This window comes from Arvicanthis niloticus, chromosome 17 (assembly GCF_011762505.2).
Source record: "Arvicanthis niloticus isolate mArvNil1 chromosome 17, mArvNil1.pat.X, whole genome shotgun sequence".
In the NCBI taxonomy this organism is placed as follows: domain Eukaryota; kingdom Metazoa; phylum Chordata; class Mammalia; order Rodentia; family Muridae; genus Arvicanthis; species Arvicanthis niloticus.
In genome coordinates, this window is record NC_047674.1 from 11191231 (window position 1) to 11263319 (window position 72089).

Sequence of the window (72089 nt, forward strand, 5' to 3'; positions counted from 1 at the left end):
AATAACAGATTAGCTTTTTTAAATCTGTAAGGTTAAAGCCCATATGACATGAGTATATGCCTTATTAGCCTCAAAGTTATTATATTTAAAGATGATATCAGAACCTGGAGGTCTTGAATAGTCAGCAAACTGTGTTATGTGCCAGCTACTGAATATTTTAAGAGTTTCTGTGACAGAGTATAATCTATAACTACTCTCTATAGCTCAAAAAGCCATAAATAATTAATAAGCATAAATGAATGAACATGGCTGGGTTCCAATAAAACTTTACAAAACAAGGAAGTGGGCCAGATTTACCCACAGAATGTTGTTTGTCCAACCCTTGGTCTAAAGGTTGAACTATAAATATTGATCACAAAATAAAGGAAAGATACAATGTAACAGCAATTTGCTACCTCAAAGGACATAGAAATATTTCCCCAAGGGGCTAGAGAGATAGCTCAACAGAGTACAAGTCCAGCAGCTTACACCCAACTGTAGCTCCAGCTCCAAAGACAGTTGGTGGCATCTGAAGGCACCTGAACACATTCACACACACACACACACACACACACACACGCCAGTCAATCTTAAAATGCCTTGGATAATAATAGATATTATAATGCCTTGGATAATAATAGATAATAGATCTCCCCTACCACTCCAGGCATAGTTGAATAGTGTGTAGCCATTGGCCACTCTAACCAAAACCAAAAACTCATATGGCTTGTTGGCTTTATCTCCTGCAGCTACTACCTCTTTCTCCTCCTCAGTTCTCTTGATCCTCTCTCTCCCCTGCATCTGCTAGCTTGCATGCAGTGACCCAGAAGTCCCACCTATTCTGCCCAGCCCGTTGGCCACTAGTAACTTTATTAATGGATCAAGAACCAATTGGGGAATAGGACCTTAGCATCAGAATCACCCCCTACAGTAAGGATCCAAGAAACACATCTTGAAGGGTTCTTGGAAGTATTTTCTGATAAACGCTACCAAAGAAAACTTCACTGTTACTAATTTGATTTCAAATAACTATGTTGACTTCTAATTTGGGTGGAATTTGGTTAATGTATAGGATGAAACAATGGGAGAATATTAAGAGAACTCATCTTTAAAGCAAACAGAATTTTGAGGTCCAAAAACCTTTAGGTATTCTGAAAACTGTCTGACTCTATAAACCTAAAATCAAGCATTAGAGAAGGTCACTGTCGTTCACTAGATCTCTTTCTCCCTGTCACATAAGACAGTATAGAGTATATAGATAATATAAACTGTATTTTATATATATTCTAAAAGAAAATTCATAATTTATTTTTATGTAACTCTATTATATATCATCACTACATATCATTTGTTGAATTAATTTTCAAAAAGCTACCTAGCATTTTTCTTTGAAATATTTAGGATGACGTTAGCAAACAAAGCAAATCACAGATAAAGGGAGTATGCTATAAAGAAATGCTTTCTTTTTTACTGAGGAATGTGTTACTCTGGGGTTTTGTAATCCCTTTCTAGGTAGATATAGCCCTGTTGGCAGTCTCCCTCAGACAAGAGGGAACAATTAGTCTCACTACATTGAGGTCCCACTGGGGTTTAAGAGTTCTATATAAACAACTCACCCACAAAGTAAGGAACTGCCAAAAATGAAAGGGATTGCACTGGGGATGCAGAGGCATCATATATTTTCATTTTGATATATTTGGGGGAGAAAACTGTAATCAGGCTTACCTATTGTGCTATTTTTAATGATAAATGTTTCCCACAGTCTTAGGAGTTTAAATGCTTGGTCCTCAGTTGGTGGATCTTGTTTGGGAAGGCTTAGGAATGAAAGACTTACACCATTTAAAGTCCCATATCTATCTCTCTCTCTCTCTCTCTCTCTCTCTCTCTCTCTCTCTCTCTCTCTCTCTCTCATCTTTCTCTCTGTGTATGTGGTGTGTGTGTGTGTGTGTGTGTGTGTGTGTGTGTGTGTGTGTTCCCTGCACAATGTTCAAACTGTAAACTCTAAGCTATTCCTGCTATCATGCCCTGTGCTTGATGCCAGCAAATGGAAAAGGGAACCTACACTTCTACAATAAAATAACAAGAATAAACAAACACTGCTCATCGATTACTCTCAACATCAAAGGCTTCGTTCGATTCCCCAATAAAAAGACACAGGCTAATGGATTGGAAATGGAAATAGGATCCATTCTTCAGCTATATCCAGTATCTGAGGGTTTCATTGATGTGAAGAGACACCATGTAATAGGAAAACATTTAATTGGGGCTACCTTACAATTTCAGAGGTTTAGTCCATTATCATCATGGCAGGAAGCATGGCAGTGTTCAGACAGGCATGGTGCTGGAAGAATTGTGAGTTCTACATCTTGATCCTCAGACAGCAGTAGGAGACTGGATGCCACACTGGGTGTAGTTTGAACATAAGAGACCTCAAAGCCCAGCCCCACAGTGACATACTCCCTCCAACAAGGTCACACCTACTCCAACAAGGCATACCCCCTAAAAGTACCACTCCTTATGCTATGTCAAGCATTCAAATATACAAGTCTATGGGGGCCACTCCTGTTCAAATCACCATAAAAAGAAACACACCTTAACATCAAGAGTAGATGTCATTAAGGATAAAAAGATAGAAAAATGTATTCTAAACAATGGACCCAAGGAGTCTATGGACCTGGTTTTTGATAAAGAAGCCAAAACTACACACTGGGAAAAGACAGCATCTTCAAAAAATGGTGCAGGTTAAACTGGGTGCCGGCTGCTTATAAAAGAATCCAAATGTGTCCATACTTGTCACCTTGCACAAAACTCAACTCCAAATGACTCAATGGCCTCAACATAAGGGCAGATGCACAGAATCTGATAGAAGAGAATGGAGAGAATAAACTTGGACTCATGACACAGGAAAAGACTTTCTAAACAGGACACTGATCACACAAGACTTAGGAACAACATTTAATAAATGTAATCACCAAATAACAGGGAAGATGAGAGATGGATATACCTCATCTTATGGAATGGGTTACATCTAACCGAGTTGTTGGCCAAATGGTTTTCATGAGAACCATCAAACAACCCTGGCTTCTGCCAAGGCTATTGATTGCTCTCCACAAAGTAATGGCAATGTCCTATTGCTAGAAATAATGCCCACACAACTCACTAAACAAAGAGAAGTCCAATTGGTGCCTACCTAGAGGCAAAAGGAAAAGGATGGCACCTTCAAAAATGGTGCAGGTTAAATGGCTGCATGTAAAAGAATCAAATGGATCCATACTTGTCACCCTGTACAAAATTCAACTCCAATGGAATCAATGCCCTTATTGACTAATGTTCATGACACCTGCAGGTACTCTGCATGCTACCAGTGGAGAAAGGTAAGCAGAAGCCGAACTACAAATCTTTCCATCTACAATGGAGACCTGTCCAAGATTTGCTGGCATAGTAGTTGCATGAAGCTTGTGAAAATAATCAGCAAATCTGTAGTTTAGCCCACTTCATGAGGTAGAACCCATGTGTAACAATTCTTAGGTGTCTAAGAACCTGAGACTAAATTGGTCGGGGACCTGGGGGAAAACCAAACTACTATTTTGCTAAAGGAATGTAGTAACAAAATGAATCTTCACATTCTGCTATACTCATAGATCACTGTCTTGCTCAACCATCATCAGAGAAGCTTCCCTCCACAGTAAATAGGAACAAATAGAGAGACCCACAACAAGACAATGTGCATAGACTGAGAGATTTTCAAACAGTAAGCCCTAAATAGAATGTCTTCACCAAGTGCCTTCCCTCTGGGCTCAGGAAACTTTGCAGAAAAGGTGGCAGAGAGAGTGTAAGAGCCAGAAGAGATAGAAGACACAAAGGAAACAGAGCCTTCAAAACTCAGCAGGACCAATGTACATGTGAGCCCATAGGATGGTGGTAGAGTCATAGGGCCTGCACGGATCTGGGCCTGATGGGGTCCCAGGGCTAAGAATGGAAATGAACACAAACTACCATTCCCAACCCAGCCTATCTCCAATTGATAACCACTCTCAAATGAAAACTTAATTTTCTCCAATGGAATTTCAGTTTGTATACAAAGCACTCTTAAGGGCAGGCAGGCCTCATGACCAGCAGTAGATGGCCAACACAAACTCAGTGAAATTTTAGGAATTGGTTTATAGTTTCATTGTTTGTTTGGTTGGTTGGTTGGTTTGTTGTTTGGGGGTTTGGAAAGAGTAGGGGTTTCATCTCATAATGCTTTGTCTGGGCCTTTTTTTTTTTTTTATTCTTTATCTCTTATCTTATAGGTCTTTTGCTTCTATGTTATGGTTTCCAACTTTGTATCTTTATGGAAATTTTGTCTTCTAATCTGTGTGTCCTTGTATCCATATGTGTGTGTTGTGTCTTTTTCTTTGACTCTTTGATTTTTCTGTTCATTTGTTTTGACCTATCCAAGTTTCATTTTTATTTTAATTAATTTTTTCTTTGTATGCTTGTTTATTTTTCTAATGAAAGAGAGCAATAAAGGATATGGATTTGGGTGGATGGGGGGATTGTATGAAAAAGTCTACTTTCAAAAAGAAAAAGAAAAAATTTAAACTCATGAGTAGAGCCAAAAGCTAAATTATCATGGAAGTTAATATACACTATTTAAATAGAGAAAGGAACAATCTGGCGCACACACACACACAATCTGCCATGTTAAAACCATAAATCATATTTTTTTCAATAGGTAATTTGACTTCAATGATTCTCAGCACTTAGGAGGCTATGGCGGTTTGAATAAGAATGACTCCATAGGCTCATATATTTGAATGCTTAAGTCATCAGGGAGTGGAGTTCTTTGATAAGTTTAGGAGGATTAGGAGTTGTGGTCTTGTGGGAGGAAGTGTGTCCACTGGGGATGGGCTTTGAGGTTTCACAAAGCCCATGCCAGGCCCAGTCTTTCTGTCTCTACCTAGAGATCATAATGTAGTTCTCAGTTACTGATCCACAGTCTGCCTGCATGCTGTCATGCTCCCCACCATGATGAAAATGAACTTAAACCTCTGAAATTGTAAGTAACCCCTCAGTTAAGTGCTTTCTCTTATAAGAGTTGCTTTGGTCACAGTGACTCTTCACAGCAAAAGAACAGTGAGTCAGGCAGAGGCAGAGCCAAGAGAATCACCATTAGCTCAGTCTGAGTTAAATACTGAGACCCTTTCTCAAAGGAAAGAAGAGGAAAAGGGAAGATAAAGCAGAGGAAAAACAAAAATAGAAAATAATGCTGAGAGAATATATATTTTATGCTAAGAAAATATTAAATTATCACTTTATACTTTGCAAAAGTTCTACAGAAAACAAAAATCAATAAAATCTATGTATCATATTATACACATACCTATATATACATATATGTTGTTAGATATTTAATAACTCTATTAGTTTTTATTATGACCCAGCCAGCCCCCAAATAATCTAGACAAGAGTCCTATTGATTTATTTTATCAGCTTTAACACAATTACTTGCCAGTTACTCCTAATCTATTTTTCTATGCTAGACTGGATATTTCTCAGTTGTAATACTGAAGTTACTTGCTGTTTGAATCTTGTCCTGGCTGTTTTTGTTTCATCAGTCTGTCCTCAGGGAGCTATGTATACAAATGTTAAATGTTCTGAACCCCAAGATCTGGTTGCCATCCAGATGAGAGAATTCTCCCGTACACACCTTTGTTGTCTAAACCTTGCTCCTGAACTTAAAGTTAATTGGTTAATAAAAAGATTGAGCCTGTGACTGGGCAGTAGAGAGAGAAAGGCGGGACTTGAGAATCAAGTGAGGAGTCTCAGGAGGGACCAGAGGAAGAAGGAGAGAGAAGATGAAGAGAGGAGGTTGGATCATGAGCATGAGGCCAGGAGAAGTAAAGACCAGGACAGGTTGATGAACAGAGAAAGAGAGAGATTGTATAACATTATTTGCAGAGATAATTTAAGAGGAAAGAGAGAAACTGGCTCACAAATGCAGAGGCACCGGATAGACCAACAAGTCTGACCCCAGAACAAGTTATGTTGCAATTCCATTTGAAAGATCATCCTTTGTCAGCATTTCTCATATTCAAAGAGTGATCAGGATTTGCTCACAAAGGCCGTCATCTTAATTGAATGAATCTCATCCACATCATCCAGAGAAGTTTACTCTATTTAGCCGGCCCTGTCCCCTGCAAGCAGGAGCACTCAGAAGAACTGGCCCCACACCTTGCCTGTGTGGCAGCTCAGGAGAGCTGGCCCTGGTGGCATGGGCAAGGGAAAGTTGGCTCTGAGAGAGTAAGAACAAAAGATCTGGCGCTGCCCCTTGCCTGAGCAGTGCTAAAGAGCTGCCTCTCCTGGTCTGGGTGCAGGGAGAGCCAGCTGTGCCACTCACTTGGGCAACACAGAAAAGCTGGTGGGCTCACCAGCTCAGCTACCACCCAGACCCAGATCCAGGGCTTTGAGCTGGCCCACTCCAACATCTACCCCATCTATGAACTGCTGGAGCATTTGAAAGGGGGCAGTCCTACAAAACCAAAGCTGAAGAATCTCCATGACACAGAGTTACAACAGGATATCTGAGACGAGTCCCATTGAAAATCTAGTACTGAGAGCATAATAGAAGCCAGAGGCCTCAAACTAATGACTCTTCATTGAACATTTGCAAGTAAAGCTGTTTGGGCAAAAGGGTGTGACACACCACAGGTTCCATAGGAAGATGTGCTTGTTTGTTTGTTTTTGTTTATTTTGTTTGTTTTCTTTTGAAGGAAGGTTGCAAGGGCAGAGGGAGGATACAGAGAGATGGGGAGATGAGTGGGATTGGATGCATGATGTGAAATTCACAAAGAGTAAAATGTTTTAAAAATAATAAAGTACTATATACTTCAATGTTATTCTCATCTACAGAAGCATCCGGAGGAATGTTAATGAACACTGTGGCCTGACTACAATGACACAAAAAAACCAATCATCATACACCTGTTTTAATTAATTTTAAGCAAAAATGGTGGGAGATGTCTGTAATTCCAGCATTCAAGTGACAAAGCAGAATTGCCATAGTTGAGACAAGTTTAGACTTCATAACAGAACCTTATCTAAAAGTAATCTAAAGGAGTCATTCTTCCCCCCTCTGTCTGTCTCCCTGCCCTCTGCCATGTGCTTGTGTGTGTGTGTGTGTGTGTGTGTGTGTGTGTGTGTGTGTGTGTGTTTAGATCAAGTATTAGTAGTAAACAGATAAAATAATTGACTGCAATTCATATTTTTGTGCTGAAAATTAACTTTTCAAGACAATTTTTTATTTGCTTTTGAATGCTAATATGACTAAAAGTTAACTTGAAGCCCATTGCTGTTCTCCTGTTGGCAGCTCTCATTCCTAAAATAGTGTGACTTTGTAGGCAGAGATGATTTACATGAGAGCTACATGAAATATTTAGAATGATTTAGTCCCTATAATGATATTTTTGTCAAGAACAATAAGTTTCTTCAGCTTTTGAAAGTATGCATACAAATGTTAGAGCTTTCTTAGTAAACATTATTTTCTTAACTCAGCTTATAATACATTTTTTTCTAGACATTTAAAACCTTAGTGGAGCTTCAATTACTGCTCAGCAGTCATATTTTGTTTCATTGTTACAGTTAATCAAAGATTTCCTTAACTGCCATCATTAACCATCTGTATATGCTTGACACTTCCTCAATACCTGTGAGGAGAACTCACTCATGTTGCTATCACTTGTATCTTCACTGGCTCCTACAAAATATCTTCCTAGACATGGAAGAGGTTCAGAATATCTTATATATCATCCTCTCTAGTCAGAATCTCACCTAAAACCTTAGCAGCTATCATTTGTCACATTGTCAAAATCTGAAAACTATCATCCCATTGGCAAGCACATTTTGGATGCCTTCATGAATACTGTAATAGACGAAGGATACACCTTCCAAGCTGGGTACAGAAGTAAACACAGTCCCACCTTCTCCAGAGACTGAGGCAAGAGAACACAACCCAAAGAATTTAAGACCATCATAAGCAACATGGTAAGACCCTAACTCAAAAAAGAAATTGAAGCCTCCTTTTTTACATCACTTTTTTGCATTTTGGCAGGTCAATTTTTCTGTTAAGTTAATCACAGGGTAGATTTCTATCAAGTTAAGTCAAAATCTATCAAGTACGCTATCAAAAAATTATGCAGATGGGACCTTAGTAAAGGAATGCCCATGGGGGTGCCACAACTGCCAACAAGACTTCTGAAGAACCACCCAAATGGGTGGCCAGCCAGCATCTATGACTTGACCTGTGAAAACCCACACATTGACTGGACCGGCATCTACAAACCAGTTTCCCAATGATATCCCAGAAATAGAACTTACATTTTCAACCCTACCCCTGAAGATGTGACCAACATCTGTGACCTAACATCAAAAAGGAATCCCTAGGGGTGTCACAAATATCTAGGAGCCAGAAAAGGAAAGCTGAAAGGTTTGAGCCTGGAACCAGCAAGGAAGATAGTCTTCATTCATACCTTAGTCCTTACCTCATCCAGCTCTCTGCCATTATCTTTGTCACTTGTCCCTCACTTACTAAATAGTCAATGTGATTTAGTAGGCCCTGCCTGTTCTGGTCTTGTCCCTCTGTATCTTTTTTCCTTCTATGTTTTTTCTTTTGCCTTCTTTCTTTCCTCCTCCTCCTCCTCTTCCTCCCTCTCTTCTTCCTCTTCCTCCTCCTCCTCCTCTTCCTCCTCCTCCTCTTCTTCTTCCTCCTCCTCCTCCTCCTCCTCCTCCTCCTACTCCTCCTCCTCCTCCTCCTCCTTCTTCTTCTTCTTCTTCTTCTTCTTCTTCTTCTTCTTCTTCTTCTTCTTCTTCTTCTTCTTCTTCTTCTTCTTCTTCTTCTTCTTCCTTTTACTAGGCTTTCCCAAAGAACATGAGATGGCATGGTTTGCATGATTGGTATGTCAGCCTGCTTAGAGTTAGAACTGTTTTATGTTGTCCAATTCTAAATAATCAACCCTAAACATGTATACATATGAGCAACATTAACTCAACAAGTAATATAGGTATATATACACATACACACACATGTACATATATATGTATGTATGTATGTATATACATGTGTATATGTGTATTGTGTGCATGTGTATCTATGTGTAAAAGTAATAAAAAAAGATGAGGTCATAAATTTGAGAGAGCAAAACACAAAGGAGCTGAATGTGAAGAGAAAGAGCTATAAATGCTATAAATATAATACGCATGTATGAGAGTCTCAAAAAGTAAAAAAATTTTAAATACAAAACTTTATCCAAGTTACCCAAAAGAAAGATAAGATCTAAACTAACAAAATTAGAAATGAAAAAAGGAGACATTTTAACAGATATTGCAAAAGTTCATAGAATAATAAGAACATTCTTTCAAATTGTATATTATACCTAATTCAAACACTAAAAGAAATGAGTGATTCTCTAGATGTAAATATTCTACCAAAGCTAAACCAACACCAAGTAAATAATTAAAGAAATAGACCCATAACCACTAATAAGGTAGAAATAGTAACTAAAAATCTCCCAACTGAAAAATCTCCAGGGCCAGACAGAGTCAACACAGGTTACTATTTAGTGTACAATAATATACTTCCATGAAATTTTTATATATTTTAATATAATATATGTTATATTATATTTTAATATAATATAATTGTAGAAACAAATTAAAATTGGGAGATTCCCGTGGCTTTTAAGGAAAGCAGCAGAGTAAAGAAGGGAAAGAGGTTTAAGAGAAGGAGTAGACTGTATACCTACTGTTATTCTGCTAAATGGACTAAATATTAAACTGACTTGTAATGACTTATAATTATACCCATAAATTAGTATGTCTACCAACCCTCACCACATAATCTTCTTTCTGCAGCTTGTCAAGGTGCAGAGAATAAGAGACTGTGAAAAGCTTCTTTAAAAAGAAAGAAAAAACTTGGCGACATCTATGTCATACCTCCTTCTCCTCCAGGACTCAGAGATCAGTGTGAAAAGGGAGTGGATGTACAGTAAGATCCAATGGCAGTGAAATATTACAAGAAAATAGTGTTTTTAGGTCATAGCAGGGAAGCTATACCTATGAGCTGACTAGAGCTGTGACAACTTGCACAAGAGCCACATGAATACAAGCCAGAGAACATCCCAGGATGGGAGGAAAAGTGGGCATAAAGTTCATGCCTAGCAGTGGAGTTATTGCAACTTATAGCTGCTAAGAGAGGGAGAGTTAGTTTTATTTAGGTGTATGGTCCATGGGAGGTCACTCGTGATCCCAGTGGATAGCCACAGCCTCAAGAACAAATTAGGCAGCATAAATTATGTAACATTCTTTATGAATATGTATATAGATACATATAGATACAAAGGCATTTAATTGGAGTTACCCTATACAACGGATAATATTACAGAAAATCCCAGTACTAGGTGTGAAATGCCTCCCCTTGAGTTACTGCTCAGGAGTGTCCTGGAGAGATCCAATACACTGCAGACTATTGACATTGATCTTGTTGGCCACGAGAATTTTTTGGTAAAACCCCACTGCTCAGAACATAGAGATATCAAATTGGCACTGATGCAGGAAGCCTCCTACCCATTCTTTCATATTTCTGGAAAATGTTATATGGGTTGCTAGAGAGAAAAATCATTAACATTCTTACCCAGATACGTACCCTATGACCTACAGTGGTGACCAGCATGGTGGGACAGGCCAGAGCAGACTAAATGAGTAGGTGGGTCTCCTTCTATGGAGATGCCCTTATTCCTTTGGGTAAAGACTCTCTGGTGTGGGCTTTGGGCAGGGGTCAATGGGACTCCAGTAATTCCTGACCTATGCTATGTAAGGAAACCAAATAAAATCATTGGTTCTCTAGAGTAAACAGTGGTGGACTCCTACTTTGCTTTGTTGCTAGGAACTTAAGAAGGAACATACACCTTAGGAAGATGGGTATATGTGCTCACATCTCCTCCAAGAGGAGATTTAGTAACAAGTGTTAAATACATGTTTAGCCTAAGGTTTGGGTTATGTTTTACTCTCTGAAAGACTTCATTCAAGTTCAGTCAACATCAGCTGAAATGTAAAAATACACTAAAAAATGGTACATTAAATATTAGTAGCAAATGGACGAGATCATCACTTCTCACATATTTTAAAATATATGTATAGGTGTTTTGTGGACTGGTAAGATTTCACAGTGGGTAAATGTTCTGTTGCTGTAGCCTGATGACCTGAATTTGATCCCTAGAACCTACAAGGAAGGAGAAAACCAATTCCCAGACTTGTTCCAGAGCGTACATCCACCAACACGCACAGAGACACACTAAAATTTACATTTTCCAAACAAAATATTATAATGAATAAAATACAAATTAGTTTTAAGGTGCTACTGAATTCATTACGGTACAGTGTAATATGAAGGTAAATTTTTAAATAAGTGAGTTTGAGTTCCAACTACATCACTTTTGTATAGTCTGGAGAATATTACAAATATGTCTATGCCTCATTATCATCATATATAAAAAATACTGTAATGCTAATGCTGAGCTAACAATTTTGTAGATTCCAGCTATCCAAGTGTAATATAGATAACATATATAACTTATAACATATATAGGTAACATATATTGCTTTTTAGTTGACATTATATAAGTAACATAATGTTTCACAATTAAATGCTGTCTTTTGGCTAATAGATACTAAAAATACCTGCTCTAGCTTGATTTCTGCAGTTGTAATAAAAATATTCCGACCAAAAGCAACTTAAGAGAGGAGAGATTTTCTTTGACTTGCTCTTTTATGTCACAGTGTATCAATGAAGGAAGTCAGGACAGAATCATGAAGCAGAAGCCATGAAGGCATGCTGCTTGCTGACTCACAGGCTCATGCTCGGCCTGCTTTCTTTTACAATCCAAGACCATCTTTCTGTAAATGGTGCCATCCACAATAACATGGGCCCACCCACATCAAGTAATAATCAAGAGAGTGTCCACAGGCCAACATGATCTAGGTAATTCTTCAGTTGAATAATTCCTCTTGGTTGACTCTAGGCTGTGTCATGACAGGTAAATCTAACTATGGCAGCATTGCTATTACAAAGTGAGTTTGGAGTCAGTTTACAATGTTATTAAAATTTCATTAGTTTTAAAATGCCTACAAATCATTGGTCTAGAGAGGAAAACCATCACAACATTGACTTGCAGAAAAAAGTACATTGAGTGTTTGTTATGTGTACACAAGTAGTAGGGGACTCATGTGCACAAATGTCTGATGTTTACTTGTGATAAATCTTTTCCTTCAACCCTTTTCATACACAGTCATTTCTAGACCGCCAATGTAATGAATGTATTTGTCTTTATTTTAAAACTGAATTAAAGTTATGTGATTGAGACATGCTTCATCAACATTCATCACTCATGAACTTAATGTTTCAGTCCTTTGCTGCTATGATTTCAAAAATTATTTTCTTTCTTCTCTTGAATGAAGGGAGAAAAGAAAATGACCTTTGATTTATGTTCAAAACATTGAGTATCTCCCCCAGGAAGCTCAAAAGGACCTCTTCTGATGGGATGAAAGGAGACAAAAGAACCACACTGACTCACTCTACATTAATTACATTTTCTGTCTCTCACCAGAAGACAGGAGCTGGGTTAAAACTCACCTGACTTCGTATGAGATTGTAATGAGGAGTATTTCCAAGGGAAAAGAAAAGGAAGCAAGGCAAGGCACCAACTGCAGAGCAAGGCTACACAGTCTCCATTTTGAAGAAAGAAAATTGCAGGAAGCTCAGAAAACAGGAAGGGTATATTGCTTGCTGACTTTCTATCCTGAATATCAAATTGTCCTTGCTTAACAAAGTATTTTCTACCAGAGGGACATGGTAAATGCTGTCTTATATCACCTAGAGAACAAAGTAGTAAATGAGTATAATGACTGGACATAAATATTCATGAAATCAGGTAATTACAAGGATAACCACTGCTTTTTGATTGTTTAGAACTGGACTGATTACCACATGGAAACCATTCATTTTTTGAAAGAACGCTATTTCTTCTTAAGCATTTGTACTGGGCAACGTTTCTCTAGCAGGAGATGCCGTGATCCCTAATTTAAAATGCAATACCATCAATTTAGGAAGGGCAAAAGGTGGAAATGTCATTACCAAAGTAGTTTGTTAAGGTCACAGGCAGTGATCTAGAAAGTGCAAAGGCTGTTAAAAACAAGGATGCAAAGAATGTACTAATGTAACCATGCATCCATAAGACCTTGCATCGCGACACATTCTTCAAAAAAATGACCCTCATTTTCAACTCCAAGCACTAAATATTGCTATAATTGTAGTTACAAAATGCCAGTAATTGCACTGGCTTAGGAGATTTGTATCTATTTCTAGGTTGGGCCAAATTTAAAAACACTTTATAGTATAATAATAAGAAAAGTGTTAAATCTTTAGTACCACTGTGTCGCTCTGGTGCTGTAGGAGACAATCAGGAATGCATAGTTCATTGATGCAATAAACTTTAACTTAGTGTCTATCAAGAGTGGGCATTCATGGCACATAGCACTCAGCTTCAACTGTGTAATTCAGGCACAAAAGCAGGGTTTTTTTTTTTTTTCAAACACAGAAAAGTGGATTTTTTTTTAAAGGTTTAGAGAACTAAGGCCGAAGAGATGGCTCAGCTTATGACCAAAAGCACAAGAGTATAGAATGCTGGGCAACAGCAAAGCAAAGAAGAAAATCACCTCCCATGTATGAAGCACTGAAAAAACAGTTGTTCTCATTCATTTCTAAATTTGGATCTGGGCTCGCTCCATCCCTGTGGAAAGTTTGCACTTGAGCTTACTAGAAATTTTTCTTTTTCCCAAAAACTCATTTCAAGTTCCACATTTAAAGAAGAATTATCATAGGACTTCCTTTGTAGTTCTTCAAAAACAAGCAAAACAGCAAGCAAGCAAAAATAACAGACAAAATTATAACTTCAAAGGAGGAAAAAATCAGTAAGGAAACAATATTGATTGTGCTTTGATGGTACATGACTCTTTCACACCTATGAAGAAAGATTAATCTGAAATTTCAATGTGTTTCTTGATAAAGGATAATCATGGCTGTTTCAGTTAGATAAGTGCTTGGAAAAATATGAAGTTTCCCAAGTTCACAGGTAATAAAAGGAGAAATCTTTCCTTCCAGAGATAATTCTTTTACTTACTCTCTCTCAAGTCAATTCTAGGGATTTTTATCAACTTCTCAAGATGAATGTTTTTTAATTGGCCTTGAGTCAGACAGACTACTTCTAAAATGCGTAATGCCATTTTGCTACTGTTTCTGTCAAAGCATTTTATAGCCACCATAACTTGTGCATTGTGGAAAGTGCTTAGTCTGTCGTTTCTATCTGTATATGATCAAATTTACATCATCTTTTAAGTCTAGAGATTTGAGAGTTCAGGAAGTCTGTTCACATTATGCATTCCATTTCAACACTGAAAATGTCATTGAAATTTCTGAAATCTCTGTTGCCTCATCTTATCTACAGGTCAGTGATGTGTCACGTGTTAAGTAAGAAATTCAATGTAGGGGTGTGTGAGTTGTGAATTTACAATAAGCATCTGGAAAATGATTCTCTACATTGCTCATTGAGGGAGTCTTTGTATGGGTTGATTAATAAATTTTAAATTTGATGTCTCAATCATTTTCATTCAACTATTAGGTATCTTTTGGTTATGATGTTCAAAACAATATTCACCAGAATTCTTTGAAGACAGTGACCTAGCTCATTGTAAAGCCACATAAAGGTATTTTCACTGATTCATTGCAATTTCAACCTGCAACTTACCCTGCCCTCGAGTTACTGATAGAGAACCCCAAACAAAAATGCTACAATACTGTATAGGCTACTGTGTCCCTGCCAATCCCTGGATATTCAATATGGTCCATGCAGTGTGATATATGTTCAGAATATAAAAATAAGATAGTTTTAAAATAACTAACAAACATGCTCTAGAGGAAAAGATAAATGACTAGGTGATCATGAAATGAATTAACCAATTAATTAGAAGCAATGCTGTAAGTTCAACAATACAATACTTCACAATGTACAGTTATTATAGAGAAGAAAATACTAAATTTACCAAAAAAAAAAAATTAGAGTGGGAAGAAAAAAATGTGGGACCAATTATCGCAGAATGGTTTGACTGAGGGATTACCAAAGAAAACCCAGATAGAATAAGGATACTCTCATGCTAGGTCTACCAACAAGACAAATATAAAACAGACATGAAAGTTCTCCAATGGTCTTATTGCTGGATCAACAGATAGAAGTCAATGACTGTAGCTGAAGCCTTCAGGAAGGGAAAACAAGAACAGACCTGTCTGGTAGCTTCAGATACAATGAAATCCAACAAGAAAAGCATCAGCAGATGGTGCACATGGATAACTTACTATGTACTAGGCCCACAGTTAGCCTTGTTATGTGCATTTTCTGATTTTATACTTCATGTCTTATTTTATAGATATGAAAACTGATTCTCAAACTGATTAAACAACTTCTTACAGTTCCAAAGTCAGTACAGTCACTGTCTGACCCACAACACTGTTTTCATTGTTTTGTAACATATAATAGTTAGAACTAACATAAACCAAGGGTCAGTACTCTGCTTCACAAATGTCCTAGACCGGCTGGATAAACCTTATATGTACCACATTTTTATTTTATTGAAGGACATTTTTGTTTGTTTTGTTTTGTTTGGGGGTATTTTTGTTTGTTTTGTTTTATGTTTGGTTTGTGTTTTGGATTTTTGGGTTGTTGGTTGTTTGTTTGGTTGTTTGGTTGGTTGGTTGGTTGGTTGGGTTGTTTTGGTTTTTGTTGGTTGGTTTGTTTTGCCCTAGCTATTGTGAATAGAATATCAGTGGACATGGCTAAGCAAGTCTCTGTGGAGAAGGATGTTGAGTCCTTTGTGCATATGCCAAGGAGTTGTATAGCTGATATGATTGGCTTGGTTTTAGTTTTTTGAGGATTCTCTGATTTCCATAGTGGCCAACAGTGACTGAGAGCTCCCTTTCTCCTCATCCTATCTGGCACATGTTGTCATTTATTTCATTGCTCTTTGCCATTCTAAATGGAGTACAATGAGTTCTCAGAGTTGTCTTGGTTTACATATCCTTAACTGCTATGGACAACAGACATTTCCAGACCTATTTGCTAACCATTTTTATATCTTTGGGAATTCTTCCTTCAGATCTCAAGCCCACATTTTAAAACAGGTCACTTATTTTATTGATTCTTTTTTTTTTTAGTTCTTTATATATTCTGCAAATTAGTCTTCTGTCAGATGTATAGCTGGCAAAGATTCTTTCCCGTTCAGTCGGCCTCCTCTTCACTTGATTGATCGTGTCCTCTGCTATAGAGAATCATTATAGTTTTATGAGTTCCCAATTATCAGTTGTTAGCCTCAATTCCCTAGCAAACGGTGTCCTTCCTGTTCAGAGAATCCTTTTCTACAAGTACATCGTATAGAGCAATACTTCTGTGTCCTTCTGGCAATTTCAGTGTTGCAAGTTTCACATTTAGGCATTTTATCCATCTGGAGTTGGCTTCTGGACAAGGTTGTGAATCCTAGCCTTCTGCTTGTGAACATCTAGCTTTCCCAGCTCTATTTGTTGAAGATGCTCTTCTCTCTCGTATATGTAGTTAGCATCCTTATCAAGTATTAAATGGCTGTACTTTGTGTACTACTGCTTGTAACATTAATTTTTAAAAATCCTATTTTTAATAATGGTTCTCAAAAGCTTCAATCTCCCTTACAGCCCATCACCCACCAGAGGTAATGGAAAAGAAATTATATGGGGGAACCTGTTTAGAAAGGTTCTTTGGAGCAACTCCTGTCTGTGTTGTCTGGAAATTGGCAGTTCAGTTCACAGGTTAGCAGGCTGGATCCACTCGAAAACTCTTCATAGATATACCAGCAGTCCAATTTGGTACAGTTGGGTTAGCAATAGTGGTGACACAACCTACCAGAGACAGCCAGGCCTCAGCCTCAGCTCAAGTCAACAAGAGGGACCAACAAGAACACCAGTAGAAGTTCTTGGCTGTGCCTCTCTCAGGGAAGTGAAGACCAGCAAAGGCTTGAGACCCACAAGTGTTACACAGCTAGCTATACCAGCAAGCCAAGCTCTGTCTCCATCACTCCGTGAAATGCTATCTATACACACCAAACATAACATGTCCTCCACCTGCCTTGCCTCAGCACAGGTTTTGACTCAGCACATACATCTAATCAGCCCGAGTCCTTGGAAGCGGCAACAATATGCAACACACTACCAGAAGTTCTTTGGTTTGTTTCTCTCTATGGAGTCCCGACAAATACAGCTCAACTATGCAATGTAAGACAGACAAATACATGTGTGCTGTTTGCAAAGAATCCTTCATCATGTGTCCTTTCACATGCTTGCTTTAGCAGAACATCCTCTCTCCTGTGTCTTCTTCAGTGAAACATTCCTTCACAAATCTGCCTTAGCCTTTCACACCTGTGTCCACTTTAACCAAATGTTCCTTCATGTGTTTGAACCAGCAAAACACCATCCAACTGACTTTTCAAAGAACTCTTAAGTTTCCACTTAAAGTGCTTGGTACTTTGATGTAGTTCTGTTGGTCTTCATGTCTGGTTTTCTGCCAGTACCATGTTGTTTACATTCTTTTATTTTATTTTTTTTATTGTTTTAAACTTTTATTAATTATTCCATTCATTTACACTTCAAATGATATCCCACTTCCTAGTTACCCCTTCTACCCATCCCCCATTCCATGATATCCCACTTACTAGTTACCCCTCTACCACCTCCCTATTCCACATCTGCCCTCCTCTCTCCCTTTTGTCTGTATGAGAGTGCTCCCCCACTCACCTACTCACACTCTCTCGCCCCACAGTTCTAGCATCCCCCCCTACTCTGGGGCATCAAACCTTCCTGGGACCAAGAGCATCCCCTCTCATTGCTGTCAGGCAAGGCCATCCTCCGCTACATATGTATCTGGAGCCAAAGATCCCTTTTGGTATACTCTTTGGTTGGTAGTTTAGTCTCTGGGAGAACTGGGTGGTCAGGCCAGCCTATGTTGTTCTTCCAATGGGGTTGTAATCCTCCCCCACCAGGTTCCCTGAATTCAGCCTGATGGTTGGCTCCAAGCATCCACCTCTGCATTGGTCAGTTGCTGGCTGGACCTCCCCAGGAACTGCCACACTTGGTTTCTGTCTGCAAGTGCCTCTTAACCATGGCAACAGTGTCAGATATGGTGTCTGCAGATGTGTCGTATTCTCACATTCTTATACCCACAGACAAAGAGAGTCAACCCTCATCAAAGAAATGTTTCCTTGCAACAGATGGAGACCATTATAGAAAAATGTAGCTTGTCAAAATGCTGAGAACAAGTGAACATGTGGTACCCAACTCAAACTGTTATATCTACAACACAATTCCTGCATGTAAGGCTCAAGAAGCAAAGCAAAACAGAAGGTGGAAAGATTGTAAAAGCCAAAATAACAGGGAGTTTGACATAAGGTTATGTTTCCTGGAAATGTCAGAGAAGCTACATCCATGAAGTCTTATCAACATGGCTGCCTAAACAAGACCTCAGAAAATAACATTGTTAGACATGCTAACACAGATGCAGAAAGTCTTACGGGTCACAAGACAACTAATGGATGCTGAGACTAGGAGAAATAGTCTTTTCCAGAAGAGAAAGAGAAAAATTGGTTGCCAAATACTAAGTGGTCAGCAAGGAAACACACACACGTAACATTATATAGACAGACTTAAAAGACTGTATTTATATATTTTAGAATATATAAATTAAATATATATAGCACAACAATTACAGAATTTTAGAGACAGCAAGGAGATTGCATAGGAAGGATTAGTGGAAGGAAATAGAAGCATAAAAATGATAGAAAACAATTCTTTTTGATAATTTTTTTAAAAATCATTAAATTAGAGGGAAAATGCAAAGAAATCCAGAAATGGACTGCTAGTATTTACCTCTGCTCTCCTTAAACAAGAGACACTTCCAAGACTACCTGTGGTATTGTGTAGGAAAGGGAAACAAAGAACTGAATAGTTCCTAAATTTTCAATATGCAAATAAATCAACTAAAGGTCTTATTTGGTTGGTTGGCTGGCTGGCTGGCTGGCTAGCTGGCTGGCTGGATAGTTGGCTGGCTGGCTGGTTGGTTGGTTGGTTGGTTGGTTGGTTGGTTGGTTGGTTGGTTGGTTGACTAGCTGGCTGGCTGGCTGGCTGGCTGGCTGGCTGGCTGGCTGGCTGGCTGGCTGGCTGGCTGGCTGGCTGGCTGGCTGGTTGGCTGGCTGGCTGGCTGGCTGGCTGGCTGGCTGGCTGGCTGGCTGGCTGGCTGGCTGGCTGGCTGGCTGGCTGGCTGGCTGGCTGGCTGGCTGGCTGGCTGGCTGGCTGGCTGGCTGGCTGGCTGGCTGGCTGGCTGGTTGGTTGGCTGGTTGGTTAGCTGGCTGGCTGGCTGGCTGGTTGGTTGGTTGGTTGGTTGGTTGGTTGGCTGGCTGGCTGGCTGGCTGGCTGGCTGGCTGGCTGGCTGGCTGGTTGGTTGGCTGGTTGGTTAGCTGGCTGGCTGGCTGGCTGGTTGGTTGGTTGGTTGGTTGGTTGGCTGGTTGGTTTTGTTTTACTTTTTCTGTAGTACCAGAGATCAAACTTGGGGACTCATACATGTTAGGCAAGAGTTCTAGATGGCAGCTAACTTCCAAGCTTAAGTAAAGTGCTCTCTTCAATTTAGTGAGTCCAGCAATAGCCCAAGAATCTGCATATCTGGCAAAATCATTGATGGCTGATGCTGTATGTCTAAGAACTATTTTTAATAGAAAAATATGGGAAATGAAAATGTTGTAGTTGGACATGGTGGCTTATGCTGTCACCACAGCATTCAGGCGACCAAGAAAGAAAGATTTCTGTGAGATCCAGGGCAGTGTAAACAACAAAGAGAAAACTCATCTCAAAAAGAAAAAAAAACACTTTTTACAGACACAATCTGTATTTTCATGTTAACTAACAAGGTTATATTTGTTGTCTATGACAGGAAGGACATACATGGCAGAATCAAGCTAATTAATACATTCATTATCTACATAACTACATTAAGCTAACTAACATATCTTGCCTAATAACATCATTTGATGGCAACATTATTTGAAATTTACTTTTCCTTTATCATAACTAGATACTGTTACTGTGGAGGTCAGCTTCAATTGTCACCTTGACACAACCCAGAATCACCTGGGAAAAGAGTCTTATCATGTATTGTCTACACCTTGTTGGTAGGGAACAGAAGAAGCCCTGAGTTGAGTGGAGTCCTGAGTGAATGTGGATGGTTGACCTGGACATAGCCATGACAAGGACAAAGGCCTCAGATCCATGGGAAATTGGCAAAGTCTTTCCACCTAGCTGCATGCAGCCCAAGACTGCAGCCTACAGATACCTCATACCAGGACTAGATAGCCCCACCCCTTATGCTGTAAATAATAAACACACTCAAGTTCTGGGTTTGAAAGGTAGTCTAGATATGGATCCCTAAGAGTGCCCATAGCCCATCTGTGATCCCAGTTCTTTTATATCCCTGTGCCTGTCACTGTCTTTTCTTCATTCCCTAACTTGCCCTAGCTAGGATTCAAGGATCAAGTTGTACAGGTTGTAGTAGACATGTGTGTGGTGTATTATCTCAATTACATTTAACAATGTAGAAAGACCCAGTCCACTGTAGGAAGGACCATTCTCTAGGCAGGAGCTTTACCTGTACAATAATGGAGAAACTGAGCTGAGCACAAGCAAGCAAGCACATGTGCATGCATTTGTTTCTTTCAGCTCTTTACTGTAGAAAAAATGTTATTAGCTGTTTGTGACCTCTGCCCTGACTTCCATACAATGACAAACTGTAACCTGAAATTATATAATGAAATAAACTTCCCATAAGTTATTTTTTGTCTTATCTTCTATATTGAAATTTTTTTCATTTCATATTGTGGTCACACTTTTCCCCCTCAACCAGCTCTTCCAAGATCCAGTTTACCATAGCAACATAAGTAAAACTAGAACAATCACTATGATGTGCAATTAATATTTTGAGCCAATCTTTTCTACCTAATTGAAATTGATTACCTTTGAACCAAAGTCTCCCCAGTCTTCCCCACATCCTGGGGCTTGGCAACACCACTCAACTCTATCATCTCAAATGTTTCAGATTCCACATATTAAATATATATAGTACTAGTGTCTGGATTATTTTATTTAGCACAATTTTCTAGAGACCTATTTGTAATGTCAAAAATGACAAGATTTCATTATTATTGCCAAATGGCACTCCATTTGAGAATGGTATTCCATTTGAGATATAAGTATATATAACAATGTACATATGTTATATACATCCATACACAAAACAATTTCATCTATTTTTCAATCTTTAGACTATCAGGCAATTCAATAATTTGTAAAATGTGAACAATTTTGCAACAAACATGGTGATGCAATAGCTCATCAGGAAATTTATTTTCAATATATATATTGAATATATACATGTATACACATATATACATATATCTAGGAGTAGAATTTCTGAATCATATGAAAGCTGTACTTTTAATTCTTTTAGGAAATTCTGTACGTTTCTTTCCATGATGACTACACTAATTTTCATTTGACCAGCATTATGTGAGGGTTCCCTTTTCTCAATATCTTCACCAAATGTTTTCTCTTGTAAGTTTTTGATAACAGAGTACTAATAATATAAGGTGGTCAATCATTCCTGTTTTACAAATTTCTGACTGTAGTTTTTGGGGGGCTTGTTTCTTTTATTTACTTATTTATTTTTAAGTTACCCAGGCTGGCCTGAAACTCATAATCCTTTTGTGTTGGGACTATAGGCATGGAATGTGTCACCATTTGTAGCAAAACTTGTAAATTGTCCTAGTTTGGGTCTTATTACTCTGAAGATACAGACACCATGACCAAGGCAACTCTTATAAAGGCAAACATTTAATCAGGGCTGGCTTACAGTTTCAGAGGTTCCATCCATTATCATCATAGCAGGAAGTATGGCAGCATCCAAGCAGACATGATGCTGGAGAAGAAGCTGAGAGGTCAATGTCTTGATCTGAAGGCAGCCAAAAGGAGACTTTCTTCCTCACTGGTTGGAGCTTGAGCATAAGAGACTCAAATCCCAACCTCACAGTGACACATATCCTCCAACAAGGCCGCCCCTATCCAACACTGTCACACCTTCTATAGTGCCACTCCCTGGGCCACCATGTTTGTCCTTTCAAGTAAGATAGAGCAGATAGAGAAATCCAACTGAGAAAGGCCAAACACAGTAACCTAGAGAACTGTAATATAGTAAAATACTAGCTGAAGATAATCCTAGCCCCACCCTGAACTCTTCTTTAAGAATCTCAAGGAAGAAACTCTCCTGATGTTCTTAGCCATACATGTCTATGTCTTCTACTTAATATCTATAATCTATATCCATAATTATATAATAGCTACTACATGTATATAATATCTGTAATTTATAAACTTCTACTGCATATCTCAATTCTCATGCTACAATCCCAATGTCTTGTGCCATCCTCTGAGGAGATGAAGAAAAGCTGATTCCAGTCAGCTTTAAACATATCCTTTCAATCAAGGTTGACCAAAGTCCTAATTATTTCAGGCTTTGCACCATGACAGGCTAAGCTAATTATTTGATTTGATTGCCTGAGGGGATGACAGATGATTCACCATGCTATCTCACTACAAGCAGCTTGGAACAATTCGGTGAACTGTTTTAATGGCTTAATTACTGTGGTTCTTCAAACATCTGAATTAACTGAAAATGAAAGTCATTTAAACAAACAAGCAGGTAAGGGTGTTAGGACATCAGAAGGTTGTGTGAGAAATATTTATCACATTGACTAAGCATGGCTCCTCAGTGAGACTCCTGTCTTTGGTTACTGGCACTTACAGCCCTTATTCAAATCTAATGGTAACATGTGTACACAGTCATAATAGTGTACAGCACAGACTTTCACTGATTAAAAATGTGGTAAAAATGTTATTTGCTGTGTAATTAATGGGTTTAAATTCTGCTCCCAATTTTGGTACAGCATCCATGTGGAGTTGATTCAAGATAAAGAAATCAGGATACTTCCTCCAGAGGCTTCAGCATTCTTTCAAGTTTCCTATGTTCATATTTTTATTTCAGTTTTTATATATTTATTAAGTATATATTGGCTACTTGAACTGTTTCTAAAGCTAACAGTAATTTGTGTTGATATATGCGTAGCAAAATAGTGTGGCATGCAATCCAAGCAAAGCAAACAGATTCATACAGCCTTACCTTTTAGAGAACTGCCACTAAGTAGAAAAAGTGACAGGATCCAGCCGTCAAGAGCAGCTCCCTCTCAGTTCTAAATGGGATCAAAGCCTCCCCTCCAGGCTCAGGGAGATAGGCAGAAGAAGAGGCAGAGATGTTGTAAGACAGAGCAGATGGATGACTCCAGAAAAGTAGTGCCTGGGAGACACACATAGCAACTGAGACCCTGTGACATCATGCACCGGGACTGCACAGGGACAACCCAGACAATGCTGAAATGGGGAGTGGACACTGGCTCCCATCCCTAACAAAGAAACCATATGTGACTGGCACCTGGATGCAAAAGAAAAATTAGTATTCTCCAAAGGAGTCTCACTGGACATATGAACCACATTTCAGGGCAGGCCCCATACCCAGAAGTAGTTGGCCAACACAAAACAAATGCAATGATGTTTTCGCAGACTTTTATCTTTTTGACCTTTTGCATGTGTATTTTGGTTTGTGGATTTATGTTTGTGTTTCTTGGGTTTTTTTTTCTGTTTGTTTGTGGTTTGTTGTTTTTTAAGAGAGTGTGGAGTTAGATGGGTAGGGATGTGGGGAAGATCTGGGAGCAGTCGCAAGAGGAGAAAAATATGATCAGAATATATTGTATGAAAACAATTTTTCAATAAAAAATAATTGTTAGTAGGAGAGAGACTCCCAGCAGCAAACAGTCTGGGCCTGACTCTTATACCAGCTACATAATCATGTCTGCCACCGTTTCCCCCCCCCCCCATTTTAAAACAAGGGGTAACACAAAGAAAGAACCTTCTTCTAGATGAAGATTAGTCAGTTAAAATCTGTGGAGTCCCAGAAAAGACTCGCATATGTCATGTCTGTGGTCATTTTTGTATGTCCATGAGAGGAAATGAAGCTTACACTACAAATGTGTTAAGTAAAAGCCCAAAATGTTCCTTTCAGTTTGACTAAAATTAAAAGAAACATGTTTCTCCCCATCCAAATGGGTCACTAATAGCAAATTTACTTGAAGTCTTTTGTCTGGCCAGTATTGTTCTCTGAATTTGTATCTAAGTTCTTAAGAGTTACAGTAATGCCAAGTCACCTGGACAGGGATTGAGGAGTTAATGCATGATTTTCTCTGCTCTCCATCCTCTCCCAAATTGTCCTTTATCTCTCTTCTCGATCTCTAGTCCAGTGGTTCTCAACCTTCCTAATGCTTCATCCCTTTAATACAGTTCCTCAGGTTGTGGTGAACCCTAACCATAAAGTTATTTTATTTCTACTTCATAACTGTAATTGTGCTAGTGTTATGAATCATAATGTAACTATCTGATATGCAATTCCCAGGTCACAACCCACAGGTTGAGAACCACTGCACTCCAAGCAAGTAGTAAACAGACCCAGCCTCTGGTCTACACGGCTCTTAAAGCCTGGAAAGAATTTCTGCCTCTTGTCTGTGTTAAGATAATGGGGAGATGTATGATATTACTCACTGACAACTACTTAGAACTAACTGAGACTAACAAAAGAAGTTATTTTCCTTCTGCCCAGCTTCTCACCCTGAACTTTCCATGAGATGACAACAAATTCCACTATAAGTTCTTCCCTTTCTACCTCCAGTGACAGCAATTCCCCTTCTCCATTCTAACGCTGGGGGCTGTGCAGTTGCAAAAGCGTCTCCTGCAGGAGGCCCTAATTGAGGACTACCTGTGAGACCCAGTGCAAACAATGCCAGCCAATCAGGAACTGCTGTTTAGAAGAGATGCTTCCTGGGGACCAATGAGGGCATGGATGGAGGGTATTAAAGGAGCTTGCAGCAGTGCTCAGATTTCTCACCTGCTCCCAGGGTCTGATGACTGCACCATCTCACTCCCAACCCCCAAGGGCAGGTAGGGTCTGGCAGTGAGCTGTCTAAGGCACAGGCAACACTTTCCTTTTCCACATTGTTCCTCGCTGGTCTCCCAAAAGAAACGTTTTTCTAGTGATGTAAATGTGGAATTGCTCCCTATTCAAACACTCTGCTTTTTTTTTTTTTAACCTTAAATTTCACTACTGCCTCTAGATGACTTCATTTGAGAAGCCTGGAAAGGATCTCTGCCTCTTGTCTGTGATCCTTCCTTGTCTCCTGAAGAGCAGGCTCACTTTGTATCCTTATAGCTTGAAAGAGAATGAGAGAAAAGTAGGAGACAAAATAAGAGGAGGTTGCTTATCCACAACGCTACCCAACAGAAATAATATCTGTATCCACCATTAGGGAGGCTCCAATTTAAGGCCAACGTAGGCCATACGGCAAGACCCTGTCTCAAAAAGAGAAGGCAAGAGAATAAATATGCTGTCCAGAATAAACGCCCATGGTTCAAGGCAACTCATTCTAAGTACTATAAGAAAAAGATAAGGAGAAGAAACCATGTGGTTTTTGAGTGAAGATTCCTGTGAGTGGGACTAGAGTAGAAAAACCACAGGTGGATGCTGCACGTAAGACTGCCATACGAAACCCAAACAAGCAAAGTGGTAACGCAACTGTCCAGAGAGGGTTCAGACAAATGGGCGAATAGGAAAATCCACTGGAGTTTCGTAGAAGGCAGTTTTTACTTAGAATAAAAGCACCACAGTCATTGTTTTCTTTCTAAATAGCTGTAACGTAACGGAAAGTTATCCCCAGTGAAGCTTGTCTGTCATTGCTGAAGCAGCCTCCAGGGACCTGAGAATAAACCTGACTCTCAGGAAGTCATAATGACTCTAAGAAAACGTTTCTGTCTGTTGGTTTAAAAGAGCCAGGCCTCGAGGGCTGTGTTATAAGAATTAGAACTTTCCTCTACGAGAACAGCACATTTAACTTCTGATTTACTCTCAAGTTTCAGAAAAGGACTATTAAAAAAAAAGTCCAGTTCCCACCAGTCCCCTACTGTGAAGTACAGCCTCCTGATACAGTGTCAGAGAATTGATCCATGCATAATAAATGCTTTCATTACGACCACTGCTTCTTCCCCACCCCAGTGGCTCTTCATGGTTTGTGGTACTGAAATATTCCGAGTACTGCGATTTATTTCTTCCCCAAAAGTACATTGAGGTATACGCTATCATCAGCCAGTCTGCTCAGTCATATCATTTAGATGTGAAACTTCTCTATGCTTTGTTCTCTTATAGCCATTTATTGGAATATTTTATAGAGTCATAATTCAACCTCAGTTTAAAGAAAACACAAGGGAATTATCTGTGTAATGGAATAAGTAAATGGAGTTTCCAAAGAAGATGAAAGGACTCTAGGTTAAGAAAATTCTGTGTGAAACTAGGAAATGCTTTTAAGCCCTATTTTATTCACAAACATTCCGATATACAATTATATAGGAAAGTAATGTGCGAAATTGGACTTAACACTGTGAAAAGAAATCCCCCAGCGTTGGTCTTACTAAGAATGTTTTATATCTTCACACAGGGTAAAATGTATCTATCACCACTGGGTTGGATGGGATTTGCATAGATTATCTCTATCCCTCTATCATATTTGCAAATCTTAAGCTTAAAGCACTAGAAAAATCTTTCTGCAGTCAATAAAGATGAAAAGCATGGGAAGATAACAATCTAGAAATATGAAAATCAACAGGGACAATGTTTCATTTTTTTTCCTTGATACCAAAAGAATTACCTGACATAAGATAAAATCTTCAGAAGAAAAATAATGTTAGCTCTCAAAATACAATGTAACCTTTCCAATTTCCTCCATTTCTGATTCCTCAGAGTTGTAAAATTAGACTGAAAAATATTACAAATGCCTTTGCACTTCGTGTTTAGAATACATACTTAAAACCACCTTAACTTTTAAGAAAATATTTTTTTCATCCTTGAAGCACATTTAGTGTTCATTCTAAATGTACATCTTTATGGGGTACACTATGATGATAGTCCAGTGCACAAATACACAATGTAGTCACCAAGCCAGGGTAACAAGAATTTCCATCTCTTTAAACATTGGTCACTTTTGTGTTGGGAGTTTTGTGATCTTGTCATTTTGAAATCTGTCAATGGTGAAAGTTACCCCACTGTGCTGAAGATGAAGCAGAAATGCTCTCTCTGCGCTCTGCCTTCTCATGCAGATGCCCTGTGCAGAACTCCCTTAAGTTCTCCTTCCTCCATGTTCTCCCTAGTATCTTTTGTTTACCTTCCTCTTCACTCTTCTGCGATTCTATCTCACTGATTTTTAGGAATTAATTTTTTAAAAAGGTTTAGTTCTGTTTCTATCTCCTGTTTTTGTTTCACTTGAAGCAATGACTCCTTGTGTTGTAGTTGACAGGGTTGCGTTTTATGGCTGTATAGTATTCTCTTGCTAAAATATGTATTTTCTTTACCCACTTACTAGAACCCTACTCTGCTATATATAACAGATAGTTCTCAAAATGTAAATTAGAACTACCCTGATATTCCATCTCTAGTCAGAAGAGCAGTCATTCAAAAAACTGCTAAGAGCAAATCCTGGCACACAGGCAGAGATGAGGCAATGTGGCCTCTGTAGAAATCAACATGGGGGCTTCGCAGACAACTGAACACACATTTGCTTTAGTACCCAGCTCTACCACTTCCGGTATTTACCCAAAAGATTCCAAGTCGATATATATCCCAAAGACACTTACACATCAATGTTTATTGCAGTACTATCCACAATAGCTAATCAATCTATCTCTGTCAAAAGAGAAAAGAAAATTTTGCCATGTATATACAGTACAATATCTTTCTTCCACAAAGAATGAAATAGTGTCATTTTCAGGAAAATGTAGACAATAAAATATAATCATATTGCACAAATTAAGTCACTCAGAGAAATATAAATATCCCATGGTTTTCCCTCATTTTTACTTTTATTGAAAACAGGTTCCTTTCTCATATGATATGTCCTAATTATAGTTCCCACTCACACTCCCTGTTCCTTCGCACCTCCCCGCCCCTCCAGATTCACTCCCTTCTGTCTCTCATTAGCAAAGAACGGGCTTCTAAGAGAAAACAACTAAACATTACAGAATAAAATTTAATGAGATGAAGTAAAAACCATCATATCGAAGTTGGATCTGACATCCAAAAAGGAGGAGAAGAGTCACAAAAGCAGGCACAAGAATAACACACCTACTCACTCTCAGTCAGCAGTTTTGTGAAAATACTAATCTAAACGCTGTGATATACATGCAGAGGGCCTGCTGGAGTGGAGAGTCGTGTAGCCCCCGTGCCTGCTCCTTCCGTCTCTGTGAGCTCATACGTACTTTGTTTAGTTGAGTCAGAGGGCCATGTTTTCCTGTGGCTCTTTAAAAAACAAAACAAAACAAAACAAAATTCTGTAGGATTCCCTGAGCTCTGGGGGATTTGCTGGAGACCTCCCATTTAGACTTTCTCTCCTCCACATAATGTCTGTCTGTGGGTCTCTGCATCTGTTCCCATATGCTGCTGGAGGAATGAAGTGGATGGAAACTTAAGGGTTCTTTGAAAAGTCAGTTGTGTTGGATGTGTTTTGCTGGGGCAAAGACATGAAGGAGTATTTCCTGAAATGGACACAGGTGAAAGACTAAGGCAGAATGGTGAAGGAACGTTTTGCAGACACGGGAGAGAGGATGTTCTGCTAAAGCAAGCACATGAAAGGACATGTGATGAAGGATTCTTTGCTAACAACATACATGCATTGGTCTGCCTCACACTGCATAGTTGAGCTCCTGTTGTCTGGACTCCATAGAGAGAAATCACCATAAAACTTCTGGTGGTCTGCCTTGGCTTCTTGGTGCTTCTGAGGACTCAGGAGGATTGGCAGAGTGATATCTGCTGAGACAAACACATATGCAGAGGCAAGACCCATGGTGAAAACATGATGTGTGAAGGGTATAAATAGGACTTGATGGGCAGTGGCAGAGGCTGAGCTAGGCTTGCTGGTAGAGCTAGCTGTACAACACTTGAGGGTCTCATGTCTTTACTGATCTTCACCTTCCTAAGAGAGGCACAGTCAAGAACATCTCCTGGCATTCCTGTTGGTTCCTCCTGCTGACTGGTGCTGAGGCTGAGGCCTGGCTGTCTCTGCTAGGTAGTGCCACCACTGCTGATTCCTGTTTGCTATCCCAACTCTACTGAACTGGACTGTGTGTTTATCTGTGAAGTGTTTGCATGTGGATTGAGCTTCTGCTGCTGACTCCCATGAACTAAATTGCTCCAAAGAACCATTTCTAAATAGGTCCACGTCCCCTGTATCCTTTCTTTTCCACTACTTCTTGTGAGTGGTAAACTAAAAGGGAGGTAAAAAAAAAAAAACATTTAAGAACCATCATAAAAAAAAAAAAAGAACCATCATTAAAAATAGGTTTTGAAAAAAAATAAAGTTGCAGAGGACAGCTTTCTGGTGATGGCTGGATAAGACACTGATCCGTGAGTATAGTAGAATATCATTAGTCGTCATTTTATTGATACATTATTTTTCTAGACCAATAGTGTTTGGTTTTACCTGAGGTCTCTGGACTATCTAGTTTCTGGTTTCTGTTTCTCCTAGCAGTCTTAGGTATGGATTCCTTCTCATAGAATGGACCAGCTTAGTCGACGTAGTTCCAGGCCATCCAGGGCTACACAGTGAAAACCTGTCTCAAAAAGAAGATTCATTTTCAATTTATGTGGATGTGTGTCTGTGTGTATGTATGTCATATCTGTGTGGATGCCTATATAGCACAGAAAAAGGTTCAAGGCCAGCCTGGTCTATAGAACAAGTTCCAGGACAACTAGGGCTATTACACAGAGGAAACTCTGTCTCAAAACAAAACAAAACAAAACAATCACTTCCATTAGTAACGCACTGAAAAGATATCCTCTAACTATTTCTCTAACTATTGTTAGGTTGCTTTTAATTAGATGATGTTGTTGTTGTTGTTGTTGTTGTGGTGGTGGTGGTGATAGTTATTGTTATTAGTATCTTTATTTTAGCTTTAATACAGAACCTATTTTTCAAAAATTCTATGGAAAAATTTCATATCTTCTCAAACTGCTTTTGCTTGTAAGACACAGAAAAATGACCAAAATGCAGATGGCTTGTCTATATACTCACAATTTCCTGAACATCTGTATTTGGGCCGTGTTTCAAATGTGCTTAATCAGTTTCAATACGTGTCCATCAAAGCCTCAGTTCCTGGGAAGGGGGCAGCATTCTAGTTTTCTCCCCTCAAAAATACATGAAAGCTAGTTCCTGCAAAGTGGCCTTCATGTGTGAAGCCATTATCCAAAAATTACACAGAACCAAGAACTCAAGGAAATCAACCTGTGCTGTCATTTTGTAACCGAGCTAAGTCTAGGGAGAACCTCTGGTGGTGTTTGGTTGCTCTCTGACTTTCTTTATGGGGAAATCACGCACGGTTTTCTAACAAGCACATCAAGTTTCTGTCCTACTTTGCTTTCCATTGCTAAGATAAAACACTATAACCAAAAGCAATTTGAGAAGAAAGGGGTTTATTTGGTTTATATTTCCATGTCACAACCCATCATGAAGGAAAGGCTGGGCTGGAACACAAGGCAGGAATGGAAGCAGAAACCAGGAAGGAATGATGCTTACTGCCTCGCTCCCACTAGCTTACTCAGGTATTGTACAACCGGGATCTCCTTCCTAGGGGTGGCTGCTCCCACATCAAACATTAATCGTTTATAAAATAAAAACTTAAAGCTTCACAGACTTGCTTTCAGGCCAATTTAATCAAAGCATATTCTCAATTGGGCTTCCCTCTTCATGGATGGCTCTACTTCATCAAGTTCACACACACACACACACACACACACACACACACACACACACACACAAATGCATGCGCATGCCAAAAACAAAAAGCAAGCAAACAAACAACAAAAGTATCCAACAATTCCTATATCTTTATTTTCAACTCACTAGGGCAATTTCCAATGAGCCAAGACTGACATAATCTAACACAAGTACGTGGCCTGTAGAGAAGCCCTTTCCCATCAGCCTCTGCTTTACCTGCTCCAACTCCTTAACAGCAGTCTCAGCTGAGGTTTAGAGCAGCGAGAGGTTTTGTTGTAATCTCCTCACTCTGAGAAAGCTCTGTTCCCTTTCTCCTCTTCCACTCCCTTCCCTCTAGGAAACTTTTCTCTTGTGGAGAGGCTGCACTTTACCGCTCCCTTCCTTCTCCGTCATCCACCTTCTGTTGCACCCCAGCTGGGAACTGATTGAAAGGAAAACTGAGAGCTGGAAATGTTTCAAGTCACTTTCTTCAGAGCCTCAGGACACCCAGAGACTGATTCATTCACTTCTCACCTCCTCACAACCTTCTCTTAACTCTTCCGAGCACAGTCTAAAGGCACAGAACAGCATGCGGCAGCCTGTCACCAAAGGAAACCACACCATCCCAAACCCCATTATCGCCATGACATTTGATGCCCTAGACTGTGAGACTAATGCATTGCCTTTGCCAACACTTGTCAAGTCAGGAAAATTATAAAACGTAATCAAGTTATCCATCTCTGTCTGTGCGCTGCTGAGTGTCTGACTACTGCTGTAATTACGTGGGATATGTTTCAAAAAACGGGAAATCACTAGCGATCAGTGGCCTCGGGCTCAGTCTATTTGTGATGCCTGCTTAGGATTTCTCATATGAGTATTTGCCCTCCACCTCCTATAAAAATATATTGGCCATTATGAAGATAAATCAAGGTGATGATACACAGGGTTTCTAATCATGGCGCTTTAGGTAATATTATTACCTAAAGCTAAGGCTAAAGCTAAATATTGAATGCCCATTCCTCCAGCCCTCAGTCTCATCAAAGGAAAAAAAAACCATAGAAACCCAAATTTAAATAATATAATGTAATAGGTTAATATAAACCAAGAAAGGTCTTTTAATTAGTCATTTTATTGGTATTGAGATTCCGATGTAAAAGTGTGTGGGCATATAAATGTCTATCTAGTAAGAATATGAAAGGAAATACAGACGACATTAACCCTAACAGTCCAAGGAATTTAGTACAAGACTACAATATAATCCATCAAAGTTGTACACTTTTTTACCAGATAAGCCTTGGACATTTCCAAAACCTATGGCAAAAGCCAATAAAGTATGGGGGTCACTAGTGTAAAAGGTAGGAAGAACGAGAGGGGGGAAAGGAGGAAAGGAGGGAAGGAGGGAGAGGAAAGTGCATGTTGTTGACTTATCTTTGTGTTTTGTCCACATTCTCATTTTTACTCATTAGTCCTAAGGGAAGACCTTTCCAACTTCATTGCAGGCTTGATCATGGCTCTGTTATGTAAAGTAATAAACAGTATTAATTGTAGATACTGGTGCATGGTGGCTGCTCACTGAGTTTTGAAGTTTCAGTTGTCGGAATCATCACTCCTTCTCTATTTGGTATTGAACAAGACTGGGGATGCTTTCTAAGTTCTTAGGATTTGTATAGGTCAGAAACAAGTGAAAGCAGGGTCCAGCGAGAGACAGAGGGAAATTACAGTAAGATTGTTAGTTTTAAGCGCCAAAGAGAGTATGTAAAAATCACCTGCTTTTTAAAAACTAGTATTTTTCCACAAGCCAGAAAGCCATGTGTTTACATACCCACACACACACCCCACTTAACTTGTAAACATAGATTCACAAATATCTCCAAGTTTCAAATAGCTTAACAATAAAAACTTTGGTAGATTGTCTTGTAGTAAAAAAAAAAAAAAATTACCTAAAGCTACCTGCTTTAATCAAATTCTTTCCTTTGCCTCCGGTGATTTTACATCTCATTCTTGAAACTTCTCAGTCCTTAAGAATATACCTGTGCATTTTAGAGATGGTTATTAAATGTCGTGTAACATCATATTTCCCTTCTGTATTTCAAAAGAGAAATCTTGAGTTTCCAGTGTGGTGGCCTGAGAGTGATGGATGGTTGTACTTCCCAGCCATCCCCGTTCAAATCAGGTCTCATAAGACTAAGTTTAGTAATTGGGAAAGGAGCAGACATGATTGTAACTTGAAACCTCATTGTTCTCCTTTAGTTTTCAATGAAGATGCAGGGTGGGTGAGATAACTTTGCCCATACAAATGAGGTTAATGCCCTAAACTAAGGTAGAACAGAGACAGAGGTGGCCTAGTTCTTAAACACTGTCCTAAACCAAATGCATCTACCTCCTCACACTGGTTTGCCTACCTCTGCTCTGGTACATCAGAAAAGAAGAAATGTCTCCTTAACTTGAGTCATGACTTTTGGCTTCTTAGTTATAGCAACCCAGATTAGACCCTATCTATTAAAAGTGTCCTAGTTCTTCTTCATTAAGCATAGTTTTAATATTTAAAGAAAATCTAGATTGCAGAGAATCACACATAAAAATACGTTGATAGTATAAGGAAAATGTTTTATATCAATTAATAAACAACTCAACTGCTTGAGTAAAATTATCACGCAAATTGGAAAACATAAGGTGTGTGGCCAAGTAGTGGAATGCATACTTAGCATGTATAAGGCACTGGCTTTAATCATATATATGTAATTTTAATTTATATCTAAGATATATATAGCTTATGTAAAAGATATATATGTATCTATCTTTTAATTATGATTTAAGAAGGGTCTCATATCTTAATAAGTAACCATACCTTATCATACCTTCATTGCAGCATTAAAGTACCCAATGCATAGAGACAACCTAAGTGTTTATCAGTGAATAAAAAAAATGTGACGTACACATAAACCACTGAAATACTCTTCAGATTTACAAATGAAAGAAATATGGTCATATTCTACTACAGCATGTATAGGGCCTGGAAAATTAATAGTTTTGCTAAGTGAAACAAGCCAGACATAATAGTGCATGATCTTGTTAACATGTGGGATGTGTATGTATAAAATCAAGCTCTAATACACAGAAATAGGGAATGTAACCATGGTCACCATGGACAGAAGACAGAAACAGAAGGAAGGGGAGGGGGAGTGAAAAGTAGAAGTCAAAGGACACAAAAAAAGCAGGTGAACCAGTCTAGAGGACTAATGTGCAATATGAAGAATAAAGTCAATAAAAGTGTATTGCATTGGGATTTGCATTAAGTAAGTAGATTTTAGCTTTCATGTCGCAAGAAAGTATAACAATGTGAGATGTTATAATTTAGTCCACTCCATTATAGTAACTATTGCTTCTTTTATATACATAAAGTACCTTCATGCCAAAAAAACCTCATATATACAAATAAATGTATCCAAAAAAGAGACTCCCTGTGGGCTCTGCCAAACTTTGCAGCTGACCCAGTTCTCTTCTCTCGTCAAACTATACTGTACTTAGCAACACTTAGCAACACTCTTGTAATGGTTTGCACATGTTCAGCCCAGAAAGTGGCACTTCTAGAAGGTGTGGCCCCATTGGAATAGGTGTGGCCTTGTTGGAGTTGTGACACTGTAGGAATGGGCTTTAAGACCCTCATCCTAGCTGCCAGTATTCTGCTAGCAGCCTTCAGATGAAGATGTAGAACTCTCAGCTCCTCCTGCACAATGCCTGGATGTTCCATGTTCCCACCTTGATGATAATGGACTCTGAACCTATAAGCCAGCCCCAATTAAATGTCCTTATAAGAGTTGCCTTGGTCATGGTATCTGTTCACAGCAGTAAAACCTTAGCTAAGACAACTCTCTACCTGGGAACCCAGCAGCCATAACTGCCTAGGAATCAGTTAAGCCATTTTCCCTCCCCTTCATGTTCTCCATTACAGGTTTCCCAGTCTTACATCCAGCCTGGCAGCTGATCACTTTTAAGGGCCCCTGAACTCTCACTCAATCTTCATTCCCTCCATACCATGCAGTAGACCAAGCTTTCTGCCTTCCTGTGGATCCTCTCAGTGCATGCTCATGCACGTGCGCATGCGCATGTGCACACACACACACACACACACACACACACGTCTAACCCATTCCTGTTCTATTATGTAAGACATCAATTCCTAAAAGCACTTTCTACCTAAGATCAAATACTTACACACCAAATTGAATAACACATCAAAAAGACCATCTACTATGATCAAGTCAACTTCATCCCAGAGATGCAGGGTTGGTTCAACATACATAAATAGATCAATTTAATTCACCATATAAACAAACTAAAAGACAAAAACCACATGATCATCTCATTAGATGCAGAAGCACCTTTGACAAAAATGTACCATTCTCTGTGTGTGTTTCTCATGTCCTCTCTCTCTCTCTCTCTCTCTCTCTCTCTCTCTCTCTCTCTCTTCCTTTGTCTTCTATTTGCTTTGTTTTATGTTTTAGTCATAAAATGTTTATTTTGGCCTATTTGTTTTCTAATGAGAGAAAAAAAAAGGCTTGGCATTGAAGAAATATTTTCAATAAAAAATAAAATAAATGGCTAAGTTTTAGAAGCTATGCTTTGTGCTTCCCATAATTTCAGTTAACTCAGTCATTCTGGATCTCTGACGGGAGAGATGACAGAGGTTCTGGTTAGTCAACAAGATGATGGACTGGGTATTAGGACTATCTTGTACCTCACTGATACAAATAGGCATAATTATGCTCTAATTGTATTTTGAGAGAAAAGTTTTATTTTAACAAGAAGAGTGATATGTAGGAGGAGCTAAGGGGGAAGGAGTACTGAGAGGAAGAGAAGGAGTAAGGAGAGTAGAAGAAGAAGGAGAGGAGAAGCTAGGTGATGAGAGAGAGAAAGAGAGAGAAAGAGGAGGGGGCATGGAGGCAGATGTTCACGTGTCTCCACCAGTCAAAGATAGTTGATATATCTAGGTTGGGTATTGGGTTACACTTCTGATTGAGGAATACCAAACTTATAAAGCCTTTGATTAACATTTTTTTAAAAATTGTATAAAAGCAAAAAGGAAAAGGGGGCATGGGATAGGGGTTTTCTAGGGAGAGGAGATGGGGAAAGGAGATGGCATCTGAAATGTAAATAAAATATCCAATAAAAAAAGATTTATCATGAAAAAAATAAAAAATTTAAAAGAGAAAAAAAATCCTAGTTTTAATTTCCTGTTATATACCAAAAATGGATTCTTTCAATACTGTCAAATGTTATATGTAACATATATATACATATATATATACATACATATATACACATACATATATACACATACATATATACACATATATACACATACATATATACATACATATATATGGGTGTGTATGTGTGTATACACATATATACATACACACACATTCCTGCTACTCTATTAGCACTGGGGTGCAAACTGGGCCACTGAATAGTGCTATGTATTTATCCTTACAAACATCTTTCTCAGAATCCTGTGGTCAAACACAAATGTGAGTGAATTGCGTGTATAAGAGTTTGCTGTTATTACTTCAGACATCTGAGGAAAAACCCTAAACAGGAGCAAGAGTAGAAATTTAAACCCAGATTTCACATTCTGACTCCTGGAGGAGAGAAAGCCAGAAAAAGCAACTGTTATTAAGAAACTTTTCTCCCTTTCCCTACCATTAACCTATATGTTTTCGATGTAGTTACATATTTTTCATGCCTTGACACATGAAAAGAATCTGTGTTAAATGACCAGCTTCAAATGGTTAAAAGAAAACTTGACTGCATGACAATACAGTGTCTTCTATATTAATTCTTATTTCACAATATCTACATTACTTTTTTCCCTTCATTCCTCTATTTCAAATGAAAATCAGCTCATGCTTTGGTAGAGAAATAATTTAAGTATTCATCCCATGGCCTACATTTTCTCTCAACAACCTTCAACACACAATATATTCCAGAAGCAGGTGCTGCTCTGACCCTCACTGAAAGTGATGTCACCCAGCTTCTCTGATTTGCTCAAGACTTCCTTTCTCCAGACTTCTACCTTGAAACCTTACTCTTTACTGTGGCATGACCTTCATCCCCAGGCTCTTCCTGAGCTTCATTACAATCTATACTGTGCTATGTTACACTATGGTATTCCCCTGACTCCTTTACAATCTGTACTGCGTCAGACTCTGCTAGTCCCAATCTTCACTCACTCTCTTTCTAGTCTTGCTTTCAAATGGGAAAATTACAGTCTTAATCCAAAACTCTGTGTCAACTTTTATGTGACATTTCTCCAGCCTTCTTACACTTTATTTCTCCCGTTTTTCCCCATATGTTAGGCAAAAGAAAATGTGGACAAATCTGCAGATTTTTTTTTTACTTTTGACAGCAAGCATCACATTACACATTCATCAATTTATCAACCTGAACTGAGCACTGATATTGTTTTATGAATTTGTTCTGAAAAAAAAAAAATTGAAAGACAGGAACAAAGAAACCCAATAGCATTGGCATGAAAAGGAATTACTTTTTTAACAAATAAAAAGTGCTATATGCAAATATAATGTTTGTAATAATTCAATGATATATAAATATATTTATGAAGTTTCCATTGTATGTTTTTCTTCAATAAAAATGTTTAAATAATTGGACTGCAAAAACATTATGTATGACAAGCTAAGAAGATTGTGTCTATGTCCCAGTTTTACCTAAGATCAGTTCTAGAAGAAAAAAATGAGATCCATTAATACTAACAAAAGTGCTGGGAAGAGAATAGGAACTCCAAATAGGAACTTCACTTCTGCCCACAGAAAGAGTCCACGCCTGAATGGCAGGCACTGATTGCTGCTCAGGTCTATACTTACTGTGCAAAGCATAATTCCCTCAGGCTATCCTGAAACTTAAAGACCTGCCTTAAATCCATCTAATTCTCTTTGATCTGGCTGATTGTATGTTTGCCAAGGCCATCTAGCACCAACAAATTGAGCTTCCCACATAGACTGATGTTAGAGTGTAGTGTGCTAGGGAGACAGCTGTTGCTAATCATAGATTATACTAGATGGAGTTCCCTAGACAAATTAGCTGGGTTCTGACTTACAAATCAGTCCCTTCAGAGTCTGATGACTGTGAACCAGTCCAACATGTGAACAACTGAAAAGTGCTGATAACTGAGAAAAGTGCTACAAAAAAAGGGGGTAGCATAACAGTGCAGAAAACCAGTGTTTGTGCACCCTTGCAGTACCAGAAGAGAGAGTGAGCATTCGAGAAACACATCTGCGAAAACAAAGGGAATCATGTAAAACGTTATTTTTTGTGAAAAAAAAAAAAAAAAGCCAAGTTTGTAAACACAAAGAATATCTATCTTTGGTACTTCCTATCCAAAAGAGAAAAACTACTCATTTTCCAAGAAATAATATTGATTTCTCTTACCCCATTTGTAGTTTCAAATTCCTCTGAAGAGTACTTTTGGAGAAATATTTAGGCATTCAGGAATATGTATATGTGCATGTAACCACGGTTAATGAAAAAAGAGGCACAAGTGTGAGAGATCAAGGAGGGATGGATGAGGAGGTTGGAGGGAGAAAGGGGAAGGGAGGAATGGTATGATTATGTTATAATCTCAAAAAAGAGGTAATTTTTAAAAGGAAAGCGATTCTACTTTAAGAGCCACTTTATCCCAATCTTAATCATCATGATGCATAAGCAGAGATCTCCGGGTGGATATACTTCATACATCCAACCAAGGAAATCGATTCAGGAAGCTCAGGACCCTCCTAAAAGGAAGAGTCTATGCTGAGATCTATGCTAGTACTAACTAATAATTTAAGGCTGGCATTACTTAAGCTGTCTCCACCACACCTTAAGACTGCATAAGAACAGTGGCCAACAATTAGAAAGATCCTACAATTAAAAGTCAGACATTTGTGTCCAAGACAAATCCCAAGCAAGCTCCCAGGTGAATGGGGAAAAAATTTAAAGGTGGATTTGACTGTTCTTAGGTTTGTTGTAAATTTGAAGAAAAGCATGGCTAGAGGCAGAAACATCTGGGAGAATCCAGAATGAACACAACCTGACCGGGGCCGTATGAGAAGATGGGGTCAGCAGGAGCCAGGAAACAAAGAGGCTAGGAAGATACGCAGTAAAAGAGGATGAAAAGGGACAAGTGTAGCTGAAATGGCTGGCTTATATGGGGAAGGGCAGCTGGAGGGAAGGACAGCCCAGCCCATAGGCTGGAGAAGTTTAGGATAGGGGGAATGGTATGCCAGCCACACTCTGTAACAACTAAGGACTGAGGGATGCTGGGAGAACCTGGGGGCAAGGTTGGTCTTGATAAGTTAAATAGGTACCTCAGTTAACCTTTGTCCCAGGTTTGAGGCCTAATATCAGGAAAATATCATACAATCAAACAGAATAACAGGGTCAAAATTACCTGGCCGAAGAAATAGAGATAACTAGAATCTGCTTGGGGTTTTTTTTTAACTTTTTATTGATTCTTTGTGAACTTCACATCATGCACATCAACCCCACTAATCTCCCCATTCCTTCATATCTAACCTTTGCCCTTGAAACCCCCTAAAAGAAAATAAGGAATAGGTCCCTTCTGCTCTGTGCCAGTGCCCTCAGCAGACCTTGAGCGCCAGCTGTGTACCCAATCCCACAAAACCCAGAGGAGGCTGGACTCCCAGGAACTCTAACACACCCAGGATCATAGAATGCTGAAGGAAAATGGTGGCTGCCAGAGTGATTGCTGAGACATGCTGATGCTGGGACAAAGAAGCTTGCTGAGTGCCCTCACAATGGTGACTGGGAAGCTGTATTGGACATATGTTCTTGACCCACATTTGCTTTCCTATATACCAGAGGGAACAAGCTGCCTTGCCTCAAGTTTTTAGAACTTGTGGGATAGAGAATCAAAAAAAAAAAGTTACACTGAGTCTTGTATTGTTCTTAAATGTGACCAGTTATTCAGACTCGATCATGGACTGGTCTAGAAATCAATCCAGTATTGGAAATAACAGCCTTCATTTGGAAGGCTGGATCTGGACATTTTCAGAGTCACATTTGGAAGTTAGCTGTGATGTTATGTTAGCAAGAGATAAAGTTGGGACAGGATCTGGATTTCAAACAAGTGTTAGTGCATGTGATAAGGCTCTTTTAATTTCCAAATTAAACTTACTTTTGTTTCTTCTACAGTATTTAATGTAAGTTGCATTGATTGTACACTTTCTAATTGTGCTAGTGTGTTGAAAACTGGCATGTCTGTTACAGGGGTCTATCAACCAGCTTTTGTTTTATTGCCCTGAGTATTACAAAACCTTGACTTTCTGAAAAAAGCTTGCAAGTACTGGAAGACATGACTCAGGCTTTAGGCAGAAACAATAGGGTAGTGGGCTTGAGTATTGCTGGTATAACAGCTTTAATTACATTGATTGCTAGCACCACTGCTTCTTCAATTTCTTTGACACAAGAAGTTAAGACAGCTACTTTTGTTAATCATTTAGCAAAAAATGTTACTAATGTGTTGAGTATACAAGATAGGCATTTGGAACAAGAAATTGATGTTATTTATCCTATTCAAATTATTAGAAGGAGGTTCAGAGTTTAAGAGTAAGGATCCATCTCGAGTATCATGCCAAATACCAATGGACTTGTGTTACTTCTATAATTTACAATGATAGTCATTATAATTAGGAAAAGTTCAAAGACACTTGCAGGATATCTGGCATAAGTCTAACACTTCTCTAGATGTTTTAACTTTGCGTAGTGACATTATGAATTTAAAGAATGATGCTCTGCTGAGCTTGGATGCTGCAGATACTGCTGATAAAATTATCCATTGCTTGAGGTCAGTATTTCCATTTTGGTCAAGCTTCAAGAATGGTATATATAGCTTTTTGTTCTGGGAATACTTTTATTCCTGCCCATCATGTGAAAGCTTGTCTTCAACAACATCAACATGTTGGCAGCCAAAGTACATTGTCAGGCCTTGGATGAGGTAACTCCATTTAACCTGCACCATCACGTAACACACAGGTAGAGGGCGTGATTAGCAGGTATCCACCTCCAGAGATTAAAATGTTAATGAGTTATCTAAAGGCTTGGGGGCATAGCTAATTAAATTATTCCCTCCCCTTTTCTCCTTCTCTATAAAAGTCAGGCTCCCCTGGCTTTTGGGGGGAGCACGAATCATCTACACCCATTCACCACACCATGAACAATAAAAGCTTTGGAAAACCAGACTCCACGTGTCACCTGGGCCTTCCTGCACCTGCCACCAGATTCCCAGCCTTTGGAACCCTGAACCTTCCCGATACAGCTGCCGGCCCACCTGCAGCAGCTGCATGAATATGGGACCCTCCACCGGCGGTGTGGGAAGCCTGCCCAGGACCCTGCTGCCGGACCACCATGGAACCCCCACCTCCAGACTCCCCCCGGGAGAGAGTTTTTTCCCACAGTACATGACTTGAAACTGAAAATGGACCCCCAGACAGAGTTATTAAATTAACAGGCTGGCAAGCCAAGGACAGGTAAGATTCTGCACAGAGACTTACCAACCTAAGACATAAGTGTATTGCTTTTGATAATGCACATTCCACAACAGGTAAAGAAGGCATTCTTGCCAGAAGGACCTAAGACAGGCTCAGTCTTATTTATGAAATAAAAAAGGGGGAGATGTGGAGAGATTTGGGGGCTGCTTAGCATGAATCTGACATTGGCCAAGGACAAGGAAATGGGCTTCAGGCAGAAATCGGACATTAGTCTAGAACAAAGAAATAATTTCAGGCAGGAATCTAAATCTTAGGCTAGAACAGAAAAGTAATTTCAGGCAGGAATTCAATTTTAGGCTAGAACAAAGAAGTAGACTTCAAGCATGAAAATGACTTTGGACTAGGACAGGGAAGTAGGCTCAGATATTTTGGTCATCCTGATAAGCCCTTAGAAACAGTGATCATGGGAGTGATCATGGGACTTTAGTCATTGCCTTGCTTGTTCTTTGGCTATTTGTGTTTATTGTCTTGCTTGTTCCTTGACTATGTTCATCTATTGTATTGCTAGTTCCTCAACCTAGAACTGACCTTAATACATGCATGTAACTAAAATGGTCTAAAAGCCAAAAAAGAAAATAAGGAAAATACATAGATAAACCATCTCATTATGGAAGCTGTATTATGTCACAGTGTGTCATACTGTATACCCTTTACCTGCAAATGTTCATTTCAATGATTCATTGGTCTTGTTCGAGGCCTCTGGCTTCTGGTACACTATCTATACTATACTAGTACCTCACTGTTGCCCTGTGTCGTGGATATTCTGCCGCTTTGAATCAGCAAGACCAGTCCTTTCACATGCTCCAGCCATTCATAGATGGGATAGATTTGGAGGTGGGCTAACTCGAATTTCTGGATCTGGGCCTACATGCTAGCTGAGTTGGTCATTCCCTACAGCTCTTCCATACCCACATCACCAGTACAAGCTCTCCAGCACTGTCCCAGCTAGTTCACCCAATGCCTTAGCTGGCAAGGTGTAGGGACTGCTCTCCAGAGTGTTGCAGCAGGTAATGAGTGGAGTCAGCCCTCCCACTCTCATGAACTTGGAGTCAGATATAGCAGCTGGTGAGGGGCAGGTGAGATGAGGAGATCATTTCTCCTGTGCCCATGCTACCTCATGGCAAAAGAGTGTTATGGCCAGCTCTCCCATGTTCATGCCCTCCAGGATAAGCAGAATATTTATAGCATGAATTGAACTTCTGAAACTATATTTCATACGGCCAATACATTTCTAATTTTGCTAAATTTATTGGATGGTGTTTTTCTCTTCCTTCAAATTTACTGGAAGAAATTTTGACTTAAAAGAGCAATGAAAAAATCTTTATCAGCCACAGTAATTAAAGGGAAATTATTTTATTCAAATGCTAGGAACTTGATGGGGGAAAAGAAACCACTGGATTCAGAGACATCCTCCATCAATGTCAATTTGGGTGTTCTAATTAAATATAAGTAGCATAATGTGCTTTTCACACTTAAAAGATATAAACTTGACATGTAATCATCACAGACCTTAGTAAAACACATTTTCTTAGGATGGTATCTACCAAATCAATCTGGTTATTTCCAAGCTGAGATGGTAAGAACAAAGGTAACGCAAGAGTCAAAATAACTTGATAAGGGCTCACCTTTATTGATCGCCATCAACCAAAATAGAACATCTATTAAGGATGTCAGGGAGGCACTCCAGCGGGGAAACAAATCAGTGCTTTGCTCAGACACCAGTCTCCTGCAGCAGATGGGAAAAAATATGGAGACCCACAGCCAAACATTAGGCAGACAATGACAGATCTTAGAATACCTAGCCCCAAACATTTGATGTCTCCATCAAGTTCCTCCCCTCAGGTCTCAGGGAACCCCACTGAGGAGGAGGTATAAAGAATGGAAAAGCCAGAGGAAATGGAGGACACCAGGAAAACAAGGCCTTCTAACTGAATGTGATCCATGCACATACAAAGTCTTAGTGACTGGGGCCCCAAGCACAGGGCCTGCACAGATCTGCACCAGATTGGAGCCCTAGAACTGAAAGGATAAATGGATACATGCCTACATGACCCCATTTTTTAACCCAGAATCAATTTCAAATTGATAACCAACCATTTGCAAATGAAAATTTAGTTTCCTCCAAGGGAGTCTCACTGGGAAAACAAACTATGCTTAAGAGTAGGTGGCACACCTAGCAGTTGATGACTAACAGAAAATAAACTCAACATCTTCAGAGGTTTCTTGTCTCCTAATGTCATATCAGGGCTTTACCTTCTCCTTCTTTTTTAATTTTTTTCTTCTTTTTACCCTACAGTAGGTCCTTTGAGTATATATTATGGCTTCCAGTTTAATGTTTTTATGGGACTCCTGCCTGAGTGTATGAAGGAATGGTGTATCTGTTTCTTGTGCCTTCTCTTGGGCTCCTTGAACTATGTTTGGTTTGCCCAGATCTAGTGTGTTGGGGTGTTGTTGTTGTGGTTGTTCTTGTTGTTTTTGTTTTGTTGGTGGTGATGGTTTTGTCTTACTATGTTTTGACATAATAAGGGAGGAGGGAAAAGCACAACCAGAATGCATTATGTGAGAGAAAAGTCTATTTTCAATAAAAGAGAGGGGAAAGTATGTAACTGAGCAAAAGGCTCAAATCTCCCATACAGAACTGTTAACTGTTTCCAGAGGTTAGATTAGCAGTTAGAGCTAGGGGACACTTAAGATTTTTCCTAAAAGTCATATAGAAACCTACTACTGTAGAAGCAGTTTTATATACATGAATACACGTATATAAAGAGGGCTACAATAGAGATCCCCTATGACATGGAGAAAGTACCCATACTGGACACCACAGGCTACCAAATAAAAAGCTAATGCTAAAAATGGCCTTTCTTAGTTGTTTCCAAGAAAAAACCCAGAAACGCCCGATCATTATAGGCTTTCGACAATGTTTCTTGTGGTCCTCTTATTGTCCTTGACAATATGACACAATTTCTGAAGACACCTTATACTTGAATCATAGATATAGAGAAATTAAGATGATACTGACCTGGAAGCTTCATCACTGATGGCTACCTCTCACAATGTTGAAAAATACAGTGTGCATTACCACAAGAGAAAAGTAATCATTCATACCCAGCTATGAACACTATGAGCTACAATAAGGGCAAGTCTCATGAGACTTGCACACTGGTGCAGATTGGTTTGACTATTAAGAGAAAAACCAACCACCTTAAGCCTGGACTTAAGATTTGTTCCATAAAAATGCAAAACAAAACAACCCAGAGATTCCACCTCACACCAGTCGGAATGGCTAAGATCAAAAATTCAGGTGATAGTAGATGCTGGCGAGGATGTGGAGAAAGAGGAACACTCCTCCATTGTTGGTAGGATTGCAAGCTGATACAAACACTCTGGAAATCAGTCTGGCAGTTCCTCAGAAAACTGGACATAGCATTACCTGAGGACCCAGCTATACCACTCCTGGGCATCTACCCAGAAGATGCTCCAACTTATAACAAGGACATATGCTCCACTATGTTCATAGCAGCCTTATTTATAATAGACAGAAGCTGGAAAGAACCCAGATATCCTTCCTTCAACAGAGGAATGGATAAAAATAATGTGGTACAGTTACACAATGGAGTATTATTGAGCTATTAAAAACAATGAATTCATGAAATTCTTAGGCAAATAGATGGAACTAGAAAATATCATCCTGAGTGAGGTAACCCAATCACAAAAGAACACATATGGTATTCACTCACTGATAAATGAATATTAGCCCAAAAGTTGGCAATACCCAAGATACAACTCACAGACCACCTGAAGCTCATGAAGAAGAAAGACCAAAGTGTGGGTATTTCGGTCCTTCTTAGAAGGAGTAACAAAATACTCATGGGAGCAAATATGTAGACAAAGTCTGGGACAGAAACTGATGGAGGAGGTGTCCGAAGACTGCTCCACCTGGGTATCTATCCCATGTGCAGTCACCAAGGCAGACGCTGATGTGGATGCCTGGAAGTGCATGCTGACATATACAGAGGCAGATGCTCACAACTAACCATTTCCCAATGGAGGAGTTAGAGAGAAGACTGAAGGAGCTGAAAAGGTTTATGGCCCCATGGGGAGAGTGACAATACCAACAACCAGAGCTCTTAGAGTCTAAACCACCAGCCTGGGAGCACATAGGGAGGGACCCATGGCTCTAGCTGTATATGTAGGGGAGGATGGCCTTGTCAGGCATAGGTGGGAAAGGAAGTTCTTGGTCCCATGAAGGCTGGATGGCCCAGTGTGGGAGAATTCGAGGGTGGGGAGGTGGGAATGGGTGGATGGGTGGGGCACATCCTCATAGAAGCAGGAGGAGGGGGGATAGGATAGCAGGCTTCGGAGGGGAGAAATGGGGAAAGGGGATAACATCTGAAATGTAAAATTTTTTGAAAATTATAAATATTTTTAAAGAAAAGATTTGTTTCGTAAGAAAAAACCCATGCCTGGTACCATTTCTGGGGCCAAGAACCTTGACTATACATGTCAAGCACTCTATGGGAAACCCTCCTGCTATCATTCTGATAAATAGACATAGTATTAAACTGACTTCTAATTACTTCTCACTATGTTCATAGATTAGTGCATTTCTCAGTGCTCATCAGAAAAGCTTCTTTCCACAGTAGATGATGGTTAACACAGAGACCCATATCTGACCAAGGTGCAGAGAACAAAAGACTGAATAATTCTTAGCCCTAAATAGAATGTAGATATATTAGCATGTAACATAATATATAATAATATAATATATAATGTTATAATATATATTATATATTAGCCACCAAGGTTCCTTTGGGCTCTTTCCATCCCACTGATGCCCAGAGCAGGCTAGAAAGTGCTGGCTGCTGCAAATTTGCTTCCTGAACCTCAGGCCTCTCTGGCCTCAAGGCTCCCTGAGGAACAGTCCCCTGAGTAGAGAAAAGCAGCTACCTTGAAGGCCCTTTCCTGCTGACTGTAATGAACCTTTGTTTCATCATTTTCTGCCCTGAAACACTGCCAGGTCAGACCCAGAATTTGGGACTGTGACCTTACTCTGTGTGTGTTTGTGGCCTATGCCACACCAGCAAATATAATATACATATTCTATTTATTTATATATTTTTAATTATATATTATATTATATATTATTATAATTCTATAATTACATGTATTATAGAATACATATATACTCACATACTTCCCAGGGCTCATAGAATTGTAGAAGAGGAAGAAGAACTATAACATCCAGAGGTGGTAGTTGACTATAATTAAACAGTGTTTGTAGACACAACAGGGAAGTTGTTCATGTGAACTCATAGCAGGTATTACAGCATGCACAAGACCTGTACAAGTTCAAAGCCATAAAAAAAGACTAGCATGAAGACAAGGTGGACATGAATATTGGTAATTGATAACTATCAGCAAAGGGAGAGAGAGAGTTGGTTTTCTTTTAGGGTATGCCTCTAGTAGATTAACTACATCTGTGCTCTAATCACATCCAAGACTACATGAACAGCACAAATTGAACATGATGAGCTTTTTAATAAAAAAGATTAAAATATATCATATGAAATTCTCAACTCATAACAATAAGGGAAAATCTGTCCTACAGTTGCCCCCTTAGCACATGACAAATCAGATATTTACTGAAATTGTAGACAAGAAGACAAATTTCCTTAAATTGTAATTTAGGGGAGTCCAAAATAATATAATAAATGGGGCCATTTAAATGATGTAGCACCTAAAGGTTCTTGTTGTCAAACCTAACAGACTGAATTCAATCCTCTGAACCCAAAGTGTAGACTGAGATAACCCACACAAATTGTTCTCTGACCTATACACACACACACACACACACACACACACACACACACACACAGCCATGTACATACAAATACACAAAAAAAGGAAATAAATTTGACAAATTATCTTGTTCCTGTTGTGTATGATGATGCACTCCTTTAACAACAGTACTTGGGAGATAAAGGCAGGTGAATATCTGTGAATTCAAGACCAGGATGGCTACATAGTGAGTTCCAGGACAGCCAGGGCTACATAGAGAAAGCCTGTCTCAAAACAAACCAAGAAGCAAAGAAAACAAATTACCATGCTGTCATGGGAGGCCACACAACCAAAAATATTTGGGTGAGAGAAATTTACCTTAATGGGAGTTTAAAAAGATACAAAGTTGAGTGTGACATGAAAGGGACTAGATATAGGAAGAATTGGGTGACTCATGCTTATTATACCAAATTGTCAAATAACTAATTAAGATAGTTTTACATTAAGAGAATACCATAAATAACTTTTATTTGGATTTTGATTCTAGGTTGTAGCTAGGAAGAGACAAAGGACAGAAAGCAAAGAACTGTTCTCATTGGGTCTTAGAAATTTTCCTGGACAATCAGAAATGTGAATGCATACAGTTCATGGTACCAGAGAAGAAAGCTAAACACCAACCCTGCTGCAGACCCTCTGGTCTACTGTGTAATAATATATGGTGTAATAATGACACAAAAAGTTGTGGGAGTAATTATGATGGTTCTCAACTTGACTATATCTGAAATTTACTAAAACCCAAGTAGCTGGACATACCTGCAAGGGAATTTTCCTTAATTAAATAATTTAATTGAATGAAGTAGGGGAAAATGAAGTAGAAAGACCCACTTCTTTTTTCTTTTTTATTTATTTAGTTACTTTACATCCTGGTCACAGGTTCCCCTCCCTCCTCTCCTGCCAGTCTCTTCCTCTCCCCTCACCTCATCCATCCACCCCTCCTTCCCTTCTTCTAAAAAAAAAAAAAAAAAAAAAAAAGAGGCCTCCCATGAATATCAACCAGCCTTGGCATAGCAAGTTGCAGTAAGACCAGGCTCATTTTCTAGTGACGCCAGACCAGGCAGCCTAGTTAGGGGGAAAGGGATCCAAAGGCAGGCACTATAGTCAGAGAGAAGCCCTGATCCCACTTTAGGAGTTCCACATGAAGACCCAACTGCACAACTTTTACTTATGTGCAGAGGGCCTAGGTCTGTCCCATGCAGGCTCCCTGGTTGGTAGTTCAGTCTCTAGGAGCCTCTATGGGCTCAGGTTAGTTAATTCTGTAGGTTTTCTTGTGGTGTCCTTGATGCCTCTGGCTCCTTCAATCTTTCCTCCCTTTCTTCTACAGGATTCCCCAAGCTCTACTTAATGTTTGGCTGTGGGTCTCTACAACGGTGTCCATCAGTTGCTGAGTGAAGTCTCTCTAATGACAGTTATACTGGGCTCTTGTCTGCAAGTATAGCAGAATATAATTAATAGTGTCAGGGGTAGGCTGCCTCTCATGGCATGGGTCTCAAGCTGGGCCAGTCTTGGCCCTTTCCTCTATTTCTGCTCCGTATTGTACCCTTGAACATCTTGTAGGCAGGACAAATTGTGGGTCTAAGGTTTTGTGGCTAGATTGGTGTCCCAATCCCTCCCTTGGAAGTCCTGCTCAATTACAGATGTCCAACCCCGCTTAGGTGGCCAAAACCCTGCACCTGAATAGCACATGGACATATTGCTCTGCTAAGGAGATACTGTTTCTCTGATAACTGAACATAGACATAAAATTACCCCTAACATTTTGCTAATGCAAAGATTAGTGTCTTATTCAGCCAACATTAGAGAAATTTCTTCCTACAATACATAGGAACTAGTACCAAAACTAAAGACTGGACAAGGTACAGAGAATAAAGGATCTTGAAATACTTGGTCCTAAATGGGATGTCTTCATCACAACCCTCCCCTCAACATTCAGGGAACTATCCAGAAGAGGGGGTAGAAAGGTTGTAAGAGCCAGTGAAGATAGAAGACACCAAGGAGATGGTGCCCTCCAGACAGAACAGATTTGATGAACATATGAACTCACAGAGACTGTGGCAGCATCCACAAGGCCTGCACAGGTCGAAGCCAGATGGGGTCCAGTGCTAAGAAACTGGACATGAGCCTCATCCCTAACCCAGAAGCTATCTATTACCTGTGTGCATGTACATACATACACAGACAAATAAATGGAGCAACATTCTTTTTTAATACTTGTCATAGAGATAAACTATGTATGTTTCATATTTCTTCGTCCTGAGTTCCAAACATATATTCCAAGCAAAAGCAGGGATGGAGAAGAGGCTATGTGGTTCAGACCACTCACTGATCTTCCAGATGGCCCAAGTTCTATTCCTAGTACCCATGTCAGACTGCTCACAAATTCTTCTGACTCCAGTTCCAAGAGCTCTGATGCCTTCTTCTGACCTCCACAGGCAGGCAGGCAGACAGGCAGGCAGGCAGGCAGGCAGGCAGGCAGACAGACAGACAGACAGACAGACAGACAGAAAAATCTTTTTTTTTTCAGAGAAACTATCCCTTACCAACTGTCACAGCTTACATCTACAATCCCAGCACTTGGGCTGCCACAGGAGAAGAGTTGTGACTTCAGGGCTAGCTTGAGCTAATAATAAGTTCTAGGCCAGTTTTCACTGCAGAATCAGCCTTTGTCTTGAAACAAACAACCAAAAAAGTAACTGTTAAAGAGATATTTTGTCACAAATTATTGAGAACTTATTAGTTTTCATTATCAGTAAAATTTAAAAGACTCCTTCTGAAGACCCCCAAACTCGGGAGACCCTTTCTCAAGTCTCAGGAAATCACGACCACCCAAGAATCACAAGAAACCATACCTGGATGCAATCAGCAGAGGTTTATTGGGGAGTCGGCTAGCCAAGGTCAAAACTGCTCGTCCACGAAGGAACAGAATTTTGACAAAAGGCCAGCAAGCTGACGGGTTTCTTTTATAGGGAAAGGGAGGAATTTTCGCGTGGTTACACATGATTGGTTGCTTTACAAAGTTTGAACACCAACAGGTTGTAACACTGGAAAGACCAAGTGGGGGGGAGGGTGGTAACCCAGAATAGTGGAACATTACAGAGGAACCTACCCTAAACGACCATTACCAACTATTTCAGGTAAACTATTTTTCACTTCTTCCTGCTATAGCCCCACCTAGATGGCTTGCATCTTTCTCTGTGGTCAGGAATGTGTCTTCCTGCCTTGGGCTTTTTCCACTCACAGGTGGGGTCTATTCCCTGAGGCTTGAGGAATGTAATCCAGTAAGTGTCCTCTGATTCAGGGATAATGTCCTCCACCCAGAATGTGTCCTGGGGCAGCAAAGGTCTGAAATTTTATTTTCAGTTCCGAGTTCTGGAACCTGCACTTTTTCTGCCCAGGTCTAGGGGCAAAGAAAAAATCTACATATTTCATAAAATAGTTTTTATAATTTTTCACTCTACACTTCCTAAATAAAATGTATATTCATGGAGAAAATTATTTTTAAGGGCTCCAACCTTGTGTTAGTATCTCAGAGTTAAACTAAGACAATTTATGAAGCACTAATTAATATATAGTGTTAAATCAAATTACCATGCTTGAGACATTTTGCTGAGCGATTGGTAATTGCTGTTTAATGATAATCAGAGCAAACTTCTTCGTAACATTTACAAAGTAACTAGGATTGGACTCCATGCTCCAGAAAAAAAAAAAAGTCCAGCTTGCTTTTGTTAATGAAGCACTTACTAAATTGTATATCAATTTTCATTATCTTTGCTGCCATATAAATGGATTACCCTGATGGCTCTAAGCGTTATTCCCCAATAAGGAATAGTATTTGCTATAAGTTGAAAGTATATAAACATTGGAAGATTTAGCCTAAATGCAGTAGACCAAACTTACTGGAGTCTTCCTGGAGGTCAGCCAAACACTAAAAGCCCCATATGGCCTGATAATTATCTACCATCCAGAGACACTATTGTGCCAAACCTCAAGAAAATGGGCTCCCTCAATTGGGTGACCTGGTTTCTCCTTAGGCTAACAATTTTCTCAATTGCTAGGCAAGGCCTTTAGCCCGTATGCTGAAAGTTTTCCTTCAAATAACATAGGAATCAAACTCTGAAATGTTTGACACTGACTGAGGAGCTGTTTAAAAGTCTCTGCAGCTGTAATACAAATATACCACTGAATCATGCATTTATATATTTCCATCCCAATAAATCATATTGCATATCTTCCTAGCTGATTTATTTTACTTGTTAAATTAACTCAGTTATTTCCCATATGCAGTTAAAACTTCAGGAACTACTTGCCATAATGACTCTTTGTCTCTGGCGAGACTTTTGACATTTCTATAATGGTGTAAGTAAATGACACTAGATTGTCGAGGACCTGCCTTTAAGTTTGAGGGATGTAAATTTGTCCTTATTAGTGCAGGCATGTAGGGACGTGAAAGGGGTCTTGGGTTTTGGTAGAAGCACTGGCTGGAAGTAGCCGGGAGACCCTGCAAGGGATGGGCATCTATTCGGACTCATTCCCAGAATCTAGGCTCCTAACACATAGCACGGAACTCCATTAACCTACACTGTTCAGTCAAGTAGGATGCAGCCTCTCCCAAAGGGCACAGGTAGAGGGCGTGACTACAGGCCTCAGCCTCAAAAGATTTACATACTAATGAAATACCTGAAGGCCAGAGGGCATAGCCAATTAAACATTCTTCCCCAGACCCTCCCCCCCTTTTCCCTCCCTATTTAACTCAGGTCTGCCCTGAGTTTCACAGGTGGGGGGGTGGGGGTGGGGAGTGCATCCAGATCCAGCTACCATCCACCATGAAAATAAAGCCTGTAAAACTCATAGACTTTCTCATGTCATTGGGGCCACTCCATGAGGAACCATGGAGAAGGCCTTTAGTGAGATGCTGTAACCGCAGCCGCTGGGGCTAACTTCCCGCCTGGAGGTGTAAGGCCCACTAGAAAAAGAACTCACGATCCGTGGAGAACTGCAGACGCACCCCAAATCACTCACGAGAAACACATCTTGATGCAAACGCAAGAGGTTTACTGGCTAGCCAGGGCTGTCCTCCCTTCCAGCCCGCGCAGGGGCCCGAGGGATTCCGCAGCACCGAACAAAAGAAGTTTACAGCTTTTAAGGGTGAATCTACAAACCAGGTGGGGGTGGAGTTAGGGAAGGGGGAAGGCTGAGAGTGGAGTTAGGGAAGGGGAAAGGAGGGGGAACAGGTCACTAGGTCATCGATACATTTGATCTCAAATTCTTAAGATGCATGGTGTGTCACTTTATAATTGGCTATTTCGAAGTAGTTTCACACCATATATCATGAGCTCCAGTTCAAGGGGGTCAGGCTTATCTCAAACTTTTAGCATCCTGGCACCAACTGTCTCAGGGCTGTTAGTTCAAAGCGTGGCCAGGCTAATCTCGGGCCCATAGCATCCTGACACCATGAATCTTAAGGTTTGTTTAGTTAGGGCCATCTGTTCAAATGGTCAGCTAATTTCCTGGGACTGAGGCAACACAGTGTTTGACTTACAGGTTTTTATGTCTTTGCTTTTAAGAGTAGGGTTCAGGGGATCAACTTATGATTTTTCTATCTTTCAGAGGAACTTTCTGTGTTCCCACACAGGCAAAACAGATGGGCCAAAATTGTAAGCTGTTCAACCAGCTTGAAGTCTTTTATAAAATTCAAACCTTCTGTGTTCTAATATTGGTATGTTTATATATCTAACTAAACAAATATTTGAACACTAGCCTAAATTATTAAAATCTAGTGGAAATATACAATACAGTGTTTGAACCCTGGATGGAATAAGCAAGTGTGAGCTGCAAACCAAATCAAGTTTGCAGCCTATTTTGATATATTCAGCTAAGAAAGGCATTCACGTGTTTAAGTGGTTCTGTTGTAAATGGTTATAAGAGCGTCCACACAGTCTTTGATTTTTGCCTTTTGCCACAAAAAAAAACTAAAACATAGATACCACTAAGAATATCTACCAGACTAACTTTAGACACATAACAAAACAGAAGAGCTTCTAAAAAGAAATGGTGTGTATTAACTCTAAGGAGGTAATAACTGTTAGACATTACTTGATGAGAGTTTGTAATTACTTAAATGTCCTTAGGAAAAGTTGTAGCTGAAGAAAAGCAAGCAAGCTGACCTTAGCGCCATCTATGAGATAGCCTGATCTGTACTGACATGAACTAACCAAGATTACATACCAAGTACGGTTTTAAACAGAGTTCAGTTTAAGTCTTAGAACAGGCTGAGAGGGTAGAGAGTACATCAGTCTGTTAACTTCCTCAGCAGATGTGCTTAGAGCACATGGAAGCAGTTAAAAGAAAAATCTCTCCAAAGAGATCTCAAATAATTAGCTGATTTTTATTCCCCATGCCTGTAAAACAAATGAGTTGAAAATTACTTGGGAAGGTTGCTCACACAAGCAAGGAAATAAACTGTAAAGGACTTTGTCAAACTTTAACCACTGCTTGTTAGAGAATTACCAAGGACAGTCTGTGCCCAGCATGCAACACCACACCTCACAGAAGGTGTCCAGGCCTCTCCATAAGAGCAAGAGTGGCCATTAACCACAAAGAAGCAATAGGGTCACCAAAAGAATGCTGCTCTGAACCTTAACAGAGAATTAAAATAAACACTCCCATGGAAAACAGCACAAGATAGAAGGAAGACTGCCACCTTCTGTCCTCCACAGAAATCCTGGGTTCTTTTTTCCCAAAATAAAGGGGAAAGAGAGAGAGTTAGAAAGAAAGAGAGAGAGAGAGAGAGAGAGAGAGAGAGAGAGAGAGAGAGAGAGAGAGAAAGGAAGGAAGGAAGAAAGAAAGAAAGAAAGAAAGAAAGAAAGAAAGAAAGAAAGAGTAAGAGAAAAGAAAAGAAAGAGTAATCATGTCTCAGACTTCAGCAAAGATCTTCCTGGAGTTATTGAAAACTTCCAGATAGCCTCTATTGTAAAAAGAAAAAAATATATACTAATACAAAAAAATATATAAATTCTTGATGTCTAAGGATAGTAATTGTTATGGATGAGCCTGGTGCTGTTTTTAATTTTGACATAAATTCTGCTTTCCTGGGAGGGGCTGCAGACAAGGAATGAGTCACATACTCAGGTGAGTGCTTGTGAACCAATCCCCTAATGAATAAAGGAGACAATCAGTGGGCCAGTAGGAGGGACTTCCAGGTTGGATAGGGAAAGAGAGGAAGCGGAGAGAGTTAGGGCCCTTTTGGAGAGGGACAGTGAGAGGACAAGATGTAACTACTAGTATCGCCCAGTTTCTATGGAGGATCCACCAGGATTCCCCACCGGAGGATTTAGAGTTAATATAGATACAAGATTAGAATTTCAGTTGTTGTGCCCAGAGATTAAGTTACCATTGTTTCTAAACTAAGTTTATGTGGTGTTTTCCTTCCCACAGCTGTTCTACGGGGTTCCAGAGAAAGGTACACCACCAAAGCATGAGTTTGCCCGATGTTCACCACAAAGGCTGTGGGGGTTTTGAAGCATGGGGCTAGCGTGGTAGCAACCCAGCAGTAGGAACTTAGCAAGCTGGGTGGAGATGTTTCAGGAACCACCAGGCCAGAAAGTCTGTTGAGATAAGAACACCCCACTGGTGCCATGTGGCCCGCTGGAGCCTGGTGTAGTGTGGGAATTTGCCGTTGTTTTGGTTTTTGGTTTTTTTTTTTTTAAATATTTCCTGCAACAAGTAATTTCTTTGTTATACAACTATTGTGATCTCATATAACTACTGTTTTCTGTAAATAAAAGAAAAGAAGACAGTATCTTGCTTTCCAGATCAGATGGTCACTCTTTCTTCCTGACTCTGTCTTTTCTTTTATCTCTATTGAACATATCTGATTGGAAAACAACCATTCACATTTCCTGGAGTTCAGCTTTAGTCTTGAATCCGCCACTGATGCCTTTAATCAAGGAGGGTTATTTACCATGGTCTCATGTAACTTGAAAGGGGGAAAGTGCTGTATATTCACCATAGTGTACTAGTAGAAAATGTCCCTTCCATGAATCCCTTTTTCAAATACAGCTCGCTCACATGGGTGAAAACTAAGGGCATGACTGAGGTCACATAAAACCTCTAGAAATAATTAGCTTATTCTATTCAAAAACAAAACTTTCAATAATAAAGCACAATATAATTAAATGTGGCAACAAAAGAATGAAGAATGTGTGTATATCATTTGTATTCAATTGTACTCTCCTTTTGATGCCTAGAAATAGCAAGGTGTTTCTATAATTTTTAATCTTATGATGTCTAGATCTGCACTCCAGCTCTTGACTGATAAAGAGTGTAGAGCATCCACTGGTCCCTGCAGTGGAATTGCAAAGGACAAACAGGTCCTTGCCCCCTGGAAACACGAGACACTATTGTACACCAAAGATTTGAGAACAGAACAGCCAATAGCATATCAATGTGACCAATGGTTTTACAATCGTAATTGCCCGTGTATTGTTTTGTGCCTGGGGATTATAAGTGTATACCACCACAACTGGCCAGATCATAGCGTCATAATTATAGGCTGAGGTAAACATGGGACTTACCTACTAATCCCCAATACACACACACAAAAATTGGTGGAAATGTCCTATTGCTGAAAACCACACCTACACTCACTGAACAGAGCACAGTGAAGCAGGTGCCTACCTAGAGCCTTCACCAATACTGACTAGTGTTCATAGTGCTGTGCACACTACCAGAGAAAGGTAAACACCAACCCATCTATAATAGTACAATAGTGGCACAAAAAATTGTGAGAATAACAAACCATCATCTGATTGGAATTAAGGCCCACTCCATGAGATGGAATCCACGGCCAACACTGATCAGGTGACCAAGAACCTGAGAGTAGTTAGGTCAGGGACCTAGAGTAAAACTAAATACTACAGTTCTGCTAAAGGAATGTGTAGCAATAAAATGACTTCTAACGACATTCTGCTATACTCATAGATAAGTGCCTTACTCAGCCATCATCGAAAGCTTCCTCCTCAGAAGACAGGAACAAACCCAGAGACCCACAACTGGACAATATGCAGAGAGTAAGAGACCTTAGAACATTCAGCCTTAAATGGGAGGTCTCCATCAAATTCCTTCACTCTGTGCTAAGATGTCTCTATAAAAGAGGATCTGGAAAGAACTTAAGAGCAAATGGGGATGGAGGACACCAAGAAGCAAAGGCCTTTTTGATACAACAGGACCAACACACATATGAACCCACAGAGACTGTGGTAGCATACAGAGGCCTGCACAAATCTAAGCCAGATGGAGCCCCAGCACTGAGAAGGCAAATAGACACAAGCCCTCACACCTAACTGTTGAGGCCCAAGCTTGAGTCCCTGTTCGGGCGCCAAAATGTTGGGGTCCACACTAGCCCTACGTTGGGGCGTCCAAAATAAATGTTGCAGCACAGGCAAAATGTTGAGGCCTGGGCCAACCCACGTTTGGGCGGCCACTGTATCCCGGCCCAAGCTGCTGCTCTGGTCTGCGGGTCGGGGTTCAGCAAGAGCGAGGGTGAGGACAGACTCAAAGAATGGAGATCAGACAGAGTATGATTCAATCCCGTTTATTCTTCAGTCTCTCTTCCTCTAAGTGTCTCCTTCTCTGTCTCCTCTGTCTGCTGTGTCTTACTTCTAAACCATGCCTCTAAGTTACACCTTTAATCATGCCCTTAGGTCTTGTCTCTAACTCTGATCTCTATACTTCTAAGTCATACTCTTAAGTCATGCACCCTTAATCTCACACACCTTTAATCTCACACACCTTTAATCTCACACACCCAAGGTATCCAAACCAAGATTATTGGAGTGTGCTCAGCTGTTGTAGGCTATTGTAATCCAAGTCTCATGTCAGGGTATATGGCTCAAGATGGCTGCAAAGCTGATATCCGATTTCTGCTAAAAGTTGGCCCCCAACACCTAACCCAGAGGCTATCTCTAATTGATAACAGTTTAAAAAAGGAAAAATTCATTTTTTCCAACGGAGACCCACTGGGTACACAAACCACACTTAAGGGCAGGTCCCATGCCCAGCAGTAAGTAACTAACACAAAATGAATTCAATTATATTTTTGGAGCATTTTTGTTTCACAATGCTTTCTCTGGGATTTTTTTTTCATTGTTTATGTATTATGGTTTCCTATTTTGCATTCATGGGTTTTCTATGTGTGTAAATATGTGTGTGTGTGTGTGTGTGTGAGAGAGAGAGAGAGAGAGAGAGAGAGAGAGAGAGAGAGAGAGAGAGAGTCTGTATGTGTTTCTCGTGCTTTTCCTTTGGCTCTTTTTTTGCTTTAAGACTGTTTACTCCTATTCTGGTCGGTTTGTTTTTATTTTATTATTTAGATGTCTGTTTGTATTCTAATGAGAGAAAGGATGTGGATTTGAGTGGATGAGGAACTAGAGAGAATCTGAGAGGAGTTGGAAGAGGGGATACCATTATCCAAATATATTGTGTGAAAAAAATCTATTTTCAACTTAAAAAAAAAACAAATAGACAATTTTTATCCCCTTTGCAGGTAGAACAATGGAAACTTCAATCTTGGAGTTTGTGGGGTATCTGACAGTTTATAGAGTTTTGGTATCTGGAGACAATCTGTCAATAGAAGCTTCTTCCTGTGGTTTTAAAAAAGAAAGAAGGAGTTGCATCTGATTTTATTTAAGATGCAAACCTAAAGAGAATGAGAAAGGGTACAGCAGCCAAGGAACTGAAGAGAGTTCAGAAGTTAAAAAGCAGAAATACATGGAAAACTGCCCACTGATAACAAAACTTTTCAAACTATGGTCTAAGTCATGCCATATTCTCTGTGCAATAAAGTGGATAAAACTGGCTTCAGTCACTTGCAACATGCAAAAGTCTAATAATCACTCAGAGACATACAAATGTGCCTAATCTATTTCTACTGATGCCAAGCTTGTAAAAAGGGAGAAAGTAAAACATGTTCTTAAAAGAGGCACTGAGGAAGAATTAAAATACAAAAATAACCATGATCAACACAAATTTTGGATCATAGGTATCCTTAAAAGCAAGTATGAAATCACAAAGGCCTATGCGTGCTCTATATTGACAAGAACAGTGGCTAGACTCCTGTCACTTTAAGATTATTTATTCTGTTACATTGTGTACTTCATGCCCCTTTCCTTTCTGTGGTTGGAGTCATTACTTAAAGGCTAAAAGCAAAAGCGACAGACAGGTGATGATAAATGCAACAAGCCAACGCAAACTGAAAGCCCGCTGACTGAGGAGCAGAGAGAGAGAGGAAGCTAAAATGCCAGCCTGACTTTATGCACATCCTGGACTCAGGAAGTGAACATATCTGGTACTTTGGAAGATAGGAGTGAGGGGGAAATTCAAACATGATTAGGTGACTATCTATAGGAAAACTAGTAAGACGCTAAAGTCCACATCTACCCCAGTAGCCTCATGACTTCTCTGCTTTGCTGATCCGAGGACTAAAGACTGGATAAACAAGCTATGGGCCAGAGGGCAAAAATTATTGATGATGAGCTTGGGCCAGAGCAATAACATTAACTGAAGGGAAATCTACTTATCAATCCCCTGCCTCAACTTGACTCCTACATCACCTCCCTATACAAGCAGGAAGCTTGGGAAATTTATAGAATGAAAGAAAATACTGAGATATGGAGTCAGGGTCTTCAACAAAATAGATGCTCCCTGTCAATCACCCTAGTCATGCTCTACATAAGGATCACAACTCCTACTCAGTGTTCTAGGCAATGATACTTAGCAATTACTAAAGATATTCAGAGATTTCAAAAAAAATCCTTCTAAAAGAAAATATTAATGCAAAGCAAATTAGCAATGGTTGTCTCTACTTATATACATAGTACACACACATGCACATGCATGCACACATATACATGTGCACACACATCATACATACACACAGACACATACACACATGCACATACAGACACACATATACACACACGCCTCTGGACACACACATACACCTACCTCAGAGATCGTGATGGTTAATACTGGTTGTCAATCTGATTTAATCTGAAATCAAGTAAGAAACATGTCTCTCAGAGGGTCTGTGGTGACATTTTCTAAAAGGATTAACTGAGGAAGTTCGACCTCCCTCCAAAGTGGTGGCACTTCGCAGTGGCCATCTAGAGGTAAGCTGTTCTAAGAGAAAGGCGGTGCTTCCTTGGCTGCCAGAAGTGTCTCTGTTGTCCCTGCAATGGTTGTCATCTTTTACTAACACTAGAACTGAACTTCTTCAACAATGACAATGAAAAACGACACTGTTCCAGGAGTTCTCTAGGCCTTCAGTGCCAGACTAGGAAAGCTGAAGGGTAGACTGAGGAGTGACTTCTCAGCCTTGCCAACAAGTATAGACAACCACTGTTAAACAACCCAGAATGCACCATGTAAGCCAATCTAATGAATTGCCTTTGTAATCCATATTCCTTCTATAATATTCTGTCTCTCTAGAGCAGTGGTTCTCAAGCTGTGGGTCACAACCCCTTCGAGGGTCAAATGACACTTTCACAGGAGTCACATGTCAGATGCCCTATGTATCCAAAACTTACATTATGACTCATAGCAGTAGCAAAATTACAGTATGAAGTAGCAATGAAATAATTTTATGTATAGGGGTCACCACAACATGAGGAACTGTATTAAAGGGTTGAAGTCTTAGGAAGGTTGAGAACCACTGCTCTAGAGAAACCTATCAGAGAAGGAAACTAAGATCATTAAAAACGGGTGAAAATTATAACACCTGTATGTATTTTCAGAGAAAGAGAGAAAAAGAATATTCATATGACACAAAGGGGAGAGAATTTTTGCATAAAGACTTCAGTAAAGGTCTTTTAAAAATACATGATTGATAAAATTAAAATTACAGAAATCATTGACTATAAAATGTAATATAAAAGTTGAAATCTCCCAGACAACAAAACACAAAAAAAACTAAAGATGATAAGGAAAACAAATGGGGCCACTTGAGGACTTTAAACATCTGAACAAAATTATTTCAAATACACAAATTATTAAAAGGCAGACAAGTTGATATTGCCAAATAAATCATAAAATGAAATTCATTTACAGTAAAAGGCAGGTTCTCGGGACGAAAGTAGCAATGCCCTACCACCATGTACAGGTTATAAATTAGAAGATGCTGGACCAGTGAACTCAAAATTATGTAAAGTGTATTTTCCAGCATGAATTTCTGTACTCAGCAAAATACTTGGAAAACATGAGGCACTATGAATGTAAACAGAGTATCTGATGGCCCTGGGGACCAGAAAAACAAATGTGTCTCGTTGGACAAAGTCCAAGATACACGACAGGACTGTTCTTTGCTCTAGTTTTTTCCAGCTTTCAAGGATGCCACCAGTTCTTAGCTAGTGAAACCCTTGGGTCTTTCTGCTACTACTTTTATTCTGATTCTTCTGGGCTTAAAGGAAGCTTATGAACGCTCAAGAATCCATGGATAGACAACCTCGGCTCACCTCCTTCTATTAAGAAGAGCTGACTGAAAGCTATAAGTTCATCTATTAACTTACCATGCAGCAAAAGGTATTCACAAATCCTAAGCACAAGAAAGTAGATGTATTTAGAGACCATTAATCTACCTACCATGGTGTGCAAAACTGAAAAACTAACACAGTATTTTGAAACCTTTGAATGCCTGCAGAAATTGCTGAAAGGTTGGGTGCCTTCTACAGAGATCACTTTGGAAATAGGAAGAAGAGACTTCTATAGTTTCTATCCGAAGCATAGAATTATCTCGTATTATAAATCATGCACACTAATTGATATCATAAAAGAGCAATAACAAATTCTGTAGTGCTGTTTCTCTTCCCTTCTAGCTTTGGTACCTATCAGAAGCCTACACCAACAGGCTTCTGAAGCCATTGTCAAAACAAGAGTTGTTGATACATAGCTTTTGATTTGTAAGACATATGCTTTGTGCTGACTGAAAAAAAAGTCCCTTGGGTCTAAGGAGGGGGCACTGCAAAAGCTTGGCACTACTAGCTTATTTTTGCCATAAAACGTACCTGAAAAGAATCTGACGACAAAATAAACAAGCCTTTGCACAAGAGGTTAAACCCCTTTTCTTTCTGTCTAGAAGGAGAAATTTGAGCTTTCAGGGATCCTGAGACTTAGAACCAGGCCACTAAGCCTGGTGGGACAAGAGAACCCATTAGCAATGAAACTATCAGCACTGCTCCTCTTCCACAGCAGGGAAATTTGTGTAAGTACACACAAGACCTACAGACCATGCATCACTTGGCTGTGATAGAGGCAAGTTAGCTGCTCTAGAGGACACCCCACCAATCCCTTAGATCTGCCACAAGTGGCATAATTTACTTTCCCCTTAGTTTTCTGAACTTTACCACCTGTCCCTTTGTGACACCCCACAGGGAAGTCATGTGTCCCCTGCACTAGACTGTACTGAATTACACACATTATACCAGTGCTTCCTGTGAGAAGCAATTGTAAAGGATCTGTCTCATCCTTATGTGTATTTGAGAACCATGCATCCTTTTGTCATAGATTTCGCCACTTACAGTACTATGATCCGGCTCCTTTTCTCACTACATCCCTCACTGAACTGTGAAATCTTAAGGCAAATAAGATACCTGTTGCCTTCACATCCCCAGCAGTCGCTAATGCAGCAAGTACTTGACAGATGATCCCTTAATGAGTAAGTGCTTATGGTGTTGCAGTGTAAAGCTTCTCCCCAGACTGACATACTCTAATGTCAGAGATTTCATACATATACAGATTCCACACACAGAGTAAATCAGCATGGTTATAAGAAAATAAAGTAACAGAATATTAATTTGAATATTTGTAGCAACATGATCTAAGAATTATTAGAGATATGGTTTTCAAATCCAATGCCTTCTTATTTACAGATGTGTATCACACTGCTCAGGCAGACTAAGGTTCAAACTTCTTTACTACATACTATCAGTGTTACACTGGATTACTTTATCCTTCATAACATTATTTCCTTTTATATCTTCATATTTCTTTTTTCTTCTTTTTTTATTTTTATTGGTTGTTTTATTTATTTACATTTCAAATATTATCCCCCTTCTTGGTTTCCCCTCCACAAACTCCTTATCCCATTCCCCACCCCCTGCTTCTGTGAGGGTGCTCTCCCACACACACACACCCACTCCCGCCTTCCCATCTTGGCATTCTCCTACACTGGGGCATCCAGCCTTCACAGAACCATATTTCCCTTTTTATATATAGATAAATTAATTAAACCCAATTGTATAGGTGATGTATTAATGAGATAATACATAGTTAACTGCACAAATCAGATAGAATAGATACAGAAGTATATACTAAAGCACACCACGTGAGCAGCTGCCTCTTAGTTCCTCATCTTTCCAAATACTCATAATGCAATCTGGGTCTCTCATATTTACAAAGCCATTCATAATTGCAGCAATAAATGGTTTGTTATATGTATATTATTATACTTAATAGAAACATTTTTATAAATCAATTTTCTTTTTATGCATTACCCCAATTCAAGACAATACATTTTATTTTTTATTGGAAAATAATTCACCTTTGCCCTTCAGTTCATAAAATAATGTTTATTACTTTAATTTTTGTCTTACAATCCACTTGCCCCTCTCCCAGTCTGCCCTCCCACAGTTCCTCATCCCATTCCTCTTCCCCCCTGTCTCCAAGAGGATCTCCCCCTAACCCACACCAGGCCTCCCTGCTCCCTGGAGCCTCAAGTCTCTCAAGGGTTAGGCAAGTCTTCTCCAACTGACTAAGCAATACTCTACTGTATATGTGTCAGGGGCCTTGGACCAAGCTCCTGTATGCTGCCTGGTTGGCGGTTCAGTGTCTGAGAGATGCATTTTATAGTTTCCTTTAAATTTAAAAGGAAAAAAAAAAAAAAAAAAAAAAACCTTACACTCTAGTTAATACAAGAAATCTAGGAAACACAAATTATAGCTGCCAGTCCAAAAATCTAAGAAATGAAAGGAACACTTAAAGATAAAACTTTTAAAGCATTATTAAATATTTACATCTAAACCCAGGTTTAGTATTCAAAACCACTGTCTTAGCCATTTTGTCCAAAAGAGTTCGTGTATGTAGAATAATCAGGAAGAAATTGCAAATGACACGAAATGAAACTGAATACAGCAAATACAGACTCAAAGCCAAAAACATTTGTTAAGCATTATGGAACCTGGCTGTACAACCATCAACATACCATGAAGAATTTTATTCACCAGCTGCAAGTAAGCCCCTTCCAGAGAAACTGTGCAGAGATTTGAATCTTAACAACCATTCCAGTATTTGAAGGGGCAATACAATGCAATGCTATTACAGACATCTATAATAATTGACTTTGTAAATATCCCTAACTTAGACACCTATTTTCAGTGCAACTCCCAGGCAAAGAGCAGCTCCTAATGAATATACTGGGGGCTTCCCTTTTTCTCTGTCTTGATGCTGTCACCCACAGATCTCCCCAGGCCTTACATTTCTCCTCTCATTTTCAGGGCATCCCATCATGGTTTCCGCAGGGTTAGCTCCTGGACAGGCTCTGTGCTAATCCCTTTTCACACATCATCTCAGACTGTATTCACATCTCTCGTGGGACACAGGTAAACATCGGAGCATGTGACAATGAGAATCAGTAACCTGCCTAACATCGATGCAGTCGCCACCTGGTAGAGCACAAGCTTATACGCCAAACTCAACCTTTTTTTTTTTTTTTTTTTATTAGATCTTTCATTTACACTTCAGATACCATCCTGTTTCCCCATTCCCCCCCCCTTAGAAAACCCCTATCCCATGCCCCGTTTTCATTTTGCATTTATACATTTTTTTAAGAAATGTTAATCATAGGCTTTATAAGTTTGGTATTGTTCAATCAGAGGTGTAACCCACTACCCAACCTAGATATATCAACTATCTTTGACTGGTGGAGATACATGAACATCTGCTTCCCTGTCTCCCCCCTCTATCTCTCTTTCATCACCTAGCTTCTCCTCTCCTTCTTCTTCTCCTCTTCTTACTCCTTTTCTTCCTCTCAGTACTCCTCCCACCTTAGCTCCTCCTACACATCACCCTTCCTGTTAAAAGGAAACTTTTCTCTCAAAATACAATTAGAGCATAATTATGCCTATTTGTACCAGTGAGGTACAAGATAGTCCTAATACCCAGTCCATCCTTTTGTTGACTAACCAGCACCTCTGTCATCTATCCTAACTAAAACACTTAGTTCTGAACCTGGCTTTTTCCTTGGCTTTAGGATGAATGTCAGCTGATGACCATACACTCAGATCTTTTCTCTCAAAGTAAATAGCTATAAGTTTTCAACCCCATCAGAAATCCAGAATGACTGAGTTGACTATAATTGTGGGAAGCACAAAGCATAGCTTCTAAAACTTAGCCAATTTATAGAGACCTCTGAACACCTGGACACTCGCTCTACTTCAAAACGTTGGAGCATCTGTTCTTCTGCCTTCTGGCCCAGGATCATCTGACAGACCTTAGTGCTGCAGAATTATTAAGGGCTGATTACTCTGTCTAGGCACATATAATCAGTCGACTATTCTGCAAGTGTGTCCTTTTCTGGACAGTAATTTGTCTGTAGAAGGAAAGTGGCAATTCTTGCCTAGTGGCTGTCTCACCACAACTGGAGTAACTCCAAGGATACTCAATTTCTTCTTAGAATTTAACATAGGAAGCTGTCCGGAGCAGACAGGTCTCTAATGAAAATGAACATTAATACTGAAATGTTTGTCATGTCAATTCTAAGGATTTCTGATGTTTTGAAAACCAGCTATCCATGTAAGGTAATCTGGACTGTTGCCTGTTAACTCCACTCAGCTATTTCTAAATAAAACATAGAGAACACCCTTATAATAAACTCCAAGTCATGAATTTGCTATAGTCCCTTAACTCACAGGCTGACCATCTCAAATCAGTTAAAAAAGTTAAAGAAGGACTGGGTCTAAGCTTTGTATTCCTAAGTGTGTTATACTGGTACAATGCCTATGAGAGTAACAATATTCATCTCACTCTTATATCACTAAGAAGCTCATGCCAATGAAAACCTTAAAATTTGTAAATAAAGTAAATTGGTGCCATTTAAGAATTTATATCTTCATCTTGATATTAATTATACAGATTTCTACTAATAGGTTATGGCTATGCAATAAACCCTAGCTAATCCTCTCTATTCCGACAAAACCACTACTTTTCCCTAGGGAGACAGCCCAACATTTGCCACCTTAGTCCCCATGCCCAGGGAATAGGGGCGCTGACTCATCATTAGCTTCTTCAAGCTGATTATGGGCGTTGAGATATTAGAAGAGGAGTGGGGGGGAGAGCAAGTTGACAATCCTCTGATGCTGTGTCTTCGCTGCCTCCAGATGGAATTCACGGACCTCAGAGGTTTGAGCAGGTCTGCCCAGCTTGCTTGTTGAGTAGATACACCAAGGCTGATCATTCTGCAATATACAATTCTCAAAACAAATTTTAGTATCAAGATAGTTTTTTTTTTTAAAGAGGGCTGACATTTTATTAAGAATGTTGGTTCTAACTGCTTTTCTATTTTTCCCCTCTTTTATTGGATATAATATTTACATTTCAAATTTTATCCCCTTACCATATTTCCCCCACCACCCAGGAACCCCTTATCCCATCCCCCCTCCTCCTGCCTCTATGAAGGTGTTACCCACCTACCCCCAGCCTCCCTCCCCACCCTCAGATTCCCCCCCTCAGTGCTCAGCCTTCAGGGTACCAATGATCTTGTCTCCCACCTATGCCCAACAGGGCCATCCTCCCCTACATATACAGCTGGAGTCATGTATCTCTCCCTATGTGCACCTGGGCTGGTGGTTTAGACCCTGGGGAGCTCTGGCTGGTTGGTATTCTTGCTCTCCTCACAGGGCCACCAGCCCGTATGGTTCACGGTTCCCTCAATTTACTCTCTAACTCCTCCATTGGGAACTTTGATCAGATTAATGGATAGCTGTGGGTATCTGTCTCTGGGTATGTCCGACTCTGAGAGACCTCTAAGGAGACAGCCTTATCAGGCTGCTGTCAGCTTTCCCATCCTGACATCCCTATCAGCGTCTATTTTTGGTGACTGCCTATGGAATGAATACCCAGACACAATGGTCTCCCTACAACCCCCCCTTATGATTCTGACCCACACTGTGTCTCCATATTTGCTCCCTTGGTTATTTAGTTACTCCTTCTAAGAAAGACCTAGGCATCCTCACTTGTTCTTTCTTCTTCATGGGCTTCGTGTCTTCTGGTAGTTGAATCTTTGTTGTTTCAAACTTTTGGGCTAATCTCCGCTTATCAGTGAGTAAATACCATGTGTGTTCTTTTGTGATTGGGTTACCTCACTCAGGATGATATTTTCTAGATCCATCCATTTACCTAAGAATTTCTCGAATTCATTATTTTTAATAGCTGAGTAATATTCCATTGTGTAAATGTACCACATTTTTTGTATCCATTCCTCTGTTGAAGGGCATCTGGGTTCTTTCCAGCTTCTGGCTATTATAAATAGGGCTGCTATGAACATAGTGGAGCATATGTCTTTGTTATTTGTTGAGGCATTTTCTGGGTATATACCCAGAAGTGGTATAGCTGGGTCCTCAGGTAGTGCTATGTCCAATTTTCTGAGGAACCGCCAGACTGACTTCCAAAGTGGTTGTACCAGCTTGCAACCCCACCAACAATGCAGGAGTGTTCCTCTTTCTTCACATCCTCGCCAGCATCTACTATCACCTGAGTTTTTGATCTTAGCCATTCTGACTGGTGTGAGGTGGTATCTCAGTGTTGTTTTGATTTGCATTTCCCTGATGACTAAGGATGTTGAGCATTTCTTAAGGTGCTTCTCGGCCATTCGAGTTTCCTCAGTTGAGAATTCTTTGTTTAGCTCTGTACCCCATTTTTTAATGGGGTTATTTTGTTGTTTGGCGTCTAATTTCTTGAGTTCTTTGTAAATATTAGATATTAGCCCCCTATCAGATGTAGGATTGGTAATGATCTTTTCCCAATCTGTTGGTTGCCGTTTTGTCTTGTTGACAGTGTCCTTTGCCTTACAGAAGCTTTGCAATTTGATGAGGTCCCATTTGTCGATTCTTGATCTTAGAGCATAAGCCATTGGTGTTCTGTTCAGGAACTTTTCCCCTGTGCCTAGGTATTCGAGGGTCTTCCCCAACTTCTCTTCTAATATTTTCAGTGTACCTGGCTTTATGTGAAGGTCCTTTATCCACTTGGACTTGAGCTTTGTGCAAGGAGATAAGAATGGATTAATTTGCATTCCTCTACATGTTGACCTCCAGTTGAGCCAGCACCACTTGTTGAAAATGCTGTCCTTTTTCCACTGGATGAATTTAGCTCCCTTGTCAAATATCAAGTGACCATAGGTATTCGGGTTCATTTCTGGGTCTTCAATTCTGTTCCATTGATCGTCCTTTCTGTCTCTGTACCAATACCAAGCAGTTTTTATCACTACTGTTCTGTAGTACAGTTTGAGGTCCGGAATGGTGATTCCCCCAGAGGTTCTTTTATTGTTGAGAATAGTTCTCGCTATCCTAGGTTTTTTGTTATTCCAAATGAATTTGTAAATTGCTTTTTCTATCTCTATGAAGAATTGATTTGGAATTTTGATGGGTATTGCATTGAATCTGTAGATTGCTTTTGGCAGGATAGCCATTTTTACTAAATTAATCTTGCCAATCCAGGAGCATGGGAGATCTTTCCATCTTCTGAGATGTTCTTCAATTTCTTTCTTGAGAGACTTGAAGTTCTTGTCATACAGATCTTTCACTTGCTTTGTTAGATTCACTCCAAGATAATTTATTTTATTCGTGGCTATTGTGAAGGGTGTCATTTCCCTGATTTCTTTCTCTGCCTGTTTATCCTTTGAGTAGAGGAAGGCTACTGATTTGTTTGAGTTGATTTTATATCCAGCCACATTGCTAAAGTTGTTTATCAGGTTTAGGAGTTCTCTGGTGGAAGTTTTAGGTTCACTTAAGTATACTATCATGTCATCCGCAAATAGTGAAATTTTGACTTCTTCCTTTCCTATTTGTATCCCTTTGACTTCCTTTTGTTGTCTAATTGCTCTAGCTAAGACTTCCAGTACTATATTGAATAGGTAAGGTGAGAGTGGGCAGCCTTGCCTAGTCCCTGATCTTAGTGGGATTGCTTCCAGTTTCTCTCCATTTAGTTTGATGTTGGCTACTGGCTTGCTGTATATTGCTTTTACTATGTTTAGATATGGGCCTTGTATTCCTGATCTTTCCAAGACTTTTAACATGAAGGGATGTTGAATTTTGTCAAATGCTTTCTCAGCATCTAGTGATATGACCATGTGGTTTTTCTCTCTGAGTTTATTTATGTAGTGGATTACATTGATGGATTTCCGAATATTGAACCATCCCTGCATTCCTGGGATAAAGCCTACTTGATCTTGATGGATAATTGTTTTGATGTGTTGTTGGATTCGGTTTGCGAGAATTTTATTGAGTATTTTTGCATCAATATTCATAAGAGAGATTGGTCTGTAGTTCTCTTTCTTTGTTGGGTCTTTCTGTGGTTTAGGTATGAGTGTAATGGTAGCTTCATAGAATGAATTGGGTAGTGTTCCTTCTGTTTCTATTCGATGGAATAACTTGAAGAGGATTGGTATTAGGTCTTCCTTGAAGGTCTGAAAGAATTCTGCACTGAAACCATCTGGCCCCGGACATTTTTTGGTGGGAAGATTTTTAATGACTGTGTCTATTTCTTTAGGCGTTATGGGACTGTTTACATGGTTTATCTGCTCCTCATTTAACTTTGGTACCTGGTATCTATCTAGAAAATTGTCCATTTCCTCCAGATTTTCCAATTTTGTTGAGTATAGGCCTTTGTAGTAGGATCTGATAATTTTTTTAATTTCCTCTGTTTCTGTTGTTATGTCTCCCTTTTCAGTTCTGATTTTATTAATTTGAATGCTGTCTCTGCGCCCTTTGGTTAGTCTGGCTAAGGGTTTGTCTATCTTGTTGATTTTCTCAAAGAACCAGCTCCTGGTTTTGTTGATATTTTGTATAGTTCTTTTTGTTTCAACTTGGTTGATTTCAGCCCTGAGTTTGATTATTTCCTGCCGTCTACTCCTCTTGGGTATACTAGCTTCTTTTTGTTCTAATGCTTTCAGGTTTGCTGTCAAGTTGTTGATGTATGCTCTTTCCACTTTCTTTTTGTGAGCACTTAGAGCTATGATTTTTCCTCTTAGTACTGCTTTCAATGAGTCCCACATGTTTTGATATGATGTGTCCTCATTTTCATTTAAATCTAAAAAGTCTTTAATTTCTTTCTTAATTTCTTCCTTGACCAAGTTGTCATTGAGTAGAGCATTGTTCAGTTGCCAAGTGTATGTTGGTTTTCTGATGTTTTTGTCCATGTCAAAGACAAGTCTTAATCCATGGTGGTCTGATAAGGTGCTGGGGATTATTTCAATCTTTTTGTATCTGTTGAGGCCTGTTTGTGACCAATTATATGGTCTATTTTCGAGAAGGTACCATGAGGTGCTGAGAAGAAGGTGTATTCTTTTGTTTTAGGGTGAAATGTTCTATAGATGTCAGTTAAGTCCAATTGGTTCATAACTTCTGTTAGTTTCATTGTGTCTCGATTTAGTTTCTGTTTCCATGACCTGTCCATAGCTGAGAGTGGGGTGTTGAAATCTCCCACTATTATTGTGTAGGGTGCAATGTATGCTTTAAGTTTTAGTAAAGTGTCTTTTATGTATGCGGGTGCCCTTACATTTGGGGCATAGATGTTGAGAATTGCAAGTTCCTCTTGGTACATTTTTCCTTTCATGAATATGAAGTGTCCTTCTTTATCTTTTTTGATTACTTCTGGTTGAAAACTGATTTTATTTGATATTAGAATCACTACTCCAGCTTGTTTCTTGGGACCATTTGCTTGGTAGATTGTTTTCCAACCTTTTACTCTGAGGTAGTGTCTGTCCTTTCCACAGAGGTGCGTTTCCTGAATGCAGCAAAATGTTGGGTCCTGTTTATGTATCCAGTCTGATAGTCTATGTCTTTTTACTGGAGAATTGAGTCCATTGATATTAAGAGATATTAAGGAAAAATGAGTGTTGTTTCCTGTTATTTTTGTTATTGGCAGTGGGGATATGTTTGTGTAGCTACCTTCTTTTACGGTTTTTGGAAGATTACTTTCCTGCTTTTTCCAGGTTGTAGTTTCCCTCCTTGTGATGGAGTTTTCCACCAATTATCCTTTGAAGTGCTGGGTTTGTGTTGAGATACTGTGTAAATTTGGATTTGTCATGGAATATTTTGGTTTCTCCATCAATAATGATTGACAGTTTTGCTGGGTATAGTAGTCTGGGCTGACATTTATGTTCTTTTAGGGTCTGTATGATATCAGTCCAGGATCTTCTGGCTTTTATGGTCTCTGGTGAGAAGTCTGGTGTAATTCTTATAGGTCTGCCTTTATATGTTACTTTGCCTTTTTCCCTTACTGCTTTTAGTATTTTTTCTTTGTTTTGTACATTTGATGTTTTGACTATTATGTGGCGGGAAGTATTTCTTTTCTGGTCTAAACTATTTGGAGTTCTGTAGGCTTCTTGTATATTTATGGACATCTCTTTCTTTAGGTTAGGGAAGTTTTCCTCTATAATTTTGTTGAGAATATTTACTGGTCCTTTAAGTTGGGAGTCTTCCCCCTCATCTATTCCTATTATCCTTAGGTTTGGCCTTCTCATTGTGTCTTGGATTTCTTGTATATTTTGGGTTAGTAGCCTTTTGTATTTTGCATTTTCTTTGACAGTTGTGTCTATGTTTTCCATGGTATCTTCTGCACATGAGATTCTCTCTTCCATCTCTTGTATTCTGTTGGTAATACTTGTATCTATGACTCCTGATCGTTTTTTTAACTTTTCTATCTCCAGGGTGTTCTCCCTTTGTGATTTCTTTATTGTTTCTACTTCCGTTTTTAGATCCTGCATGGTTTTGTTTAATTCCTTCTCCTGTTTGGTTGCATTTTCTTGTAATTCCTTAAGGGATTTTTGTGTTTCCTCTCTAAGGGTTTCTATCTGTTCTTTGAGAGTGTTATTTATGTCTTTCTTAAAGTCCTCTATCATCATCATGAGAAGTGATTTTAATTCTGAATCCTGCTTTTCTGGTGTGATGGGGTGTTCAGGGCTTGCTATGATGGGGGAACTGGGTTCTGATGATGCCATGTAACTTTGGTTTCTGTTGCTTACGTTCTTGCGCCTGCCTTTTGCCATCTGGTTAATTCTAGTGCTACCTGTACTTCTGTCTCTGATTGAAGCCTGTCTTTCCAGTTGTCTCGCTTTTGTTTGGTCTTCTAGGAGTCCAGATGTCTTTGTGGTTTTTTTCCAGCTGCCCTGATTACAGTGGTATCTCTAGGATGCCTCAGGATATGGTGCCTCCAAGGTAGCAGTCCAGCTAGATGTCTGCTGTTCTGGGTGCAGTGTCTCCTCTTGGATATCTCAGGGTATGTTGTCTGACACTCTGAGTTCAGTTGTTCCTCTGTGGCTCTGGGTTGAGTGGACCTTCCAGTATGTCT

At 39.5% G+C, this 72089-nt stretch overlaps 1 long non-coding RNA gene across 3 annotated transcripts; it reads right to left on the minus strand.

The window, feature by feature from the left end:
- Window positions 1-26554: 26554 nt before the first annotated feature.
- On the minus strand, window positions 26555-50408 carry LOC143434810 (uncharacterized). Of its 3 annotated transcripts, XR_013104581.1 has the most exons (6): window positions 50330-50399; window positions 50021-50147; window positions 46836-46984; window positions 43271-43371; window positions 29806-29935; window positions 26555-29132 (listed from the first exon to the last, which is right to left on the minus strand). It is a non-coding gene; the product is annotated as an uncharacterized LOC143434810 (long non-coding RNA). The 3 variants fall into 3 exon arrangements; XR_013104580.1 differs by lacking the exon at window positions 50021-50147 and having other exon boundaries at window positions 26556-29132; window positions 50330-50408; XR_013104582.1 differs by lacking the exons at window positions 29806-29935; window positions 50021-50147 and having other exon boundaries at window positions 50330-50408.
- Between the last annotated feature and the right edge of the window lie 21681 nt (window positions 50409-72089).